This window comes from Lactuca sativa, chromosome 8, assembly GCF_002870075.4.
Source record: "Lactuca sativa cultivar Salinas chromosome 8, Lsat_Salinas_v11, whole genome shotgun sequence".
Lineage (NCBI taxonomy): Eukaryota > Viridiplantae > Streptophyta > Magnoliopsida > Asterales > Asteraceae > Lactuca > Lactuca sativa.
Genome location: NC_056630.2, coordinates 103138952 through 103211040, shown reverse-complemented (window position 1 = coordinate 103211040; position 72089 = coordinate 103138952). Strand labels below are relative to the sequence as shown.

At 36.9% G+C, this 72089-nt stretch overlaps 1 protein-coding gene, 2 long non-coding RNA genes and 1 pseudogene across 5 annotated transcripts; 2 read left to right on the top strand and 2 right to left on the bottom strand.

Moving 5' to 3' along the window:
• Positions 1–36835: 36835 nt before the first annotated feature.
• Positions 36836–39774, bottom strand: LOC128127809 (arginine biosynthesis bifunctional protein ArgJ, chloroplastic-like; annotated as a pseudogene).
• Positions 39775–50442: 10668 nt separating this feature from the next.
• Positions 50443–58620, bottom strand: LOC111909619 (xyloglucan endotransglucosylase/hydrolase protein 24). Of its 2 annotated transcripts, none has more exons than XM_052766666.1 (4): positions 57926–58620; positions 51707–51909; positions 51413–51606; positions 50443–51310 (listed from the first exon to the last, which is right to left on the bottom strand). In XM_052766666.1, exons 1-4 carry the CDS (start codon positions 57999–58001, stop codon positions 50917–50919), a joined length of 867 nt encoding a protein of 288 aa, XP_052622626.1. In that variant the 5' UTR covers positions 58002–58620; the 3' UTR covers positions 50443–50916. The 2 variants fall into 2 exon arrangements, with proteins under 2 accessions (XP_052622626.1, XP_023761176.2); XM_023905408.3 differs by lacking the exon at positions 57926–58620 and adding an exon at positions 53062–53197.
• On the top strand, positions 53075–53865 carry LOC111909621 (uncharacterized). Its single transcript, XR_002856259.3, has 3 exons — positions 53075–53215; positions 53331–53455; positions 53569–53865. It is a non-coding gene; the product is annotated as an uncharacterized LOC111909621 (long non-coding RNA).
• LOC111909620 (uncharacterized) lies at positions 53947–58046 on the top strand. Of its 2 annotated transcripts, none has more exons than XR_002856258.2 (4): positions 53947–54185; positions 54697–54971; positions 55244–57667; positions 57921–58046. It is a non-coding gene; the product is annotated as an uncharacterized LOC111909620 (long non-coding RNA). The 2 variants fall into 2 exon arrangements; XR_002856257.2 differs by having other exon boundaries at positions 55244–56800; positions 56878–57926.
• Positions 58621–72089: the final 13469 nt, after the last annotated feature.

Below are 72089 nucleotides of genomic sequence, written 5' to 3'. Positions count from 1 at the left end.
TTAATTGCTATGTGGATGCTTTTAAAGTTGTATATGCTTAGGATTGTATCGCCCCAAAATGATCAGTTTGGATTCATTTCCTTTTCCTTGTTTGGATGTGGAATTAGTTTGGAATCTTCATTCGACAACATATACAATCCTATTTGGTGTACTACTTGCATGCCTAGGGCAACCAACAGTATTGATTGAGGTTTCTAGTTTGTAAGGATTGAGAAATCCTAAAAGATTCTAGGATGTATATGTGTTGTGTTATATGAATTATGTTTCTGAGTATAGATGGATGAATTAGAGGTATCAAGTGTCATCTTGAAGAAGGTACAGGTAGGTGTGGAAGGTATTATTGGGCCTGTACTACTGAAAGCACAGGACCTATACCTGAGACAAGAGCAGACTTGGAAACTCCAATGAATCCGGTGAGGAGGAATCCCTTTGAAGTTTCTTATCAATTTTTTGCATGTTGTATTTTGAGTTTGAGGATGGTGATGGCTACACTAGGAGGTTGAGGTTTGGGATCAGGCTCCGGTGGGAAGCCTATTGATGAGAGGCTGCGTGGGCTTATCGCAGTCAAGGTTACTCGCGACATTCTTGACACTACGCCTGTAATTTTTAGTATCGACAAGGATGGGATCATGGAGATTATGGAGGAGCGGCTCAGATCTTTCTGAATCGAGATCGCTGCAAGCAGATTGGGACTCGAACTCCCTTATTCTGGGAGTTCAACGTGTGCGCTGCGCCCAAGTTCTTTGGGGTTAAGGACCTCATCACATGGCCCTTAGCAATAGTACATTTTAGTTGGTTCATAATTTTGGCATATAAATTATCAGGTTTTGGCAATTTTCCTTACTTATTAGCCATCTTTTTAAATTTCAAGCTTCAACTTGTCTGTCCCGTTCTTTAACTATATGATGTTTCGCAATTGCTTGTTTATAATTTTCCGCAACTTGTTCTTTGTCACTTCATTTTGCCATCTACTCTTCTCTAATCTTGAGTTTTCTCCTTTGGTTCACCTCAAGCCTTCCTCCTCTAGGTTTAATGTCTTTAATCTCGCATTTTTTTTCTATGTGTTACGTTCCTTTTGGTTTTTGTTGGTTATTACTGAATTTGGGTGTTAGGTTATTTGATTTTTATTATTATACATACTGTTTTGGATTAGGAACAATAGATAGTTGTTTGGAGCTGAAGTGGTTTCCACCATCACCATCTTCCAATCCTTCTCCTATATTATGTTTGTTTACAGCCTTGTATCTGACTATCTGTCTTCTGCTCCTTTCTCGAGCAATCATCTTCTTTTGTTCATTGTGAACCATACATCTTCCACACAACAAATTCCCTTTCCACGCACAATTCCTTGAACTATTGTATCTTCGGTTACTGCATATCGGTGACCTCTAACACCTTTGAAAACCCTTCTTTGACTTCCAAAATTGAATCCCTATTGTGTCAATCGTTTTGTGAATTTCTGTTAGCCACCGTTCAAGGATTCTTTGGTGTTGATTCAACTGACGTGATATATGCATAATTAACTACATATTTAATACATATTTCTAATACTTTTAGCTACAATTATGCTTTATATGGAAACAAAGATACTTAATATGCTTGAATTATGTTTTGTAGCTGCGAAGACTTGCTCGAGAAAAAAATGAAGCATACTTGGAGCTGGAAGTAGGAAACGAAAAAAAAAACAAAACAAGAAAAAGAAAAGGTATGAAGACCATGTCGTGGTGACTTAACCGTGACGTGGTGTTTGGAAGAATCACGAACCTGATGTTGACGTGCCAATTACAGGACTTACTTGAAGACCACGTCATGTTAATAGTCAACCACGGCATGCCAAACATATTAAATCCTGGTTATTAGGTCAAATTTGGGGAGATGCTGTTGGTTCTCTAAGGTTAGTTACGACTAATAAACCCTTCGAACCCCAGAGGAAGTCGAAATTCAAGTAAAGCTCAAGGATTAAGGAAGATTTAGAAGATATTCAACATTGATCTAGCTGGTTTTCTTATTTAACTTATGTCTAGCTTATTTTACTTGGATCTAATGTGTTTTTCTGCTACAATGAGAGGCTAATCACCTTTTACTTTTGTTTGGTGAAGATGAGCTTGATAGTTAAGTGTTAATTTCGATATTGGATGATTATTATTGATTTTACTTGTATTTGACATAAATAAACCCTAGCATGTTTTGGTTCTAGTTTATATCGCTTATAAATCAGATTTTATGTGTTAAGTGATCATATTAATTACGTAAATCTATCTCCCAATTGTCTATCATCACTAGATAATTAGAGCTAGGAGTAATCAAATCTTAGTTTAAGTATTTAAAGCAAGTAACATCAATTGTGTTCGAGAGCATAATTAGTGTTTGGTTGCTCAAATTGATCACAGGAGAGTAACTCATATCATTCATAGTTCAATTGTGTTATTATCAATTTGGTGTTTAAATTTTGCCTAATCATTGCTTTGTCATTCATAAATTGATAGGCCTAGATAAATTGATAGGCCTAGATATTTGATCCTAATAACTATAAAATTGGTAATCAATAAAATCTATCCATCAGAAATCAGCATAGGAGAAAGTGAAATCAGATCAATGCAGAAGTATTGTTTTAGTTCTTGAAGTTTAGTAGTTTTCGTTGCTTGCTTGCTAGGTCTTAGTAAGTTAATCTTATCTTCAAAAATTAGTAACCCCCCCCCCCCCAATCATAGTATGTTTAATATTTTAATTAAAGTAGTTAGTTTAATTAATAGAACTTCATTCCATATGATCGACACCCGACTTACCCAATCTATTCTATAATATGACTAAGTTCACTGCCTATATGTACATAATTAGCTAAGAAATTAGGTTTATAAATTTAACGATAGTTAAGTATACTTTATGTAGATCAAAGTTTTTGGTGTTGTTTCCGGGGAACGACTTATTTGATTTATATTTTAAATGTTTTTGATTATTCGATCCTTTTTGTAACATTTTCATTTTAGGAAGAAGAGATCGTGGAAGTTGCATTGGTGTGGTTGCAGCTTGTGGATCCAGAATCATCACCAACTCGGAAAGCTTTTGGAGGTATAAAGCTCTTAACTTGATGGTTCATAATGATAGATCTAGTCAGGGTTTGTTTTTGTGCATTCTATTGTCCCTTAAGTCATGTTTGAGATTACGAGCCACTCCATAAGTTAGGGATGATAGATCTTAGCATTTTTAAGGTTCCTTGTGCATAAAAATGCAATATTGATGTATTATATTGGACCATGAATGAGTTAGGGTTCTTATTATGGGTTTTATTGGTCAAAATCAAGTATTGGGTCCTATTAAGACATGACAATGAGTAAAGTTGCCAACCTTACATGTTAAGATATCATTTAGGATCAGATATGAGGAGTGGACTTGGTGTCATAACCAATTAAACACTTAGGCTTGTTCTGGAGTACGTTGGGCGTAACCAGCTTGTACGCAACACATACTAGCCAAATGGGGTGTAGGTTAGGCGTACTCAGCAGCTGTTGACCTTCGTTGACTTTTGTGATTTGGGCCATATTTGGACTACTAGGATTGTAGGCCTGGTTAAGCCAGTAATGTTTCTGACCTTGGCCATTGTTAGGCTTTGGGCCTTCATGGATTTTGGCCCATAATGGGCTTGGGCATCATTTAGTAATTTGGCCATATTTGGCTTTTGGTGTCTTTAGGTTGGGCCTCAGTTAACGGGCCATGTTAGGAAAATATAAAATGGTCTTTTACCGTAGGTGTTGGAAAAATGAACTAGATTACAGGTTATGGTTTATGGGCTAAGTATGGATTGGGGTCTTATATAATCGATTAGCATGGGGATTTTCCAATTCAGCTGCCTAATCATTAGTTTGACTAACAACAGACTGAGGTGAGTTTGCTCACTATACTATAGGACACTAAGATATGTTATTTGCTTATAGTCTTTGTGACTCATGTTGTATATATTATATGCCTATGTTCTTGTTTGTTATGTGTATGTGGGGTGAAATAAACATGGTACAACTGTGTGCTAACACACGAGTTGAAATAGACTCTAGAGTGAAATAGATCCGGTATGGCCCTGGGTCGGCACATTGTAACATCCAAAAATCTAGGTAATTTTCCTTTATTTCTTTTAATATTTAGTTTAGGCAAAGGACCCTCCCATCGTACGCTTGGCATACGCGCATGTACGCTTAGCGTACGAGGGCGTGCATCATCAAGCATCAAAACCTCGTACATGGCGCGTACGTGGCCTGGATTTTAAACCCTAAATATCTGGTCTTGTGTCCTATTTAAACCCTCTTATGTCCTTTGGACCTCACTTCTATTAGCCTCTATTGCCTCTCAACGTGCCTAGAAAGCCTAGTTGCCATTGGAAGTGAGTTTGAGCTTGGAGTCTCAAAAGGAAGCCATTTTTAGGTGTGTTTGTAAGGAGACGAGTTTGTAGTGCAATTCTTAGATGTGGTAAAGCTTCTAGATCCAACATTTGCATCATGTTAGGAAGCTTTTGTAGGTATAAAGTTCATACCTTGCTCATCTATTGTTTAGATCTCCTCTTAAGCTTGTTTTGGTATTTTTGGTCCCTTTTGGAAGGTTTTGATGAGTCAAGACCATTTGAGATGCCAAACCTTGTAGATCTAGATGTTTAGTGGCCTCTTTCAGCTTAAAGGTGCAAGCTTTATAGTGTTTTTGACCTCTGTGCAAGCAATAAATCATTTATTAAGCTCTTTTGGGCTTCATTAAGCCATGAATGCACGTAAAGTTGGCAACTTTACGTGATTAACCACTTCAAGGAGGTCTGATTTGGGTATTAGAGCAAGTGTCTTAACCAAATAAGAGCTAAAATACAAAGTTGGCAAGACTGAGGAGAGTTGGTCGTACAAGCTTATACATGCAGCATACAGGCCCTTAACCGTGTACGCTTAGCGTTCAAGGTGAGCATGCCCTGCGTACTCGGTAGTGGGCTGCGGTAATTGGGCCTTTGGAGGTGGGCTTTATTTTTTACCCTATGAGTTTAGGGCTATTTTGAGGCCTTAACCTGATTAGGTTAGGTGGATCCAGTCTCCTTTATGGGCTTCTAGTGTCATGGGGTTGGCCTTTTGGGCCGTAGGCCCATTATTGTAAATGGGTTTAATATGGTTGGGCCCATTGAAAGGAAAATGCTTTTGGGCCTTATTCGAAGAGTCTAGACTTAGGGATTTAGGGCCTTGGTTGGGATTGTAACATAATTTTAATTAGGTATTTAGTATAATTATACAGTGTGAGATTTTTGGAGATTGGTAGTTGAGCAGTTATTATTTTCAGCAGACCGTGGTAAATCTTTTCCTGGTATTATGGGTCGAAGGCACCAAAGCCAGTTCATTATCTATTTATGAAATATGTTAGTTGTTGTGTGTTACATGTTGTGAATGGGTTGAAATACGCCCTAGGGGGACCCCAATATGATATGTCCGGTTGAAATATACCCTAGGGTGGGGCCCACTGTGACATGTTGGGGTTGAAATATACCCTAGGACGAGGCCCCAGGGCGGGGGCCTATTGGTATGACTAGTTTATGTTATTTTAGGAAAAATCACTAAGCATTAGTTTACAGTTTGTATTATGATTTCAGGTACTTCCGGTACTAAGGGTAAGGGCCCGGCTTGATGGCGCAACATTCAGTCTCCCCTATTTTCTGCGTTTCTTGTTATTGACACTCTGATGATTTTCTATGATTATGTATTGTATTTTGGTATTGAACATATCACTGTAACCTTCAATGAAAATGAAAATTTTCTCTTGTTTTTGGGTTGTTACAAGTTGGTATCAGAGCCTTGGTTTGAGGGATTCGAACATGCCCTTGGGTGCGTCAGAACTCAAACTGAGGAAATGATAAGCTTTTTAAAAAGAAAAGAATTGGGATTTTCTTAAAAAGGTTTTCTTAAGTAACAAGGGAGAGTGCAAGGCTTGCAATCAACCGAGCTCAAGTAAGTGTTTCCTAAAGTTAAACCATGCTTATGAATTGCAACTCGTATGTTAATTTGTGAATTGCATGCTTGAATAGGGCTAAGGATACCCTCAGGAATCATAGAATTGTCTGATTTGTGTGATGTTGTATAGCCTAGGGATATTGGATTATATGTATTGATATACACTCAATTAATTGCTATGTGGATGCTTTTAAAGTTGTATATGCTTAGGATTGTATCGCCCCAAAATGATCCGTTTGGATTCATTTCATTTTCCTTGTTTGGATGTGGAATTAGTTTGGGATCTTCATTCGACAGTCTATACGATCCTATTTGGTGTACTACTTGCATGCCTAGGGCAACCAACAGTATTGATTGAGGTTTCTAGTTTGCAAGGATTGAGAAATCCTAAAAGATTCTAGGATGTATATGTGTTGTGTTATATGAATTATGTTTCTGAGTATAGATGGACGAATTAGAGGTATCAAGTGTCATCTTGAAGAAGGTACAGGTAGGTGTGGCAGGTAGTATTGGGCCCATACTACTGGAAGCACAGGACCTATACCTAAGACAAGAGCAAACTCGGAAACTCCAATGAATCCGGTGAGGAGGAATCCCTTTGAAGTTTCTTATCAATTTTTTGCATGTTGTATTTTGAGTTTGAGGATGGTGATGGATACACTGGGAGGTTGAGGTTTGGGATCAGGCATAGGATCGGGTTCAGGCTCCGGTGCGAAGCCTATTGATGAGAGGCTGCATGGGCTTATCGCAGTCGAGGTTACTCGTGACATTCTTAACACTGCGCCTATAATTTTTAGTATCGTCAAGGATGGGATCATAGAGATTATGGAGGAGCGGCTCAGATCTTTCTGAATCGAGATCGCTGCAGGCAGATTGGGACTCGAACTCCCTTATTCCAGGAGTTCAATGTGTGCGCTGCGCCCAAGTTCTTTGGGGTTAAGGACCTCATCGCTAGTCGCCGCTAGATCGCTGACATGGAGAATGCTCAGCGCGCGAGCTTTTGGCCCGATGCGACAAAGGTAGGATTCATGTCCTGCATGCTAAGGGACCAAGCACAGGATTGGTGGGTGGAGGTTACCCACGAGGTAGGGACGGTAGGTGTGACTATGATGACATTGGAGGATTTTGTACGGAAGTTTGATTGGGAGTTTGCACCGCCCGTTAAGCTGCAACAACCGGTGAGCTTCTGAGGGTGCAAGACCCTGAATGACATGATTGAAAAGGCCCGTGAGCGGGAAATCAAGTTAGAGATCCGGACGAAACGGAAGCTGGAGAAATTTCAGACGGCAGTGGGTCAGGCTAAAAAGCCTAAGACCTCCGATGTTCACAATAGAGGCCAACCGGGCTGATGCCGATGTGCCAAGTGCAGAAAGCCGCACGGTGGAGCTTGTCAATCTATAGGATTAGGATGTTTCGGTTGTGGTTAGGTAGGCCACATGAGCAAGGACCAACCTAAAAGGGCCTTGATTTGTTTTCACTGCAACCAGACTGGCCATAAAAGGCCGATTTTCTAGAGGAGTCGTGGTGGCGTCTACGCCCGCCACTTTGAGGATTACCGATGGCTGCCAAGGCCAGGCGGAGGATCCTGCAGTGAAGAGCAAATCATTTCAAATCACAATTGAGGTCTTAATTCACAAAATTTCCCTTTTAGAACTAGAAGTCGGGTCATCCATTCCAGGATTTGAGGGGTAGAATGTTGGCTGAAAAGCTCTCCACGGAATGTTGACTTAGAAGGCTTTTTGATATTCGATAAAGAAGGTGATTGTAAAGGTCTTGAGCTTGCCTATATCTACTAGTTTAGTATTATTTATAGTTTGAGAGAGCTCCCATATTTTATATATATATGATTACTTTAGATTAAGATATATATATATATATATATATATATATATATATATATAGAGAGAGAGAGAGAGAGAGAATATTGTATAAAAGCATGGACATGCTTATATCTATTTTTTACTAATCCATTATCTATACACTTATGCTTAAACGTTAATTCGTGTCTTTTCGATTATGCATATCTTAATATCGCAATTGCCATTTCCATTGGATCCTACACTAAGGAAATATTTTTTCCATAGTGGTAATGAAAGCAATGGATTACTCTTTGGATTTGGTGACTTTGAAAACCTAATGCTAATTGATCTTTCACAAAATTACATGCTTCATTAGTTCTTGACTTTGATTTAGAACATGTGTTACGAGTTTCTCTAGCCATATATATATATATATATATATATATATATATATATATATATATATATATATATATATATATATATATATATATATATATATATATATATATATACTTACAAAGGAAACATTTTTCCTTTCACCACATTCATTTGAAACTCCCATGAGTTTTCAATTTCTTTCTAATAATAATTATAATTGGTTAATAAGGTTAAATAAATATTAAAACTAAAGTGTAATCATATATAAACTATATTTCAATATTAAAATAATATCTTTACTTCTACTTATAAAGTTATCTTTTTTTAACTTTTAACATATTATACTTAATTTATTAGTTTTAATATATTGTTCTATGTAAACATTATCATTTTAAAGATACAGTTTTTGGAACAATTTGTATACAACACTTAATTTATTAATTTAATTATAACATTATAGGGCCAACCTAAATATAAATTTAGTTTAAATTAAACAACCAAAAAACTATTTGGTAAATAGTTAAAAGTAATAAATTGTAGTGTCTTTCTAATAATGATTATAACTTGGTTGATAATGTTAAATAAATATTAAACCTAAAGTGTAATCATAAATAAACTAAATCTCAATTTTAAAATAATATATTTACTTGTATTTATAAAGTTATGTTTTAAATTTTAACATATTATACTTAATATATTAGATTTAAAATGTTATTGTATGTAAACCATTATCAATTTAAAGCTACAACATTTAAACAATTTTAGACAAAATACATAAATTATTAATTTAAATATAACATTACAGTGTCCATTTAAATATAATTGTCAGTCCCACGTAAAAAGCCAAAGAATATTCTGTAAATAGATATAATTGATAAATTATAGTGATAAATGCAAAAACTAAACTGTAATATTAATTTAACTAAAATATTTTCTAAAGATATAATTATAATCGTTAAATGTTTTCAAATAAGTAGCTTAAAATAAATTATAATAATAACAGTTAAAAATAACTCTATATAAATGATTATATTGTTACCTTTAAAATCAAAAAACAATGTTTGATGTTTTAAATAATTATAATGATAGAAATTAAAAAATTAAGCAAATAAATTTTAAAAAATTAATTAACAATAACAACAACTATAAATAACATTAAACCATATATTATATGTAATTTTATTCATGTGTAACTCACGGGTAAAATTCATTCAAACGATATATATATGTATATACATACATATATATATATATATATATATATATATATATATATATATATATGTATATACATATATATATATATATATATATATATATATATATATATATATATATATATATAATTCAATATCAATATATTAAATCAATTAAGCGTATGAATTATTATATTAAATTTACCAACAACATTTTTGATATATTTAAAAAAATATATATTTGTAATGTCTCTCTAATAATGTTTGTAAGTTGGTTAATAAATTTAAATAAATATCAAACCTAAAGTGTAATCATAAATAAACTAAATTTCAAATTTAAAATAATATCTTAACTTCTTCTACGTATAAAGTTATGTCTTTAACTTTTAATATATTATAATTAATTTATTGGATTTATTGTTATATGTAAATCATTATCAGTTTAAAGGTACAACTTTTGAACAGTTTTGACAAAATACTTAAATTATTAATTTCAATATAACATTACAGTATCAACTTGAATATAAATTTCAGTTCAACTTAAAAAACTAAAGAATATTTTGTAAATAGTTAAAAGTAATAAATTATAGTGACAAATGCAAAAACTAAATTGTAATCTTAATTTAACTAAAAGATTTCTTAAGATATTTTGATAATTGTTAAAAGTTTTCAAATAAATAGCTTAAAATAACATACACTAACAATAGTTAAAAATAACCCTATATAAATGATTATATTGTTATCTTTAAAATGAAAAAATAATGATTGTTGTTTTAAAAAATTATAATGATAAAAATTAAAACATTAAGCAAATAAATTATAAAAAAATTAATTAACAATAATAACAACTATAAATAACATTAAACCATATATTATATTTAATTTTATTCATGTGTAATTTGCCGGTAGAAATCATTTAAATGATTGACTAAACTAGATACAAAACCTTATTCACTCACCAACTTATTGTTGACACTCTTTCAAAATTTCTTGTATTCTTAGGTAATCAATGAAAAGAGATAACTACCATCTTTTGAGGATGGAACGCTACGACGTTAAACAAACCATTTTATCATTATATTGTAATCGATTTTGAAACATGTAACTTATGAAACCATGTAACTTTTTCGATTATATTTATGATGGTTGTATTTACTTTGATCACTATTATACTTGTTGTTATGAGAGTATACATGAAGTCCTCTACTCTCGGATGTTTCCACCATCCTTGGTTTGGGGGAGTGACAGATTGGTATCAGAGTATTATTTATAGTGAACTAAGTATATCGAACCACATATGATATACCTACTATAAACGCATTGGGACTAAAATTCTATGATTAAACATTTTTTTATACAACTATACTTTTAGAAATAAAATATTTTGTTTTATTAAAAGTATCAGTACATGCATACATGCTAGTATATTGTCGTAACTAGGAAGAATACAAAGTAAAAGAGGATGAGTTATACGCTGTGAGTGTGCCTTGGGATATGTAATCATGTCTGGGATGAATATAGTTTGATCAACTATATTTTTCCTAGAAGTGACTCGCATATGCTGGGGGATAGTCGTAGTGGACAACAAGTCTAGCAACCTACACTCACCCTAAAAGAAACACACTATGAACCGAACATAACATTTTAGATACTATAGGAGTATTTTACGTTGCTTTACCATAATATTTTTTTTAGATTCATTATATGCCTCTTACACCCCCCTATTCTCTCACAGACGTCATGGCAGGATTCCACTTACCAGTAGACCCCTACTTCCCAAATCAGGGTAACGAGGGATAGATAGAACAGGAACCAGAAGAAGATCCTAAGGAGGCGTTCGAGGAAGAACCTGAAGAAGATCCCAATGAGGACCCCAAAGAAAACAAAGAGGAAGAGCCTGAAGAAGATGCACTTGAAGAGGAACTGGAGGAAGAAGAAGACGAAGAGGAGTCTGAAGCAGAGCCGGAGGTCATCAACCCTCCTTATGTAGCCAGGATTCCCACAAACTGTTTTGGCTACAACGGACCTATTCCCCGTTGGGCATTAGAAATCTAGAGGTGGAGTCGTCATCAATGACAACGATCACCATTTCGCGATCAACGAGGTTACTATAACCTCAACCATGGAGGACTGGCTGATAAAGCCCTCCCAATCGTGATCCAACAAATCACGAACCTTGGGGATGAAAATAGGGAAATGGCGAATCGAGTTTGGGAGCTAAGCGCTGTTGCCGAAGCCACCGTTGTATGTACTCGAGACTAGGAAAGAGACTACTATCCCATGGACCAACTCATTGAGGACCCTACCGCTGCTCAGGCGGAGGTAAGGGAGTATCAGGAAAGGAACACGACTCTCTAGGAGAGAATAATCGCAGTCGAGCACTGGTTAACAGAACTTTAAGGTGCATCGACTTCTTCTTAAGGACCGCAGGGGACTGGTCGTCGTGACTAGGGTTTACACTACTCACAATTCTTTATGGATTAGGTTTATGAGTATGCGTTGGTGCTACTCTTCTCTATGTGTAGGTTCAATCCTGCAATTGAGTGATTACATTAGTCGAAGGATTGTTATGCTGTGAAAATCTTCCTTATATTGATGTGATGTAGACCTACTTCAAGGTCAAATTTTCCAAACACTATGTACTAAATCATATCAATGAAATTGGCATGCAGATTATATTTCATTGTGAGTACTACCACTAAATTCATAACAACATATATCGTTACCGATGGTAAATCTACGATTACTTAGTGTACGCAGTAATATTGTATGTATATAATATTCCATCAATTTAGAAATGGTGGTCCCGCCTTAATTCCTGTTCCGTGTTTGGTTGTGGGCGTAGGGAAAACCCATTACATTCAACGATCTATTCAATCTTATTTATACACAACTAGCATACACTAAGCAATTGTAGGAAAGACCTAGTATGGATCAAGTCATGAGATTTCATTAAGACATTACTATAGAATTCATAAGTTCAATCATATGGACTTCCATCATGAATTGCTTGCAAACGCTTTAAAGTTGGGACATAACACATATAATCTAGTTCAATAACAACTGACATGTCACCACTATTAGAGGCTTTCCATCTTTTCGTCTTTAAAAACTTGTGGCAGAAATATGCCATAGTGGAAAAATCCCAGACCTTCCAACAATGCACCATCACCACCTTCGCCACCACCTCCGCCACCACTGCAGTTTAACCCCACCATGTTCCATGCTACCATAACATCAGTCGTGGCAGCCGCAATGTCACAAATCACTACAAATGGTTGATGGGTTTTATACAAAAGAACATCCTATGTTCCCATGCAAACCCTAAAGTAGGGATCTAGGTTTCTCTATTGTACATGCAATTCATCCAAGACTTAAAAAACACCCAATCTATCATATATATATTTCGATATTAACATATAAGAACAGATCTAGATCATTACCTATTCAAGAATGGCTTGAATCTCTTCAAGAATGCTTGAATCTTATTTCCTTGGAGCTTAGAGTCACAAATGTCACTCCTCTAATGGCTTACCAACACCACAAGCAAGAGGATGATATTGGAAAGAGGGGAGGAGCACCAACAACGTCCAAGATATGCTAGAGAACACTTCCACACATTTTTGGGGCCTTAGGGGTTCCTTATATAGTGAGGCTATTAGGGTTTTGAACTAGGAAACTCTAATTTGACTGCTTAGGCCTTAAGCAACCCATGAACTGCTTCCTTAGAAGCCTTGGATAAATTCTAATGGGTTTTCCCATAGATTTCGTCCACTCTAACTTCTATGGAGTCCATTAGCCCAATATTCAACTATCACACAATTGACAGTTCTAGTCCCCTTTATTTAATTAATGTCTTTTAACCACGTAATTAATTCTTAATTAATTCCTGTCTAATATTAATTAAACAATATGATTTCTCCTTTAATATATTATTCATATAATATATTAATAAACCATAATAACCTCTCTCTCTCTCTCTCTCTCTCTCTCTCTCTCTCTCTTTCTCTCCATAAATCATCCTATCAAGTTGCTTTGGTGAAGGCAACCCAAAATAACCATGCACAACCGGGTCAAGTACTTACCAAATATAGTTACAGGCTTAGACACTAATCCAACAGTCTCCCACTTAGATAAGTCTAGTAACTATAAATGCAAGTATTATCTAATTAGCAATCATAGCTCTTAAAGACGTTGTCGAACTCTGATCTTATCAGCAACCTGTCCTTTAGATATGGGATCATATATTCCTCCATTCTAGATATCGTATAGACTGAGACATGGGTTATAATCATTCTCTTAATCTATGTGTTGTTTCCCGATTTTCGATTTACGACGACTGACAACAGACTACAATTGAACACATCAACTTAGTCCTTGCTTGGCCAAGCGATTAGGGATGTCATCACTAAATCATCGAGGGGCCTACAGATATCGCTTTTATCCCACTTTGGGTAAAAGGAACGGATAAACTTCGACTCAAATACTCTCTTGTACATACTAATCAAATCACACACAACAATATGTTTTATAAAATCAAGTTACTGGTGTGTTTACATATTATCAATGTGTAACTGACTTGCAGAATACAACTCACACATCTCGGTTTCAAGAATATAAGATATTATCGTCTCACCAATGACTCGTGATAAAATCCATGAAGCGATCCAAGTGAGCGTGGGTTTAATCTAGTACTCTATTCTTATAGCAGCACTCATGATCTCTGCAGCAAACTTATGTTATGTCTAAACACTTTAGACACTCTACATACAGATTCATGACAGTCTTCATTCATACCTACTTCTAAAGTATGAGCGACTGTTGAGGATTTAAATAATCTTATTATTCAAGAAGTCAAAACATTCAAAGTGAAACACAAGAATAATACTAATCCTATATGACCCCAAACCTTTGAGTATAAATAAAACATTTTTATTTAATCACCATATTGATTACTCATTATTTGTTATTTCGGGTAATCAACTTCTTACTTGAATTATAACAACAGTTGTCCCATGCACCAAGCATGCACACTATGTTTACCTATGGTCCTTACTTTGTGAAATAAATCAAATGAACACATTTCCAATGATGCTCATTTCACAATAACTAATCCTAATCATTAGTGTGAGAATACAAAATTATTGCCACTACTAGAATATGTTATATTCCAACATTTTATGCAATGGCCCTTTTGTAATGTCACAACTCGAAAGTCACCAAGACTTTGCCAATGAAATTACAAAGTACTCTATTGGATATTGTTACAAGACACTCCCATAGATGTGAAGTCTCACATTTAAAGTACATTCCTTTGAACATCCTTCTTGCATAAAAGTTTCTAATCTAGACATAAATTCTTAACGTCCAACTCCCAATAAGGAAACATTTCCATATTTTCCATATGACAACTCATTCTAAATAGAATCTTATATATTCATAATAATGTCAATATGGTCCATCCATGACTATACTTCCAATTGTCCACAAGCGACCAATCCTTGGCGAGCCATTGATTGTCCTTGACAGTTGTTTAATTATTTAAGTCAAATCCGGTTCTAGTCCCTTTTTCCTCTTAATGCCCTAGGCATTTGGAAAATTTTAGAACGGTCAAATATTACAGCATATGCAATCGATCCTATACCAGAAGCGTATGGGACACGATTCATAATATCTTACATAAAAACATGATACTTTATCAGCCATCTGCCATGAATTTACAGCATATGCAATCGATCCTATATTAGAAGTGTATGGGACATGATTCATAATGTCTTACATAAAAGCATGATACTTTATCATCCATTTGCCATAATATTTCTATTTGCCACATTCTCAGAATTCGAACTATGAAGAGCGATGTCGTAATCATAATTGAATTTTAAGAGTGCAGTTAATATATCCTTGACTAAATCTGATTAAAATTTCTCGATCTAAGCTTTTAGATTGGATATGAAGTATAACATTCTCTCCCTTAATTATAGCAAAACAACTTTTTAATCCCTGCAACTATGCAAAGTGAAAATTTTGTTTTCTATAATTAATATTGCCAACTTGCAACACTTAAAATAATAATCATGCTCCCATTATCATGATGATTATATCCATTGATGCATAACATTTATGCTTCCACTAGCTTTGACATGCATTCAGAAACAAGCTAAACTTCTAGAAAAAAATACTTATTGACTTCTAAAGTTCATTTTTCTAATACGATATACTTCGATATGCCTTTATCGAAGCTTCTCAAACTCATACACCTTCCCTTAGATAGCTCATATGTGTGTTTAGACCATTTTAGAACTTATAGTAATAAGTCTTAAATGTTCAAACTAATCGAATTTTGAGAATGCAATTTACATAATTGCAATCTCCTTAAAACCTTTCTTAATTAGTGAAAGCGTTTCCTCATAATCATTTTCATGAAGAAGAGAAACCTTATGATACTTAGATTTTATGGTGTATGTGTTCCTATCAATGTGAATTTGTCATAACCACAATCATAAGATAATGTTTGTGACAAATCCAAAATCTTATTGACATAACTTTTTCATACTTTATTTCTTTCCATCAAGTTTCTATAAGTTTCATTGAACAAGGTGCTTGCCTTATGCAGTCTATTGAGAACTCGTAGAATTCACATGCATAGTTTACTAAACTGGAATGGCACAAAAACAAGAATACGTCAACACGATAGGTTACAAACGTCAAGTCGTGTGCTAGTGTTTAAGAATAGGTTTAATCTTGATTAGTTCTTGAAAATTTTCAAGATCTTTAGGACTCCCATTGATCTTTTGACATATAAGATTCTCTTGTCAAGAAAAATTTCTTGACAAACAAATATTCAAAAGTTAGTGCGGATTCTTATCAAGACAAAACACTACACACAGTTGGTATTATTTGGTCTTTGTCTTATCAAAGACATCACAATTTACCAATTTGAAACGTGCAAGAGTAAGAAAAAAAACAATTTTCTACTGCACATTTGAGGAGTGTGTTAGAACTTCTTAAGATGTGTCACTCAATTCACAATCTTGGAGTATAACTCTAAGACTTGATTTTGGAACGAAGTACGACTCATCCTTTTTTTTATTTAACCGTTTCAGTAATTTCTGATTCCTCTTCTTAGTCATACTAGTGTACTAAGATGTCCTTAGAGGATTAATTGTGATATGGTTTCATAATCAACAATACGATCATAAAAACACGATACAAAAGTACTCTCCCTTCTTCTTAGATTGGCGAAACTTTTATATTTTTGCCTAATTGATTCTTCTTATTCGTTCTGCCATACATTGAAACTTTTCAATGATTCAGAATTACACTTAATCTTGTAAGCATAACCACATTTACTAGACTTTTTAGTACATCATGATGAATAATCTTATTGTTCTTTGTGGTGGACTTGAATATTGCACAACATTGTATACCAGTTCTACTAGTCCTTCACTTGACTCTTTGTCAAGGAATTAGTCTTAATTTTTTTTTTCAAATATGAAGGTTCTCATTCATCATACAATTTAAGTTGTATGATTCCAAGTTTCTATCCAATTAAAACTCAGGCGACAAGAATCTTTCCCTCTTTGGTAAATTCTCGACATTACCACAAATAACATAACTAAGAATCACATCCATTTCAACATTGCTAAAACTAGAAATACACAAACGTCAATTTTCATTCACGCCATTGCAAGGAAATATATAAATAAGACAAAACCAAAATTTATTTTATAAAAGGTGCGGAAAAACTTGTCCTTACAATGCAAATCAAATGAAAACTACGCTATTACATATTCGTAAGCAATCTTTTGTAACTCTAAAAGAAGCAGCTCCAAAAAATCCAATCATCGAATCATGCGATCGAAATACATTTCTTTGTGATTAGACTCAGGTCACTTCTTCCTTTAATCTTCCTCTCTTTTCTTCGATCCTACAAAACATCGAAATGCAATCTTATCACATCATGTATTAAGAATAAAAAATAGGAACTTATAGAGTTAGTTAATGGATTTTACCTGAAGTAGAGCCATACATCTTGACTCTCCCTTCTCTTAGATCTCTCAGGTAGACATGGCAGCTTTATCTCCAATGCCCCTTCTCTTGGCAATAAAAGCAACTTAACTCTTTTCGAACATCACATGGAACTACCTCAGACTTTGCCTTTCTCTTATGGTCAAATTTTTTGACCATGGCATGCCTTTCGTTGCCATTGCCTATGTCCATGGAGGTTTGAAAGGCAGGTCTACTAATCAACTTTGCTTCTCTAGTGCGCCAAATCATTGGTGATTCAGCAGCAACAAGAAAATAGGTGAAATCTATTAGGGTCACGTCGTGGTTTTTCATATAGTACTCTCTTACGAACTCACTATATGAGTCATGAAGCGATTGAAGAACCCAGTCAACAGCCAGCTTCTTACAGACAATGACTCCCAACATTCTTAACCTGTCAATGTGCGACTTCATCTTCAAGATGTGTGCACACACTGACTTTCCTTCTTCATGTTACTTGCCAAAAGGGCTTGAGTGAGCTTGAACTTCTCAAGCCTTTTGAACTTTTAGGTCAGGGAGAACAATAGGAGGAGGCGCAGGAAGTGAAGAATGATCTCTTTTTCCTCGATCGAATCGTGGAATATCATCTTCGTGTGGAAAGCTTGTTCCAAGAGATTTTGGAAGACCATAGTTAGAATCAGACATCTACAAAACAGGAGAAAATTCAAGTTATTTGATTGAGTCCTTAATAAAACACCCAAATGAGATATTAAGTCTAGGATCCAACGCAATATTCTACAACACGGAAGAGGGATTCTGTAATCCGGTCGCATAATATTTGAAGGTAAGTGAATGACGATTCACTAATTTTCCACCATGAAAAACGAAAAAGAGATTAAGTCTTTAAATGTATTGAAAACTCCTAGATCTTTTAAGATTTATTGAACTTTTCAATGGCATGTTTAAATCTTGATTGTTCCCTTCATTTATGATTGGGGTGCCGAGAATCACAAACAAGTTCTGGATAACCATGCAAATTAGCTTCGTACTCTCGATGTTACGAATCACCTAATCAATGTGTTGGTTAACCACACATGCTCCAATGATCTATGATAAACATCAAGTGTAACACTTGATTCCCAATATGTATTTAATTCAAGGTTTCTTGTATTTGTTTTGGGACTGGACGAGTTGATGGCCTAACTCGTCTAATAGAGTCGTGGTCGCGGGAGAGTTTAAGTGGCCTACTTGACGAGTCGGGAGCCTGACCCGAAGAGTAGGTACTGTTTGAGTGAAACCCTAAATTTGAGGGTTGCTTCCGATTTAAACAACTTATCCCAACCTCCTTCGTCCCTATCACTCCCATAAGACAGTATATCGAAACCCTGGCCTTTTTTGTGTGCTCTAAGGCCATTTTGGTGTATTTTGGTGGGTTATGAAGCTTGAGAAGAGGAAAGGAGCTTGGGAGTGCAATTTGGGGTTTAAAGATCCAGGATATTTGTTCCATTTCCAGTTCATTCAAGGTAAAAATCTCTTGTCTTGGTCTTCTATGTGATTATTCCTCTTTGGAGTTGGGATTTTGTGGGCTTTCTAAGCCATTTTCGGTGTATGAAGGATTGAATGGAGTTTGACTTCAGATCTGGGTCTTACGAGAGGTGTCATGACATAAAGGTGCCAACTTTATGACCATGAGAGCCCAATGCCTCTTGTAGGTCACTTCTTATGGCTTTTTGAGCCAAAAACCCCTTGCATGTGCATCAAGTTTGGTACTTTACGTGTAAAATGGGCATTAGGATGCCAGATCTACGATTTTGGTGTGTTAAGAACCCTTTAGATCGACTGTATGGTGATGGTCAAGAGTGAACTAGACGAGTCATTCTTGGGACTCGACGAGTCGGAGCGTAATAACCATCAAATCCCTCTGTCGAAGGACCAGATGAGAGCAAGGAAGCTCCCTTAGTTGTTCAAGCTCATTAGAGGACCTGGGAGTCATGGGACTCGACGATTGCTTAGAGCAGGTGTGGCGAGTCCATGGTAATCTCCCGAGGACAAAACGAGTTTTTCATACAACTCGACGAGTCGTAGACTGGACGTGTTCATAAGAGGGAGGTGGGCTCGACGAGTTCAAGGTGAACTCAACAAGTCAAATGAACTTAGCCCTGAGGGTAAGATCGAAGGAGAACCCGTCGAGTTGTTTCCAGACTCGACAAGTGGAGACGGGGATTTGCATTGAGTTGAAGGGTATGGACTCGACGAGTTGGAAAACCAACCTGGCAAGTCAGGTCAACTGGAGTTGACTTTGACCAATGTTGACTTTGACTAGATTGGTGTGACCCCGGTTAGGGTTGCATAGTAAAATGAATAACTTTGCAATATTGTTGTGTAGGGATCGAGGAGTCGAGGGTAGTCGACTTGTACGCCGAAGATAGTTCAGACACTGTACGACATCGAGGTGAGTTACCTTCCAGTAGGGGTGGGTCTAAGGCCACAATGCCAGCCCACCATTAGGGGTATTTGGTGGATAATTATCTCTATGATAATTATCTTGGTGTGTTTATGTGATATGGTCATAAGATATGCTTGTATGATATGGAATGTTTATGTTAGTGGAAGTAGTAGGGAATAGTTTTTCCCTGACATCGGTTGTTAGGATCGAAGGGTAGGTTAGTACCCAGATATGTCTAACTGTATGATTTTATCTTGATATTGAATGATAGCAGTAGCGGGGGTGAAATAGTCCTCGGTTACCGGTTGAAAGATACCCATGATAGGTACCGGTTGAAAGATACCGATGACGATTACCGGTTGAAAGATACCGATGGTAGTTACCGGTTGAAAGATACCAATGGCAGTTAACGGTTGAAATATACCGATGATCTGATATGGTATGTGGTATGATGGGGGAAATCACTAATCTTTGTGCTTATAATTTTAGTTTTGGTTTCAGGTACCTCTTCGTCGAAGGGGAAGGAGCCGGCGGTATAGCAACGCATCACACACACACATGGTTTCCGCATTGGGTTTCTGGGATTGTACTCTGTTTTTCATTACTTTTGATGTCCTGGGTTGGGACACAACATTATGATTTTGTAATGTGTTGTTTTATTGACAATGTTTTGGTAAAATGTTTTATAAAATATTAATTCAATAATGAAATTTTTGGCCTCGAAATTTGGGATTTTGAAGTTGGTATCAGAGCCCTGGTTTGAGGGATTCGGACACACCCTCGGGGGTGTCTGGACTCACACCGAGGGACTAAAAGATTTTTCTCAAGGAGAACGATTTTCTAAAATTTAAAATCAAGGAAATTTGAGAAAGAACAAGGTGCATGATGCGTGTGACCGGCCGAGCTCAAGTAAGTTTTCCCCAAGATACCCATACTTGTTATGTTACGTTATATGATATATAATTCTGAGAACTACATGCTAGATTAGGCATAAGGATCTAGGAGGATGCCTTTTATGCCTGATATATAATTTTGAGAATTGCATGCTAGATTAGGGCTAAGGATCTAGGAGGATGCCTTGAATGCCTGTTGTGTGAGTTGCATGCTAGGACTGTCTAGTCAACAGTAGGATAGCCTGATTAAGTTATGTTTGATGTGGTTACTCTATGAACGAATGTTGCTTGCTTTGTTCTATAGGGGTCCTTGCTAACTTTAACTAGCTAGTGAGTGGATATGTAACATTATTCGCAATCTAGTTAGGGAAAGGATGTAGGGACTCCTAGTGCAGCTGATGACGATGAGTAGGTCGGAGGGTGCCCTAGGAATCCCTAGGACGAGATTCGTGGAAAAGGGTATCGGCAAAGGGACTTGGTGAAGTTGAAGCAATCCTAGAGGAAAGTACGGATAGATGTGGAAGGTAGTATGGGCCCATAATACTGGAAGCAGAGGATCCGTACTCGAGTCAAGGAGGGCCGAGATGGAACCAACAAACTTGGATGGTGTATGAGACCTCTCAGGAGTATGTATGATCCTGACGCTTATGTGTTTATTTTCATTATGGTGACCACACGACATGTAGTAGGAGGATTAGGATCCGGGTCAGGATCAGGATCAGGCTCGGGTGCGGGATCCGAGCAGGTTGATGATGGGCTACGCGAGTTCATCAAGTCTGAGATCGCGAGAGGTATCCTTGAGTCGACCTCAGTCATTTTCGGTTCAATCAAGGAGGGGATTATCGAGCTGATGGAGGATCGCCTCCGATCATTCAGGATTGATTTGGCATCTAGCCAGACGGGTACACGCGCACTGTCCTTCAAGAACTTCAGGGGGAGTAGTGCGCATGACTTCCATGGGATGAAGGACCCCATTGCTGCTAGGAGATGGATTGCAGACATCGAGTTTGCGCAGTTGACGAGCTTCTGCCCGGAAGGGTCGAAGGTCTATTTTGCTGCAGGTTGTTTGAGGGATCGAGCCAGTGATTGGTGGGAGTTAGTTAGTGATTCATTGGGAGCCCCAACCATCGAGGCTATGACTTGGTCAGATTATGTGACCTGATTCAGGGTTAAGTTTGCACCAGCTGTGGAGCTTCAGCAGCTGGCCAGAGAGTTTTTGAATATGAGGCAGACTACTGAGACTATGGCGGAGATCACCGCCAAGTTTCGGGAGAGGGCATTGTTGGTACCCTAGTATGCGGGGGATGAGGAGATGCGGAAGTCCCGCTATCATGATATGTTGAGAGCTGACATTTAGGAGCATGTCAGCTATTCGGTTTGCCCAACCCTAGAGTCCATGATTGCCAGCACGCGGGAGAGGGGGATTGATTTGGAGAACCTCAGAAAGACGAAGTCAGAGATTGCGCAGGTTGCGGGGGTTTCGTGGAAGAAACCCAAGGGATTCGATGCGAGGTCAAAGGGCCAACAGGGGCGGGACCGCTATGGGAAGTGTGGTCGGTCACATGAGGGAGTTTACCGCACTAGGTCAAGTTTCGGCTGCTATAAGTGCGGCAAGACTGGGCATTCTGGCAGAGATTGTACTGCCCCTGCTCCCATGGTTCATATATCAGACCTAAGTTGCTTTCATTGCAATCAGAGGGGCCATAAAAATTCCAACTACCCTAGACTGACAGCAGCACCAGTGGTGGTGCTGACTCTGGCGGCATCATGATTTGCGGATGGTTGGAAGGTCAAGGCAGAGGCTCTGGTGGTACGAAGTCGAGCATTTTAGTTGACAGCCAAGGAGGCACGTGTTGCACCCGATGTAATGACGGGTATGATTTTTTTTCTTATGCTTATGTTTTATGTTGCTGTGATTTTGATATGTTATGTATGTGCTCTGTTTAGGATCGTTCCATGTGAACGGTATCCCAGTTCAGGTATTGTTTGATTCGGGTGCTACCCGATCGTTTGTCTCTCTTGTCTAAGCATGATGTTTCTGGAGTCTTCGGGCATGTTGGATTGCCCTCTAGAGGTCGAGATTGAGGACGACCGGTTGGTGTGAGCATCAGAGGTCTACCGAGGTTGTGTTTTAAGGCTATTCGAGGAGCGTTACCTGGTAGACTTGGTTCCCATACCTTTGCGGGGGAACAAGGTTATAATTGGTATGGATTGGCTAAGCCCCAATGGGGTAGTCATCGACTGTGCGCAGCAGCTGGTGCAGATCAGGACCCCAAGTGGGGGAGAGCTGGTGATTTTGGGCAAGATGCCACAGCGAGGACCAGCCTTATGTTCAGCAGCGAGAGCTAGGCACTACCTTTAGCAGGGTTACAAACGATTTGTCTCCTCTGTTATGGATACCCGGGAGGCGGGTAAGGCGATGGTGGGCAATGTGCCATTCGTACGAGAGCTTGCGGATGTGTTCCCCGAGGAGTTGCCTAGGATACCTCCAGAGAGGCAGGTAGAGTTCAGGATCGTCCTAGTCCATGGTGTGTCTCTGATAGCCAAGCACCATATCAGTTGGCTCCTCCTGAGATGCAGGAGTTGTCTATACAGCTGGAGGAGCTGTTAGACAAGGGATTCATTAGACCGAGCGGTTCACCCTGGGGAGCCCCGATTCTGTTTGTGAAAAAGAAGGATGGGTCGTATCGGATGTGTATAAACTATAGGGAGGTGAATAAGGTAAAGGTGAAAAACCATTACCCACTCCCGAGGATTGATGTCCTCTTTGACCAGCTACAGGGAGCGTATTCGTTCTCCAAGATTGATCTGCGTTTAGGATATCATCAGATGAGGGTCAGAGAGGAGGATGTGCAGAAGATGGCGTTTCGGATGCGTTTGGCCACTATGAGTTCGTGGTGATGCTCTTCAGGCTCACCAATGCTCCTGCCGCATTCATAAACCTACTGAACCGCGTGTGCAGACTGATGTTGGATCGGTATGTGATAGTTTTCATCGATGACATCTTGGTTTATTCCAAGACGCGAGAGCAACATGAGGAGCACTTGCGAAAGGTGTTAGATACTTTGAGGAGGGAGAGCTTGTATGCTAAGTTTTCCAAGTGTGAGTTCTGGTTACGCGAGGTGCAATTTCTTGGGCACCTTGTCAACCAGGAGGGGATTTCGGTTAATCCGACCAAGGTGGAGGCCGTGATGAGATGGGAGGTTCCGAGCTCTCCATCTAAGATTCAGAGCTTTATGGGACTGGCAGGCTAGTATCGGAGATTCATTTTGGACTTCTCCAAGATAGTCGTGCCGCTGACCCGGTTCACAAGGAAAGTCGTGGTCTTTCGCTGGGGCCTGAGCAGCAGGCCGCATTTGAGACGTTGAGACAGAGATTGTGCGAGGCGCCAATCTTAGCCCTGCCAAAGGGCATGGAGGACTTTGTGGTATATTGTGATGCGTCCATCTCACGCTTGGGCGTGGTATTGATGTAAAGGGGGCATGTTATTGCTTACGCATCGAGGCAGCTAAAGCCTCACGAGGCGAATTATCCGACACATGATTTAGAGCTGGGGGCTATTGTTTTCGCCCTCAAGATTTGGCGTCATTACCTCTATGGGGTTCGTTGTACCATTTACACGGACCACAAGAGCCTAAGGTATCTCATGGACCGGCCAAATCTGAATATGAGGCAGTGTCGGTGGCTTGATGTGGTAAAGGATTACGATTGCGAGATCCTCTACCATCCGGGGAAGGCCAATGTCGTGCCCGACGTGCTTAGTCGCAACGCCGCGCTGAACAGAGATATGTGTATGAGGATAACAGTTGTGACTCCATTGTTGGAGCAGATTCGGGAGGCCCAACAGGAGGCCATGAAAGAGGAACATCGGAAGAGTAAGCGAATCGTGGGCCATGTTTCCTCCTTCAACTATGATAGCCGAGGATTGTTGACCCTTCACCGTAGGGTGTAGGTCCCATATCATGGAGATGTGTGCCAGGTATTGATGGAGGAGGCACCCAAATCCAAGTTCTCTATCCTTCCCAGGGCGATGAAGATATACAGGGATCTTCATCTTAATTATTGGTGGCCCTATATGAAGAGGGATGTAGCTTGGTTCGTGGAGAGGTTCCTGAGCTGTCGGAAGGTCAAGGCTGAGTACCAGAGACCTCACAGCAAGGTCCAACCGTTGGATATTTCGTTGTGGAAATGGAAGGATATCACTATGGATTTCATCGCGAAGCATCCCAGGACCACACGAGGTGTGGATTTGATTTGGGTCATTGTAGATCGATTGACTAAGAGCGCCCATTTTATTCCGATCCAGAAGAGCATTTCGGCCGAAAAGTTGGCCGGCATTTAAATCAGGGAGGTAGTGGTGCGACATGAGGTGCCAGTTTCAGTAATTTCCGACAGGGATGTGCGATTCACTTCCAGGTTTTGGAAGAAGTTCCATGACGATCTGGGTACTCATCTGCATTTTAGTACCGCCTTCCACCCGCAGACGGATGGCCAAAGCGAGCGGACCATCAAGACTCTGGAGAATATGCTGCGGGCGTGTGTTTTAGACTTCAGAGGTAGTTGGGATACTTACCTTCCTTTGGCAGAGTTCTCTTATAACAATAGCTATCATGCGAGTATCGACCGTCCTCCTTTCGAGATGTTGTATGGGAGGAACTATAGGACCCTGATATGCTGGGGTGAAGTGGGTCAGAGGGTCATAGGGAGTATAGATGTGGTACTCAAGACTACGGAGAGGATCCAGCAGGTTCGGAGCAGGCTCCAGACTGCTCAGAGTCGGCAGAAAAGTTATGCCGACAAGCGTCGATCGGACCTGGAGTTCCAGGTCGGGGATATGGTGCTCCTGAAGGTGTCGCCTTGGAGGGGCGTCATTCGATTCAGGAAGCGGGGCAAGCTAGGCCACAGGTATATTGGGCCCTTTAGGGTTATAGCCCGGGTGGGCAAGGTGCCATATAGACTGGATCTGCCAGCCGAACTCAGTCAGATTCATAGCACTTTTCATGTCTCCCAGTTGCGGAAGTGTCTGGTGGGCGATTCAACAGTGGTGCCTTTAGAGGACATTTAGGTCGATGACAGCTTGAACTACATCGAGCGGCCAGTGGCAATCCTTGACAGGAAATCAAAGGATCTGAGGAACAAGAGAGTGGAGTTGGTAAAGGTTCAGTGGCAACACCGAAAGGGCTCAGAATGGACCTAGGAGCCAGAGGACGAAATGAGACAGCACTACCCACGAGCTTTTTCAGGACCGGGCAGCAGACTTCGAGGAAAAAGTCTAAAATAAGTGGGGGAGATTTGTAACACCTGATTCCTAGTATGTATTTAATTCAAGGTTTCTTGTATTTGTTCTGGGATACGACGAGTTGATGGCCTAACTCATCGAGTAGATTCGTGGTCGCGTGAGAGTTAAACGGCCTACTCGACGAGTCGGGAGCCTGACTTGGCGAGTAGGTACTCTTTGAGTGAAACCCTAAATCTGAGGGTTTGCACCCTATTTAAACAACTTATCCCAGCCTCCTTCGTCCATATCCATTTCCAGTTCATTCAGGGTAAAAATCTCTTGTCTTGGTCTTCTATGTGATTATTCTTTGGAGTTGGGATTTTGGTGGTTTCTAAGCCATTTTCAGATTATGAAGGATTGAATGGATTTTGACTTCAAATCTGGGTCTTACGAGGGGTCTCATGGCATAAAGGTGCCAACTTTATGGCCATGAGAGCCCCATGCCTCTTGTAGGTCACTTCTTATGGCTTTTTGAGCCAAAAACCCCTTGCATGTGCATCAAGTTCAGGACTTAACGTGTAAAAGGGGCATTAGGAGGGCAGATCTATGGTTTTGGTGTGTTAAGAACCCTTTAGATCGACTGTATGGTGATGGTCAAGAATGAACTCAGCGATTCATTATTGGGACTCGATGAGTTAGATTGTAATAACCATCAAATCCTTTTGTAGAAGGACCAGATGAGAGCAAGGAAGGTCCCTTAGTTGTTTAAGCTCATTAGAGGGCCTGGGAGTCATGAGACTCGACGACTGCTGAAAGCAGTCTCGGCGAGTCCAAGGGAATCTCCCAAGGACTCGACGAGTTGTTCATACAACTTGGCGAATCGTAGACTGGACGTGTTCATAAGAGGGAGGTGGACTCGACGAGTTCAAGGTGAACTCGGCGAGTCAGATGAAGTTTTCCCTGAGGGTAAGGTCGAAGGAGAACCCATCGAGTTCTTGCCAGACTCGACGAGTGGAGACGGGGATTTGCATCAGTTTGAAGGATATGGACTCGATGAGTTGGTTGACCAACTCGGTGAGTCAGGTCAACTGGAAGTTGACTTTGACTAGATCGGTATGACCCCGGTTTGGGTTGCATACTCAAATGAATAACTTTGCAGTATTGTCGTGTAGGGATCGAGGAGTCGAGGGTAGTCAACTTGTACGCCGAAGATAGTTCAGACACTGCACAACATCGTGGTGAGTTACCTTCCAGTAAGGGTGGGTCTGAGGCCACAATGTTGGCCCACCATCAGGGGTATTTGGTGGATAATTGTCTTTGTGATAATTATCTTGGTGTGTTTATGTAATATGGTCATAAGATATGCTTGTATGATATGCAAGGTGTATGTTAGTGGTAGTAGTTGGGAATAGTTTTTCCCTGACATTGGTCTTTAGGATCGAAGGGTAGGTCAGTACCTAGATATGCCTGACTGTATGATTATATCTTGATATCGTATGATAGCAGTAGGGGTGAAATAGTCCTCGGTTACCGGTTGACAGATATCGATGATAGGTACCGGTTGAAAGATACCGATGGCGATTACTAGTTGAAAGATACCGATGGTAGTTACTGGTTGAAAGATATCGATGACAGTTACCGGTTGAAAGATATCGATGATCTGATATTGTTTGTGGTATGATGGGGGAACCCACTAAGCTTTGTGCTTATAGTTTTGGTTTTGGTTTTAGGTACCTCTTCGTCGAAGGGGAAGGAGTCGGCGGTATAGCAGCGCGTCACACACACACACATGGTTTCCGAATTGGGTTTTCTAGGATTGTACTCTGATTTTCATTACTTTTGGTGTTCTGGGTTGGGACACAACATTATGATTTTGTAATGTTTTGTTTTATTGACAATGTTTTGGTAAAATGTTTTGTAAAATATTATATCAAAAATAAAATTTTTGGCCTCGAAATTTGGGATGTTACATCAATCTACCCATTGCCATCCTTCATTGGTCCCATATTAATGTGTCGGTGAACAACACATGCTCCACTAATCGACCAAGAAGGGTGCAATGTGTAATTTCATGGATTTGCACCAATTCCACATTTTCCTAAAGTAACTAAGATTTGCGAATTTTGTATAAACATTTAGTTAATTTATAATTCATTATACTTTTAATGGAAAGGCTTTTCTCTTTCCTACCTGTTCGGCTAACGACCCTCCACAAATCAAGGAAGCGGTGGGTGAGAGTGGACACCCACTAAACAACCATTTTATAGGCCGTAACCTGATACCCCTCCCTCCTATAGATTGACTTCGTGAATGAGGCCTACTAACTGTAAGACTAGCATCTTTACTTATACATATATAATGTTAGACTTGTAACTTTAAATATAGTATAAGGGTGTATTCTACACTTTTAAAATACTAGGTGGTCTAATTTGCTAGAATTATACTTTTAATTTAATTAAATATAAACCATATTATTTTGGATTTATTAACTCTCTTTTAATTACACATTTTATTAACTTAATAAAACCATAAGGGTGTAATTTGAACCTTTTCAAAAACTAGGGTCTTAGAATTTAATATTTCAAAATTAAACTTTTATTCAAATTTTAAATTCCAAAAGTAGTGGGAAAGTTTTGAGCATTTTCAAAAACATTAGTGTTTAGAATTCAAATATTTCAAAATTAAACTTTTAATCAAAAATTTAAATTCCAAAACTTGAGGCAAGTTTTGAAACTTTTTAAAACTATCTAGATCAAATTACAAATAATTAAATTAATTAAATAATTTGTAATTATCTAAGTTTGACCTAATTAAATTTCTTACAAGATAATTCAAAGCAAAATTACAAATAATTAATATTTATCTTATAAAACAAGTAATTATCTTAATTTTGACAATTATCTTCTATTTTGGTAAGGATAATCAACAAATATTGATAAAATTCAAATTTTATTAATGAAAAACGTTTTTGGTAATTATCTCAACCCAAAACAGCTTAAAATCCCTAAAAATCCTCTGTCTCATCCATGGACTCGCCGAGTCAGGTTGGGCAGAGGGCAGAAAAAACGATTTTCAGCAAGATGAACATACAAGACATCAATATAATAGAAACCAATCAAGTTTCTGATACCACTGATGGGTTTTATAAAAAAGAACATCATATGTGCTCATGCAAAAACCAGAAGCTTGGATCTAGGTTTCTCTATTGTACATGTAATTCATCCAAGACTTAAAAAACCCTAATCTAGCATATATATTTCGATATTAACATATAAGAACAGATCTAGATGATTACCTCGTCAAGAATGGCTTGAATCTCTTCAAGAATGGTTGAATCTTCTTTCCTTGGAGCTTAGAATCACAAATGTTACTCGTCTAATCGCTTACAAACACCACAAGCAAGAGGATGATATTGGAAAGAGGGGAGGAACGCCAAAAATGTCCAAGATATGCTAGAGAACACTTCCACACATTTTTGGGCCCTTAGGGGTTCCTTATATAGTGAGGTGATTAGGGTTTTGAACTAGGAAACCCTAATTTAACTGCTTAGGCCTTAAGCATCCCATGGACTCCTTCCTTAGAAGCCTTGGACGAATTCTAATGGGTTTCCCCATAGATTTCGTCCACTCCAACTTCTATGGAGTTCATTAGCCCATTACTCAATTATCACACAATTGACAGTTCTAGTCCCCCTTTTTTAATTAATGTCTTTTAGCCAGGGAATTAATTCTTAATTAATTCATGCCTAATATTAATTAAAGAAATATGATTTCTCCTTTAATATATTATTCATATAATGTATTAATAAACCATAATTACCTCTCTCTCTCCAAAAATCATCCTATCAAGTTGCTTTGGTGAAGGCAACCCAAAAGGACCATGCACAACCGGGTCAAGTACTTACCAAATATAGTTATGGGCTTAGACACTAATCCAAGAATGGTGCTGGTGGATCAGGAATTGGTGCCACAAACTCGAACCAGGGAGACAGTGAGGGACGCTCAAAAGAGTGTTCCTACAAAGATTTTACAAATGGCAAACCCAAATCCTTCAATGGAAGCGGGGGTGTCATCATTCTGATGAAACGGTTCAAGAAGACTGAATCAATCTTCAAAATTTGTGCATGTCCTGAAGCTAGCAAATTCAAATTTTCAGCTTGCACTTTCACTGACCGAGCCCTTACCTGGTGGAACGGTCATGTAAAGTCATTGACTCTCCCAGTGGCGAATGCAATGAGCTGGGAGGATTTGAAGACCCTAATGCTCGCTGAATATTTCCCATGGGGTGATATTCAAAAACTGGAACAAGAACTCTGGGGCCTTAGGATGACCGACTCCGACGTCACTTCTTACACAGCCAGGTTCAACGATCTGGCCATACTATGTCCTAGGTTGGTCACCCCGGAGAGTAAAAAGGTGGAGAAGTACGTCTGGGGACTAACCCCTCAAATTCAAGGGAACATGTTGGCCTCAAAATTAACTACATTTGACAGTGCCAAGTAGTTGGCACAACAACTCATTCACCATAGGGCCAACCATGGCACTATGACGGACACTCCCGAGCAAGCGAAAAGAGGAAACAACAAAATAAAGTTATGGAGCCACAAGAAGAGCCATCCGGCCCACGATTCCGCCAAGAAACAACAAATAGTGGCGGTCCGCGATACCATTACCCCCCATGGCTCTAGTACCCCTGAGGCAGTTTGTTGGCACCCTCTGTAAATGTAACAAGTGCAGCTTCCACAACATTGGCCCTTGTCAAGAGATGCACCGCAACAACTGCAACAAGAAAGGGCATACCTCCTGATTCTGCAAGGCACCATCCCAACAAGCCACTCGGGCTGCCAATGTCGGGGCAAGCCGAGCCTGCTATAGTTGTGGGGAGACCAGGCACTACAAAAGAGATTGCCCAAAGGCCAAAAATGCAAATGTCAGCGGTGTCAGATGGGTCTTACCTTAGTGCAAGGGGAAGCAATGAAAGATCCCACGGTGGTTACTGGTACATTTCTCCTCAATAACTCTTATGCATGCATATTATTCGATAGTGGAGCGGAGAGGAGTTTTGTTAGCCATCAATTCAAACAATTACTAAATCAAAATCCCCAAACACTAAAAGATACAAACGTCGTAGAAATGGCAAATGGAAAGGCAGAAAGCACTAACGAAATATACACAGGGTGTACCCTTATTCTAGACAACCACCCACTCAAAATTGATCTAATGCCTGTTTCAGTAAAAAGCTTCAACGCCATCATTGGCATGCACTGGTTAAGTTCTAATCGTGTCGACATTCTATGTTACGAAAGGGTCGTTAGCCTAAATCTGCCAAGTGGCAAAACTCTTGTCATTTATGGCAACAAACCTAGTACGAACCTACAAATCATCTCTTGCGTCAAAGCCCAAAAGTATCTCTGCAAGGAATACCACGCCTTCTTAGCCCATGTAGTGGATAAGAAGCAAGAGGTGAATGACATCAAGGAATTTACGGAGGTATGTAATTTCCCTAACATATTCCCAAACGACCTTCCTAGAAATCCACCCGCACGACAGGTCAAATTTCGAATCGACCTAATCCCTATGGCTACCCCTGTAGGCAAAGCGCCATACCGCCTAGCGCCAGCCGAGATGTAGGAATTATCCAGCCAACTGAGCGAACTGCTAAGCAAAGGGTTCATCAGACCGAGCTTCTCGCCTTGGAGAGCGCCAATAATGTTCGTGAAAAAGAAGGATGGATCGTTCCGCATGTGCATCGACTACCGCGAGGTGAATAAGCTTACCATCAAAAACCGATACCCTCTACCCCGAATCGAAGACCTTTTCGACCAACTCCAAGGAGAAAATTACTTCTCAAAAATCGATCTGAGGTCGGGATTCCATCAACTATGGGTTCAGTAGGAGGATGCCCATAAAACGACGTTCATAACCCGGTATGGTCACTACGAGTTTGTAGTGAGGCCCTTCGGATTAACAAACGTAATTACGGTATTCATGGACCTAATGAACCGGGTGTGTTGGCCTTACTTAGATAAGTTCGTGATTGTCTTCATAGACGACATACTGCTCTATTCAAGGAGTAAGGAAGAACATAGCCAACACCTACGACAAGTATTCGAGACGTTAAGGGCGGAGAAGTTATATGAAAAATTCTCAAAGTGCGAATTTTGGATCCGAGAAGTTGGCTTCCTCGGACATGTGGTTAGCAAGGAAGGGATACACGTGTATCCTTACAAAATCAAGGCGATAGAGAACTGGTCAGCACTAAGGACGCCTACATAAATCTGTTAATTCTTAGGCCTCGCTGGCTACTACCAAGGGTTCATCCAAAACTTCTCCAAGATCACCAAACCACTTACCACCCTGACCCAAAAGGGTTTAACCTTCGACTGGGGGAGTGAAGCAAGAGGTTTCGTTCCAAACGCTAAAGCAAGCTCTGTGTAGTGCTCCGATTTTATCCCTACCGGAAGGAACTGAAGACTTCATGGTCTACTGTGACGCGTCGAACCAGGGTCTTGGATGTGTGTTAATGCAAGGAGGAAAGGTTATTGCCTACGCCTCAAGGCAGCTAAAAACGCACGAGGTCAACTACGCAACACATGACCTCGAACGGGGAGCAGTAGTATTCGCCCTAAAGATCTGGAGGCACTACCTCTACAGAACAAAATGTACTATCTTCACCAATCATAAAAGCCTTCAGCACATTCTCAACCAAAAGGAGCTCAATATGAGACAGAGGCGATGGGTAGAACTACTAAATGATTACGAATGCGAGATTCGTTATCGCCCAGGCAAGGCCAACATAGTAGCTGACGCCTTAAGCCGAAAGAAATACTTGGGTCGCTAGGTAAAGTCATTAACTATGACAATCCATTCACACCTGCCCACAAAAATCAAGGAGGCCTAGCTGGAATCTTTGAAACCAGAGAATGTGACCGGAGAGGATTTAAGAGGAATATATAAGAACCTATAAGTCAAGGACGATGGAGTTCGTTATCTCATGAATCGGATCTGGATACCGAAGTTCGGTGGATTCAAAGACGTAGTCATGAACGAAGCACACAAAACTTGATACTTCGTACATCCCGGTTGTATCTGGAGATTAAGAAACTTTATTGGTGGCCGAACATGAAGCCAAAATTGCTACCTTTGTGAGCAAGTGCCTGACTTGAGCCAAGGTCAAGGTAGAATACCAAAATCCCTCGGGTTTGTTGCAACAACCAGAGATACCAGAGTGGAAGTGGGAGTGGATCACAATGGATATCATAACCAAGTTACCCAAGACAACGGGCGGGCTCTTAAGCATTTGGGTGATCGTGGACAGGTTGACCAAATCAGCACACTTCCTACCAATAAAGGAAACCAACAAAATGGAAAAGATGACCATAACATACCTTAAGGAAATCGTACGATTGAATGGCGTACCAATATCCATTATCTCCGACAGGGATAGTCGATTTACCTCATGGTTCTGTCAGTCACTCCAAAAATCTCTAGGTACTAGGTTGGATATGATTACAACCTACCACCAACAAAGTGACAGGCAGAGTGAGAGGACTATACAAACATTAGAAGACATGCTGAGAGCATGTGTGATAGATTTGGGTAAAGCTTGGGATACCCATTTACCACTTACTGAATTCTCATACAACAACAACTATCACATTAGCATCACGGTTGCTCCATTCGAAGCCCTCTATGGCCGCAAAGTGCAGATCACGGTTGTGTTGGGCTGAAGTGGGTGACACGCAACTAACTAAGGGACAAGTCCCTAACAGCACTCTTACTGGCTCGAAAATCATAAGGGAAATGACAGAGAATATCATCTAAATCCGAGAACGATTAAAGACTTCTAGAGATAGACAAAAGAGTTATCCAGACAACAGACAGAAGCCCTTGGAATTCTAGGTCGAAGACCGGGTGCTGCTTAAGGTCTCACCCTGGAAAGGTTTGATATGTTTTGGAAAGCGTGGGAAACTAAATCCAAGGTATATCGGGTCGTTCGAGAACCTTGCCAGGATTGGCCCGGTAGCATACAAACTCTGATTATCACAAGAACTAAATAAACTACATCCTACCTTCCATGTGTCCAACTTAAATAAGTGCTTGCGCGATGAGACTCTCATCCCACTTGACGAGATTGAAATCAATGAGAGTCTCCACTTCGTAAAAGAACCGGTAGAAATCATAGACCAGGAGATCAAAAGAACAAAACAAAATCACATTCCTATTGTGAAGGTCCGATGGAATGCTAAATGAGGACCCAAGTTCACCTGGGATCGCGAAGACCAGATGAAAGAAAAATACCCACATCTTTTCCGCAAACCTTGATGTCCGAATCAAAACGCTAATTTTGGGACGAAATTCATTCTAATGGGGGGATGATGTGACAATTGTCAATTTTTGGTCAAGTCAAAGTCAAAGAAAGTCAATGCGTAAAACCGATAAACTCATCTAGTGCTTGTATGATAGGGTTTATTCTCTTATTACTAATGTACAACTCTCTATCATAATACAAAGTATCATTCAAAAGTTTCAAATGTTCAGAAATTCTAAACCCAAACCAGGGCGAGTGATGTAACGGCTCTATAAAGCACTATTATGTACCCTTCAGCATGTAAAACAGTCATAACTAGGCATAATGGGGTTTTCAAACCTTGCATTACGAAGCCAAACACTAATAAGAGCCACCGATTAAATCTCTCTAAATCTCTCCCACTCTATCTCTATCTCTATCTCTATCTCTCCCAAATCTCTATCTCAAAACTCTTGGTAGTAAAAATCACATTTTCCAACGTTTATACGAACATCCATGCCATCTCGAATCTTCCCTTGGTCAAAAATAGCTTAAAACGGAAGAAAGAAGTGAACAAGAGGGCTGAAGGTTCGCAGGGTACTGTTCACCTGCGAACCCTTGCGTGCCTTGGGGTCCCTTCCCTTGTCAGCCTCGCTTTTGAGTGAGGATTCATGTCTAACCAGGATGATTCACACCTTAGGCCTCGGACCGAAGACCACTATCGCGCCGGACGCTTTCGCTTGGCTAAACCGAGAGGGTTCGCTTTTGGTCGCCCAAGTTCACTTCGGACTACTACTTTCGGAAGGAGCTTGACATTCACATTGGACCAACCTCTTGCAGCGAACCCACTTTTGCATCAGCAGCCTCGCCGCGAACCCTCCCTTCACGTCTGACCTTCTCAACTTCGCTTGTTCGCTTCTTAACCCCGTTTCGCATTTTAACCCCGTTTTTTATGATTTTAATGTGGGAATTTCACCAAATTCGAATTTTCATCATTTTAAATCCTCCAAACTCATATGTTATTCCCATCTTGAAGATTTATTGTCTATAAATCATATCTTTTGTTCAAGATCGCACACAAAGGATTGTTGACTTTTCCCATAAAGTTATGACACCAACCCATCCCCACATCAACTTTATGTCACTATTCACATCCTACATAGTCAAATCAGTATCTTTCTTCAACACTCCATTAGATTTATCCTTGACCAAATCCAATAACTAGATATTAAAGCTTCACTTATAAAACCTCATTTACTTCCTCCAAAAACAATCTTTTCTCTCTTTATATCTTTCTCTCTCTCTCTCTCTCTCACTCTTTGGAACTCAAACTTTCCCCATGAAGTCTCGAGCTCTTTCCCCCACTCTTGGTAAGGTCTTCTTTTTACTCCTAAATTTTCTACATTCGTTCACACAAAGCATGATCATTTACACAAATATTTGCATATTTGTCCTTAGGATCTTCAAACCATCAAGCATCCTTCAAGCTCTCTTGACTTGAAACTCTTCATCTTCAACCTTCTATTCTTCAAGAAATCACAGAAGGTGAGTTCATACCCCTATATTTTCATGTTTTCTTCAAGTTTTAAGGGGCAGAATACAAGTTACAACACCAAAAACATATTCTAGTATAACCAACAGCTTACAACCGAAAATTTATGGTCCATTCACGAACTGTTTTGACCATCTTAAATTTAATCTTTTTATAAACTGTTAAATATTAATTTAGTTCAGGTTTATACCTTTCTAATGGCTACTTTCACACTTTCATACGATTTTCTACAATTTATCACTACTAGAAAAAAGGCCTTTTACGACGCTCATTGCGCGTCGTAAAACGCTCAGACGACGCGCAAATGCGTGTCAAGGAAGGCCCTGTCATAAAGAGAGACGACGCGCTTTTGCGCGTCGTCTATAGACGACGCGCATTTACGACGCGCATTTACGACGCGCGGTTATGACACGCAATGCGTATCAAGGAAGGCCCTGTCATAAAGGAAGACGACATGCATTTGCGTGCCGTAACCTTACGACGCGCGTGTTTATGACACGCAATGCGTATCAAGGAAGCCCCTGTCAAGAAAGGCCATGTCATAAATGAAGATGACACACATTTTTGCGTATCATAATTTTAAATGTTTAAAAAAATATTATTTATAGATTTGCTTATTTTCAAATTAAATTTGTATTTAATGTTTAATAATAGATAATAAAATATCATATACAAAAATAGAATCCATTGCATAAATTTAATGTCATACAAATAATCATTCTATGGAAAGATAAAACAAATTAATAGAAGTTGTAACAAAAATTTACAAACAAATGGTAGCAAATATGTTATCAAAATTCCTACATTAATTAGTGCTAAGCTCTGATCCTCCGGTTGAATTCTGCAGTCAGGAAATGATTAAGACAAGTACACATTATTATAAAGTTCATTTATGATCCTCAAATAAAAAATAAAGCAACTACATATATTATTGGCCATGAGAGAAGTAACCTTATAATAGATCTCAAGAAGCACATTGTTGTGAGCTGCCTGCAGAAAACCATGGCAGACATAAAGACATGAGCATGAGATTTGTTGTTGCTTTTATAAAAAATGAACTTATTCTATAGGTTATAAGATATAGTATAAATTTTTAACTTTTAAGCATTTTATAGCTAGCATAAAGTAGAATTTGGAATCATTAAGAATATAATGAGTACTTTGTTGTTGGAAGAAGCCTAACCGTTGCATAATATTTTGACTCAAAAAGGAAAATGTGGCAAATTTACCTGTACAAAGCTAGAGACAGAAAGAAGTGGCTTCTCTCCAATCTTCTGATTTCTAGCCTGAAAATTAACAAAGAATTTAGCAACTTGTAAGGAATAAGGGAAAAAAGTACTACACTAAGTTCAGAACTTAAAAATCAATTAAGATAACATGCAAATAATGAAAGCAGAATACCTAATAACTAGGCCAACAAGTTAGCATCATATATATTCAGGTGTAAACAGATGAAAGATAAGTTTAGGTCACACAAAAGTTTTCCAAAACAAAAGCAGAAGATAAATATAATAAAATTAAGAAATGAAGAACATACATGTATTAGAAGCATGACAAATGCAAAGATAACTTTTGCAACTTCTGTCAGAAAGTTAACACTGATGGGGCTAAAATTGAATCTCCCATCAACCTTGGACATGTACACCAAAATCGGCTGTAAAAGATGATCAATTTAGTGAGGTATTGATCAATTATGTAACATGGAAACAGTACACAACTAACTATACCTAAATATTATCCGGTCAACGATGCATGGAATTTAAAGAGTTGTTTATGTTATTTGAAAGATATGTACTATAAATAGATACACAAAACACGTTCTTTATCTTGTCTTCTGGGATAAAGAACATTTTGCCCTTATTTTGAGTTATCTATTATTCTCTTATTGTAATTATGTATTATATACCCTTGTTCAGAAATAAGGTTATTTTGATCATTTTTAAATATGACCTAAAATATTACTCTTGTTCAAAACATGTTATTTAAAGCAAGAATGAAATTAACCTAATTTATCATGTCACCGAGATAAAACTAGAGAGAAGAAATGACGAAAATACACTTGTGTGCATAACAAGAGCAGTATCAACCTAATTTATTTTGGGTGGAACGTGAATAGGGGGTGGACCAGGAAAAGGGTTAGCATGGGGATGCGATTTAAGTTATGATTATGTCAAAATTAATTATGCAACCCCTTTAGGCCCGGACAATCTTGATAAATGTTGGTCAAGCAAATGCAGCCACTGTAATTTTTTACTTAATTTTTTTGTTACCCGTGATGTAAAATGACGTAAATGAACACAATGAGGTTTACACTTTACATACATTGGAAAGGGCATATGAGCAGTCTATTACATCTTGGTAACCTGCATCCCCCTGTAAGGGCATATACATCATTTTACATCATGGGTAACAAAAAGTTAAGTAAAAAATTACCGTGGTTGCATTTGCTTGACCAGCATTTATCAAGACTGCCCGGGCCTAAAGAGGTTGCATAATTAATCTTGACATAATCATAACTTAAATCACATCCCCATGCTAACCCTGTTCCTGGTCCATCCCCTGTTCACGTTCCACCCAAAATAAACAAATAAATAACACAAGTTTCTTTTTTATTTAATGCAGAAAGAATGACTTAATAATAAAGTTACCTATGGATATCTGAATTTTAGCAGTGCCATGAGCATCACCAGCCTCTTTCAGGTAATTACTAGTTGTTGCCCCTGGAACACTCCTGCATTTTCAGTATTTCAATTATCATGTATCATGTATCATGTATGGTGTTACTGTTACCTATCAAATGGAAGTGGCTGGCCTCCTTCCATAAGTAGAATATCTCCAAGTGCTATTCTAAGGGCATTTGAGTCAAAAAAAAAATCCCCACACACCCTGCAGCACAGGCTATCCGCCCCCAATTTGGATCCCTACCATAAATTACCACCTGATAAAACCAACCATAAAAAATCATCATTATATCATTGGAAGTAGTTATTTCACCTTGAAATAACAACATATTAACCATCATGCATTGGTAAGTGAAGAAGATGCCACTGAACGTGCAATCTTTGCTGCTTCACTTTCACTCCCTGCACCACTTACTGTCACCTGCATAATTTCTCATTTCCATAAATACCCTTCTGCCCTCACCCCCCCCCCCCCCCAAAAAAAAAAAAAAAAAAAAAAAAAAAAACAGATCTCTATCAAACATGTTGCCCCTTCTCCATCCTATGCTATTGATTTGGCAAGCCCTTGCATTACCTTAACAAAAAAAAAACACTTGTAAAATGCATGTAACAACAAAAGGGTAAATTGGTAATTTAAACATACCGCATCAACCACATTTGTAGTTGGTTTCCTTCAGAACTGTGTAATGATGATATCCTGTTTGATCCAGATAAACCACTAGCCAAAGCAATAATGGTATCATTGGTGTTAGTATCCCCATCTACCTGCAATATTTTAGTTATTAATACACACATGTCACTGTTGGTTAAACGACTAAAATACCCTTTAATGATGCTACTACTTATAGTAATTTGGTTGAAACTTCGATTCACAGCAACCTGAACCATCTTTCGCTAGATGTCAGTATCTACACGAGCATCAGTCATTATAACCTGAAAATTCACATTTTTTTTAATCAATTAAAATTTTTTTACAAAACATTTTGTGGTAATAAATTAATAATATGGCAATATTAGTACATACACCAAGAAGTGTTCCCATGTTTGGGTGGATCATTCCGGAACCTTTTTCCATTCCCCCGATTCTTATACCGCTTCCACCAACCTTAAAAAAATAACTTTTTTTAATAAACGATAATAAATGAAATAAAAAAAAGTAAGCAAATAAATATAAATATGATACCTCAAACTCTACTGCTACACTCTTGCTCACAATATCCAGAATTCACATTCATTTAATAATATTATAAATTTTTATCCATAATGGAAATGTAATAAAAAAACAGGAATACCTTGACAGTAGTAAAATTGATGACATGGGAAACAGCAGGAGCCACTAATAATCTTGGATCAAAAGCATCAACCATTGGTTGAAAACATATCATCAAACACAATGTTGTCATATTAAGAATTACATTATTAAAAATTAAATTATAATTTTAATGTGCGAAATGGAATAAAGAGAAACCTATGAAAAGTATCCTTGGAATGCAGTTCCATGTAAAGCTGTTAAATCAACCCTATAATAGTTATGTTGTTGCTAAAAGAGGGCCTGGATAACAAGTGTATATTTTATAGAAATAAGAAACATAAAAACTACATTTCACAAATAATAATCAAAATATCAACAAAACAAAACAAATAGGATGAAGAAATGATATTAGGAAGAAAAAGTCCATACCCTGTTTGCAATCTCAACATACAGATACTCATCATTGAATGGTGCCATATGAATTCTGCAAAATAAAAATATTAATTTTTGTTTATTATATCAAAAGTAGCAATGAAAAGTGCTTTGTTTTTGGACGTATTGCTATAACATCAGAAAATGAACAAAATTCATGTAACTAACTTCAATACACACACAAACACACATATTCTAGTTGAGAAATTGAATATACCTGGTCTGTGCCATTATAACAAGAATAGTAGATGTACGAGTGTTCCGTGGCTCCTTCAACCTTCCATCATGTGCCAAACATGAGAAAATCAATGTGAACAGAGGAATCGAGTAGAAAACCCTAGCTAACAGATAAAATCAACATAAACAGTTCAAATTTAGATGAGAAAATCAATGTGAACAGTGGAATCGAGCAGAAAACCCTAGCATTTTCCTTCACCCGTCTTTCTTGTGCTGCTGCTGCTACTTCTTGGTTGTTTGTAGAGAGAGAAAAAGAGGAGTGAAAAAGGGTGTGCTGTTGTTGATTAAGTAAGAAATGGAAAAAGAGCGGCGAGAGACATACCTTCTTTGAGAAGTGAGAGATCCAATGACGGTATTGTATTCAGAAACATTGTTGGTGTAGTTTCTCTTGGCATAATCGTCGGCGGAATCGGAAAACTGACGACGGCCAAGTTCTGCGAGCAGTGGTTGGCGATTGGCTAATGAATCAACAACAGTGAAAATGAATGCTATTGGCTAATAAAAGCCCTAGTTCATGGGTGCGAACTTGTTAGGTCCAGATCATAAAAAGTAAAAACCCTAGTTCTTCTTTGATATCGAAATAAGAAAAGCCTTAAAATCGTCGGCATTTCGAGTTTGAGGATTCGTAGACTCCCAATCGCCGACTCCATGAAAGATATTGTGAGGTTCTATCTTTTGGGGAAGGCGGGTACTTGAATTTTTTTGGGATTTGGTTTCCCCCCTTAGTTGAATTAAAGAGGGACGCGCTTATTAAAATTTTATAAAGCGACACATCTACACGACGCCCACTTAAATTTATGTGCCTTCCGTGTTTTTAATTTTTTTCGTTAGACATTAATTTTGGGGCACGCACAAATGCGTATCATCTATTCTTTAAATTTTGCAAAATTGACATTATTTTTTAGGGCACGCACCAATGCGCGTCCTCTATCAGCGCGTGTCATTGTTTGCGCGTCATTAAAGGCCTGTTTTCTAGTAGTGTATGGTGATATTTACAAAACTGCTTATCATTTCAGAAATGATTTAGGACCGGTCAGTGAATATGGATATTTTAACACTGGTTAGAGACCTCTAAATATCATAATAAAAATTATGAACAGACTAGAGATATTTTCTAAACTCTCAGAGTTTACAGATCCAATTTTCGATTTACAGTGATTTTTCTAAAAATAGTGACAGAAAAGTTAAAACTAGTAAAATAGTTCATAAATTCACTAACACTTTGTAACATGTTGAGCAAAGTGTATAACCATGTTTAGCTACATCTTAATCGTATTTCATGTTAGTTTAGCTTCATGAAACAGAATTATACATTCATCATAAGTATTTTTCTTTCATTACAAACACATATGATAAGCTATAATAAGTATAGTTTATGGTTTGTTACATTACAAATACACTATGAAAGGTTTCCAATAAACTACAAAAGGGGTTTTCATTCACTACAAACATATGGGATAAACTATAATAGGGATATTTTATGGTACATTAACACTAAGAACATAATAAGGAAGGTTCAATTTACACTACAAAAAGGATTTTCATTTACGCTACATGAAAACTCGTTGAATCAAATTTGTAAGAGATTACTTCTTTGTATTCATTAGAGTACTGGTTAAAGTCTTGTATTATAATCATAGTCTCCTGTAGGTAGAGTGTGATACTTATATATATATATATATATATATATATATATATATATATATATATATATATATATATATATATATATATATATATATATATATATATATATATTGGGACTGACAATCCCGCACCTAAGCTGCATGCAACGACTAGACCGGTAGGTTTGGGGTGACAAATATCAAAACATTTCGACGCGAACAGGATTACTATGTCAATTGCATGGTTATAGTAATTCACATAGGGAAACAACGACACATATAGTTTAAGGGAATTCTTACATTCAAAAGGGTTTTAATTATTTAAAATTGCCTACACCATCATAAGTATGAAATAATACTTGTACATTTCGGTCTTTAGGTTTTAAGACTACATCTCATTTATAAGGAAAATATTGGATTTTTTTTAGCATACACTACATTTACAAAGAAAGGTTTTCAATTCTACATACAAAAGCTTATGCACTCACCAACTTAATTGTTGACACTTTTTCAAAATTACTTGTATTCTCATGTAATCAATAAAAACAGATAACTACCAGCTTTTGAGGATGGAATGCTACGGCATTAGACAAACCATTTTATCATTATATTGTAATCAATTTTGAAACATGCAACTTATGAAACCATGTAACTTTTTCGATTATATTTATGATGATTGTATTTACTTTGATCACTATTATATTCATTGTTATGATACTATACATGAAGCCCTCCAACCCTGGACGTTTTTGCCATCCTTGGTTCGGGGGTGTGATAGATTTCAGGATTTTAGCAACGGTGTAATTGTTCGATAGTTAAAGGAAGCAATGTCTTATTCAGAACTAGAAGGTTTATCTCCTAGTTGTCTCAAGTTGTTCATTATATTCATGGAATTCTTATCATCAAGATGAGCCTTTTCTTAAAGGAATATCTAATCCCTTTGATCAAGTGAAAGGTTGTCGACATCAGTGTATGGTTTGTGATTCTATTTTTTAGTGGGAACCTCAGGTAATCAGAAGTTGAGTAGTCAGTTTGGGAGATAAGTGGAATGGAATTAGCAATGGTTCAATATTGGCAGTCTATAATGGAGTCATACCAACTCGAGACTTCAGATTTCAGGTTGAGTAGATGTAGTTCTTCTACATGGGATTCTTTTAGACTGAGGAAGGATTCATTCATCTCCACATTTGAAGAGCCCTGCTAGGGTTGGTTTTAGTTGCCTTTATGAAGGCCGTGGTATGCTCGGGGTTGTGGGCGTGTTGATCAGGATGTCTGGCATCCCTGGAATGGTAAGGGAAGATTTCTAGGACGAAATCTAATTTAAGTGGGGGAGAGTTGTAATGATTGGTTCTTTGTGCATTTCAGTTTAGACCATGTGGGGGTGTATTGTTTCCAATTTGGTCCTTGGGGTTAATACGAGGGTTGTACCATGGGGTACGCTTAGCGTACCAGCACAGAAGCTAGTGCACTGGGCGTACCACATGGTACACTTAGCGTACTAAATGGGAGTGGATCACGCATTCAGACCTCATATGCAGGGTGTACGCCTAAATATATGGGGGATACGCCTATGTATGCGGGGTGTACAAGGGGTTTGAGGAAACCCTAATTTCAGGGTGTTGCACCCTATATAAGCTCCTTAAGTTCCTGGGGGTGGCCTCTTTATCAGCCTCCATTGTCCTAAAACCCTAATCTCGAATCCTAATAGCATATTTGAGTCTTTTGGAGCCTTGGACTTGATTTTGGTGGTTTGTACTCCTTTAAGTGTTAAAAGAAGAAGTTGGAAGATTCATTCATTGGAAGGAAGCTTAAAGATCTAGATTTAGCTCTATCTTTTGGTTACTTTTAAGGTATAAAGTTCATACTTGATCCTTGTATGCCTATACATCTTCATGTTATGGTTTTATGCTTCATTATCCCTTTTTAGTTGGCCTTGATCGGTGAAGGCCATTTTAGAATCTAAATCTTGTAGATATTGATGTTTGGAGAGTTCCTCAAGCTTAAAGGTGCAAATTTTATGGTGTTTATGGTCTTATATATGCATGCATTAAGTCATTTAGTATGCTTTATTGAGCTATAAGAGCCTCATTAAGCCATGCATGCACGTAAAGTTGGAAAATTTATGTGATAAACCATCTTAAGGAAGTTAAATCTAATTTTGGATTGAGGTCTTAATCCATTCAGAGATGGAAAAGTGAAGGTTGGCCAACATAGGGGAGTATGCAGGGTGTACAAGCAGGTACGCACAGCGTACAAGCCCTAAAGCAAGTACGTTGCGCGTGAACTGATTTCACACCACGTACTCAGCAATGGGCTTCGAAAATAAGGGCTTCTCGATGTTGGGCTAGGTTGGGGTTTTTGTGTTTTGGTGCTTGTTAGGCCATCAAGATTCTCTTGTTGGGCTGTTGGAATTTTATTGGACTCCTTGGTTGTAGTCCCATGAAAGAGATTTGGGCTCAATTTGGAAAATTAAGCCATATTGGGTTTTGAGTGATTATTATGGAATTTGGTCCTTTGGTCAATTGGATTGGGCTAAGTTATTTAAAGTGGTAAAAAGGTCTTTTACCCTAGTTTGGACTCTCAGTGTAGGTCAGTATCCAATTATTGATTGAATGATTATTTTGTGATTAATAGCGTGGGGATTTTAGCGGGCTAACAGCCAGAGATTCTTTCTATAAGATTCGGTAGTGCGAAGTGAGTTTCCTTATTGTGTTTAGCGGGTCGAAGGTACCAATGCCAACCCATTTTTTTCTTATGTTAGGATGCTAGATTTCTGCGTGACTCTTGCATGTGTTATGTGCTTGTATGCTTATCGAGCAGGGCCCGATGTCGGGCGGGGCTCGATGACCATTATGTATGCTATGTATCTTTGTGATTACTGCATGTCTTATGTGTTTATATGTTTTATATGTTTAATAGGCGGGGCATGATGACTGACAGATCTGTATACCGAGTAGGAATTAACATTGGGAGGGACCCGATGATTGACTGATTAGTATACTGAGTGGGGCTCGATGCCGGGCGGGGCTTGATGGCAGAGCGGGGCCCATTATGTGTTTATCTATGTATCTATGGTTTTTGGTATTTTGAGGAACTAACTAAGCTTTATGCTTACAAATTTTCGTTTATGTTTCAGGTACGTCTGTTTTTAAAGGGAAGAGCTCGAGATGATTGCAGAGCACAATCCACTCGATTCCGCATTCTGTGATATACTCTGATACTGATGATGTATTGATAAAACTTTGATTACCCTAGTTTTATGAAAATGATATGATTTACTGTTTTATTAATTTAAAAATGAAAATTTTCAGTTCTTACTTTTAGGATGTTACAGTATGTTCAGTTCATCAATACATCACTAGGTCTACACATGACTAAAAAATAATATCCTTTTTCTACAGGTAAATGCTCACATCAAGGGGTAATGTGCGATGCTCCATCAAATTCGACATATTCTTTTGCCCGATATCATGGTTATTTTTTAATCTTTTATTGCATTTTCTATCAAAAATAGAAGGAGAATCATGAACATCCATTAGTATTTAATATTGTTGTTTAGATTTTAGAGAAATTTGAAGATGGAGATCTATTTAGTAATGTGATGTGGTACTGCTTTTTCGTCTTTATAGATCAAAATTTTGTTGTTACTAGATGTTCTTAGGATTATGATTGTTTGTCTCCAGACAAAATATTTCGGTATATCTCATTTTTGTTAGCATCCATATAAGATTTTATGATTGTTCGACTTTGGATTTGCAATATTTTGACGAAGAAGATTCTTTTGGCAATGTGACGTGGCACTGAGTTTTTATCATTTTGATAAAAAATTTGGCGTTGCTAGATCCTTCTTTGGATTCATATTATTTATTATTCATACTTAACTTTAGGATGCTTCACATTTTCAGCAGGTTACTCTTAAGAAATTATTTGGTGCATTACAATTCGAGTTTCGAATATTGAAGCCTTTGTATGATCCGATATTGAGCTCTTCGGTTCAATAGTCGAGGGGGAGACTGTGAACATGATTGGGTGTTTGAGGACTGGTCAGATTTGAAGATTGGGATCTCATATTTTTACTTAGAGTTGGTTCATCTGTATGTTATTTGATGTTAATGATTCCATTTCCAGATTCCGAGATCACGATAACTTCAATTCTTCTGAGATATTTTAGCACCAGACCCGCCTGTCAGATTTTTTTGCCTTCTATCACTTCTTATTACCCTCATCATTTCCATGTAGTTAGGGGAGATTGTTGGAGAAGGAACTGACCAACAATGATGAGTGATTTATCATGTTAAAATATTCCCTTGTATGAAAGCATATTCCCTCCACTAGTATATAAAGTGGATGTGTGAGGTCATTTAAAATAAGAGTGCAGTATGTAGACATCCGTTATAGAGAGAGAGTGGGAGAGAGAGAGAGAGAGAGGGGAGAGTTGGATGGGGGTATTCTCCTTAGCCATGAGTATTCTTCATGTAATATTTTGTATCTCTCTATCTATACAATTCAATTTATTCACATGTTCATGTTCATCATTGAAATACACGATTATCTTCTTGATTACTTATATTCCGCACCAAACCAATCATCAAATGGGTCTAACAAAGATAATTAAGATAATAAAAACACAATATCATTATTTTAATTAAAATCTATCATGGCTTACAACAATATTCTTAGTATTTGAAACATAAATGTCATTATGTTTAATAACTCTAAATGTTGTGATAGTAACACTCAAAACATAAAACCAACAAATTAAATACTAGTTTGAGAAGAAAAAAGACTAGATTGCATATGAACTTAACTCGCATAATTGTTCCACTTCTTTATCTAACCACAAGAGGTCTTGAATCATCTTTTCATTACCATCCTTATTAGCATATGTAACAAGCCATCCACTTTTAGTCTGCCACTACTCCTTAACGTTCCTTCAAACTCAAACATTATGCCAAGCACAGAGATATGACCTTCATACCTAGTAAAACATGATACATCAATTGAAATCCACACAAGTGATTATAACCTGCACCAATATTAATTAACTTCAAAAACAAGAACTTTAACAAGAAAAAATCACAAAAAGTTTGAAGGCCAAGTATCTCTTAATTATATGTTGGGTCAGTATTTTGTTTTCAATTCCCTTGGCCAAATTGATACCCTGATTAAAAATAAAATAAATTAAAAAAAAACCAAACGACATCAAAGGATAAATTACAAAAATAAAGATACAACAGGATTAGAGCAAAGCCAAACACAATGGTATAATGGTCAAGTCAGCCATCCAAAGATGAGAGGCTAGCTAGAATACAACAAAATTTAATTTTTGAGGAAATATAGCACACCAACCAAGTTTCAAATGAACTGAAACAACAATTAATTTTGGCTAAGAAAACCTCCATTTCAGCGTCAGGGGTAAAAATGTCCGACTAAGGGACAAGAAGCAAAAACTACCCATGATGTACATGAAATATGTGAAAACTGAAGCAAACAACGCCAAAAATCCAATAAAAAATTAAAGCAAACTGGCTAAAATTACATAGAGGAGATCAACTCTTTTAATAATACTATTTATAAAAATGTGGCAACAACCATTTAGTCCACTACTAATTGTGTTTTTTCTTAAACTAAACAAAATAACATGTATAATTTACACCACTACTTATACTACTTGTCCAATCTTGTAATTACTAGATTAGTAACATTTTGTTGGGTTTTGTATACTACAACATCCTATGGTGCACATATAACCGTAAAAGCTTTGGATATATGTTTGCTCTAATTATACATGTAATATTGTTTCCAAAGCTTTAAGCCTACAACTAGCATACAAATGATATAACGTACATAAAATACTAGTTAGAAGTTTTACCTCTTTGTATAGTTTGTAGAACTTGATGAATATGGCCTTTAAAAGCTTAGCCCCAATAGTGTGAAAACCTCAAATGAAATCACAACACATCATGGACAAATGTGGAACTTGGGAGAGAATTACATGTACCCAAAAACATCCATGAACTCCAAGAACAAGCATGTAGGCGTTTTTTAGGTTAAGAGCATGTATTTATATGTTGTCTTTCAAGGGTCATGGGTATAACCCAAATCCATACCCATGGGTTTATGACCCATGGTTCATATGGCCCAACTCTTTATGTATCCATACATAAACTTGGTCCAACATGGATCATAAGCCCAATACATATAAATATAACTAATTATCATAATTAGTCCCCATAAATTTGATTGGTGTCTTTTGATCACTTAATTAATTCCAAATTAATTCTTGATCAATACTAATTAAAACATATGATTTCATATTAATATATTATAATTTATAATATATTAATAAATCATATATAACCATTCTCTCACGAGTCCATCCTAACAAATTGTTTTGATGATATGCAACCCAAATGGACCATGCTACTCTCAGGTCGAGTACATATCAATAATAGTTATGTGCTTAGACATCTAATCCAACACATTGTGCATCAGGGTTTATGCTATTTGATCCTTCATCACTCTGCATCACACACACACACACACACACACATATATATATATATATATATATATATATATATATATATATATATATATATATATATATATATATATATATATATATATATATATATAGACACACACACACACACACACCAAAACAGTATATAAAAATCACACCAAACCAGATACCTTGTACAATTTATAGAAATAAAAAGTAGTAAATTACAAAAACTAGAAATTACCTTAAATAATCAAATTTGTGACAGGAAAAAGTCGAATAGCATACCCTTAGAAAAAAAATCATTAGAATAGAATTCTTGAGCATAAGTACATATTACAAAGAATTAGAAGATACAGGATGTCAAAGAAGTCAATTTTGATTTATACTGAAATTGTTAAAGTCGGAGACGAATCAGAAATTAGGCAACTTGAAAATACCATTCAGTTTCCATGAAATCTCAATTGGTTGAGTCGTTAATTTGGCTAAGGTGTGAAGAAGGTGTAATCTTTATTATCGATGCAAATATATTGGCAACCGATTGTGTTCTAATGGCCCTTCATCTTCTATTCCATCTGACGTGCCCATATACTCTCTTCTTAGTTCTCCGCCTTCAATCTTAGAATCGAGATACAATACGGATCCATATACGATACATATCCACATAATAGAGTCCCACTAAAAGAAGAAACATCAAATGAAGACAACAAGTAGTGAATTAGATTCTAGAATCGTGCCTATTCAAGGGGCATATAACAAGATGCAATCGATGATGAGATATGGAGAGTTTTAATCGACAGAGATATACCAAGATGGATTTAATTTGGAACAAGCTTCAACCGGTGAGATGCTGAGATTTAACATGCAATCGACAAGATGACTGGTAGGAGCAACAAGGGGTTTGGAAATCGGAAGGGATATTGAATTCAGTGGATCCGAAAATTTCAAATATGTTTCAAGTTTTGACCTAGGAGCGCAAAGGGATGGATGAAACACACTTTAATGTTGGAGGCAATAAGGAGAGGTTAATGAAAATTAGAAGGAAATAACCAGCTTGCAACAAATATTAAAATATTTCGATATGATATAATGGCATAAAAATATATATGCCACTAAAAACATAATATTGTAGCACTAAAACGAATGTCACTAAAAACTTGTGTCACTAAATGTAATTTTGTTTGTAGTGAGACATTGGTAGGTACTTGCAATCCTCAAGCATTTTGCAGTTTTGTGATTGTGCCAGGCATTTTACTAAAACATGTCGTTTGTCTCGATTACTCAAAGACAATAGCATTTCTCCTCATGAGCACTTCACTACCATGAACTCAAACAAATCCACTCCATGGAAATTCGATACAGGAGCGTCTCACCATGTCACTAGCCAAACATATCACCTACAATCTTTCTCTGATTATAGCAGTGCTCAAGAAATTATTTTGGACGATGGTTCAGGTTTAAAAATCATGCATACTGGTCATACAATCTTGAATTAACCCTCTCATTCTTTTCATGTGAACAATATTCTTTGTGCTCCCTCCTTAAACAAGATTTTTATGTGGCAAAATTTTGTAAGACTAACAATGTTTCCACATATTTTTTTCCTTGGCATTTTTTGGTGAAGGAACTTAGCACCCGGGCGCAACTACTTCGAGGAGAAAAAAAATGATCTCTACTGCTTCATGCCTTCAAGAACTCCTCGAATGAATGTTAAGTGACGGATATCATCCTTTTAAATCTATCGCTAGCTATTTCCTAATATTCTAGTTGTGAACCGCTAGCAATCAACACAACATTTATCTTCTATTGCCATTTACCGAAACGACTAACTCAATTTCACTTTCCAGTTTGTACAGTACTGTCAATATATATAACTCTTTCATTTCGTTTGACACTTGGTGTGCACAACAAATTTGCAAATAGACGACCATAACAGTTACTTGTAAATTGCACAAATGGCACCACCATAACAAACTTACTAATGTACAAGTAGATCCAAAATAACAAAAATCACCTAGAAATTGCCTAAGGGGGAAAGGGAAAAAAAAGAAACTAGGACACAAAAACTACATGTACAACCCACTAATATAATTCCGACTTGGCCAAGTCGCCCTGGTGACTATGAATCATGCACAACCAGTAAGTGTAAATCGCGTGAAAGAAGACATCAAGTCGTGGTATTGTCTCTGGAGATGAAACAAAAAGGTCCATCAAGTCACATTGTAAGTCAGTCTCATCTTTCTGTCTCACTAATGTCACACTGATCTGCAATTTCTCTTTTCTCCATGGCTATGTCCAAATGGTTATGGAGGTTCATTGAGAGAGACAGACAAGGAAAATTAGCGTTTTTCTTGTAAGGAAGTGATCGTCTTACTTTTGGTGTATCTTATTCTCTTTATTCACCAAAAAGGCAAAAAAAAAAAAAATTAATATTATCCAGTTTGGTGATGTTGAGTGCTTAAGTTGGTGTATCAAGGGAACATTCTGGTGGAAGGCCATGTGGGAAGCGATTAAAGTCATTGCAGTAATTGTAAATCATGTAATTACGTTGGACCCATTTCAGCATCTCAAGGTTCCTCAAATCTAGTTGTTTTTGTTTATACCAATCATGTTTGATAGCTTTTGAACAAGACTCCTCGTTCTTCCAAAGACAACCCCTGGCCTTATAATTCCTAAACCACGTTCTGAATGGAGCTTCTGTCCAGTTTGTTTTTATTGCCCCACCTCTTGTGGCCCATTGATCCGCATTCCAAAGGCTCGCATATATCCTCATAGGAAGCTCCTTCATGTATGGAACTCCCCTCGATTCCCAGTTTTTGAACACTCTAATAGGCGTCCCATCCACGTAAATTCTGAACAATAACCAATTTATTCAACGAAATGCAAAATTTAGAGGAATGATGTTAATATTTAAGCTCTTTCAAGTAAGTTTCCAAATACAGATACATACTTACACAATCATAAATGGGTTCCAAATAATCGTATAAGTGTGGAAACTGGTGGTGGGATCAAACCAAAGGTGAATTTGTTGCTCTCTAGAGCCGCTACCTTTGATATACATGTTTGTATGAAGAGTGTAAGGATTACCAGAAAGATTTCCCAAAAACTCGATATCTATCTCATCACGATTATCACCTTCTGATGCTAACTAAATAGAAACAAATCAATTAATCAATGAATCTTTTACACAATTTATATAAATAATCAATTTAAAAGGAAAGAAGAAAGAAAATGAAATAGAAACCTACATAGAACGTAGTAACAGTTCCCGCAGAGTTTCCTTGAATAAGTTTGATTTGCATGTCGATTTTGGAGAAAAGATATTCCCTGTAGGATTGGATCCCAGAGCCAGAATATTCATCAAGAGACAGCATTAAAAGTTTCCCGTTATCATGAATGCTTCCACGGCCATTGCCCCACCATATGTTGAAATCTCTATAGAAGTTGGTAGCTATGACAAATTTGGTACAACTCAGTATTATAAGAGATATCAAATATAAGATGACAGTGGTATTAGGTGAAGTAGACATTGAGACGCGTTTTGAGTTACGACAATTAGAAGACGATCGAATATTGAGCCATTTATATAGCACTGTAGAGAGCTAAAAAATTGTCATTTAGTTGGTTGATATAAAGAAATTGAAAACTTCAGCCTTAGTTTTCTGAGTAGTTGTCACTTAATACTAATACTTTATGTAATAGAATTTGTACGTAGATCCAACATTAAAATTAGCACCGAAAAACAATGTCACCTCAAACTTGTATACTTGTTATAAAAGATAGCAACTTCAAAATGACATTTAAGGACCTGAATGAAGAAAAAAGAACAACATATTAATGTAAAAAAAGTTAGCAACTTGAAAACGACATTGAAGGACTTTGGCTTTTTTGATAGCTAAAATCACAAGGATATAAATTAACCTGTAAAAAACAAAACTAGTGACCAAATACGATCATTGGGCTGTAATTTATATATATACTAATTTTAAACTACAAGTTGAACAGTTCTTGCATCTGATTGGCTGTAATTTTTTTTTTTTTTTTTTTGTTTTCTTCTTTTGTTCTCTTATTTGGCTTGCTTTCATCGGCTTCTGATACACTTACAACGTGTCTTGCACCGCCTTTGTTCTCCAATGGAAAGCTTACACAATTGCTTCCACCGTCTCACCAACCATTCCTGTTTGTTCCATCTTCCTCCACCCGCTTATCTTCTTTTCCAATCGGTATTCCACCGTTTTCCCTCAATCAATTTCCCTCAACTAATTCCACCGCCACTAGCATCGACGTCGCCCTCTCTGGTACTTTCTACACACCATTCTCCACCGTCTGCTCTGTTTATCTGGGTTTCCAGCGACTGTGAGGTTGGTGCACCGGACACCTGATTTGGTTTTTTAACATGCCCTTAGCCAACGTCGTCGTCTATTTGTCCTTCTCCGACGTCGTCGTCTGTTTGTCCTTCTCCGATTCCCCTGTGTTTCCCATATTGAGGGTTATAATTTCTTCTTGATTTTTGTATTACGGCTTATGGTCCCCTCCGCAACGTCGACACCTTCGGTCGTACCCGAGACGACTTCAGTTCCACCGGAGACTTCTTCAGTTGTACCAGAGACGCCTATGATGGAAGCGTTGGTGTAAGTGCTTGGATAATCGGACGTCATTGGTGGAATTGTGATCTGTTGTGCACAAAAATCGGAAAATTTGTTAGCCGCGTTGTTGTTGCTGTACAGATATGTCGACATAGAAGAGAGATCAAGTAGGTAAATCACACCGACTTTGCTGCAACATCTTTTGGTTTTAGTGTTTATTCTAAACCAACTTTATCTCAATTCTATTGTTTTTTGGTTATTATAATGAATTTATATCATGTCGCAGTTTCAACAGGAAGAGGATTCTGATACAAGTTTCATTGAAGCTTATTTGTTGAATAAAAAGACAGAAGAAGAGTGAAGCCAATCCCATTCCAGTTCCAGCCAATAAGGGTTTATTGGTCAATACATGTAAGCCATCCCTTTGTGCTACTTTAAACTCAAATAATGATTTTGACTTCTATATCTTTAAGAATACATGTGGTTTCAGATATATAATGATGATTTTGAAGTTTTTTTTGTAGGAGTTTTGCCATTAATGCGTTGTAAGGCTAATCATTAACCATGTAAATCTTGAAACTTTCAAAGATTTCAATGCTATGACATTGTTTTAGCCTTTTAGGACAATTGAACTATAGATAAGATCATTACAATCTTGAAAGTGATCGTCTAGCTGAAATTTGGGGAGATTTCTTATAAGGGGCTTCACTTACATCTCTAACCTTATAATCAGTTGCCATGTTATCAATACACAACTTCCATCTCATTAACATCAGGTTGTGATCTTTCTTGAAGGCGTATTGAAATTTGGGGAGATTTCTTATAAGGCATGTAATCTTTTTTCATAAATCATTGACACGCAGAAAATCTCTTAAGTTTTAACCAAGATTCACATTTGCAGCTCGAAAAATCATTGCAATGGCAGGTTTACAAATTTAATTGGAACAGAGTAAATCTAAACAATAAGGTGATAATCACTCTCACTCGAATTTGTTTTCGTTTATTTTAAAGTTTTTAAATTGCTTCTGTTAACTTATTCTGGTGGTTTCTCTCAATTTCGGCCAACATCTTCGATTTGTCGTCCCCTGCTTTGATTCCATCGATTTCTGTTGATTCCGACGACTTCCCTTCTTCATAAGAGGTTAGTAGTTGATCATCTTCTTCGAAACACTTTGTTTGTTAAAAGAAAGGCTTCATGAATTTTTAAATAACTACATAATCTTTTATGTTTATGGAGACAAATTATTTGTATTGATGCTTTTTCTGGCATTATATTTTTTTGATTTTTTTTAATATTTTTAATGAAAAATGGAGTTTCACTATTAAAAAGAGATGCTTGCTTTGGTTTATATAATTAGGAGATGATGCTTTTTCTTTTGGTTTATAAAAAACTCATCTCATTTTACAAAATGAGTATAAAGCTTTGGAAGGTAAATTATTCGAACTTTTGTTGTGTTGTACATTATAAAAGTTGCTTTACAGAAAACCAAATCCATATAAACAACAAATTTTTGAAAATGGAATAATGGTATTCAACTGTTGTGTAAGTGTGAAATAAAAAATCAAATTTGTTGCGAGATAAGTGCAAAATATCATCTTCTGGTGGCAAGTTTTATTTCTTCTGATATAATTTGCTATTTTACCTCCATCAGGTTGTACGTTGGACATAATGCAAATGTTGCACAACATCAGTGAAGGTTCGTATATTTATTTTCTATAATACCAATGTATTGATAAGTATATGTAACAAGGGTAAAAATGTCTTTTTCTTACGCCCAATGTGAGATGATATGGAGGGAGTGGATAAAACAGATATGTATTCTTTTTCTTACCATCCTACTTTCTCAACATTTATGTATTCTCATTTGTGTTGTGTTTGTTGATGATTTACTGGTGCGGATTCTTTTTGTTATTCTGGGAACCCTAGGTATGATATCTTTCCATCTTAATTGGATTATAATTTTACGTATTTTAAGTGAGAAATAAGCTATTCTTTAGTGCTTCTTTCTGTTAAGACTTAAGATATATTCTTAAAATTTAAACCATTGTATATGATTTTGTTCAAAGTTGATCAATTTTTCAAAGTGCATGCTTATTTGTTTTCTTCTTTTTCTTGAAAGAAGATGGTTTGTCTGTAATGACTAAAGATTATGGTCTTGAAAGCTACTCACTATTTTCCTTTGGTTTTTCACATTGCAGTACTTCAACTCCAACACCACCAGCAACTGGAAGTGGAGCCCCAACCCCAGGAACCGGAACCCCAACACCCGGAACCGGAACCGGAACCAAAACCGGAACTGGAACCCCGACACCAGGAACCGGAACTGGAACTCCATGGATTGGAACAAGAACCGGAACTCCAGGGACCGGAACCGGAACTAAACTTGATTTTTTTTCATTGGCTTGTTTCGGTTTCTAATATCAACTCTTTTGTCCTTAGCTATATCATTTTTTTTTTCAAAAGTAGTTCACAATAGTTGCTTCAAGTTCATCCCTGTTATTAAGTGCATACCAGCTTGCCTTTTGGTATGATGGAATAAAGGAAGGATAGAATTTTTCATTCCATTGCTAGATGGAATTGAATGGATCGTTTCGTTCTTTCCATGTTCCTTACAAACTCAAAACCTAAGTACACTGCTATTATATGACTTCTTTATGTTTAAACTAATTTATTCAAAATGATGTTTCAGAGAACTCTTGGTGGGGGTAAACTGTGGGAGACACCGCTTCACTCAGTCTGCCTTAATGGCCAGAACAATGAAAAATGAAATTTATCTCACACTTATCCATCTTTTAGGTTATTAACATATTTATCATAGCAGGTATGTATTAAAGCTTAAACAACTATGTTAGATTTATGTATTAGATTAATGTATTTCATATAGCAACTACATGAGATCTTTTTCATGTCTTTAGCGTGTCTAACCCCGCAAAGCGGGGATCTTCCCTAGTTATAACGATATTAGTTTTATTTAAAAATATGTCAAGGGTATTTAAATGGTTATTATATCAAAATCTTATTATTTTGCCACATAAGATTTCCACATCATTTTTATGTAAAACTATGTCAAGGTTATTTTAAATGGTTAACATATCAAAATCTTATTATATTTTCCACAAAAGATTTAAAAAACATCTCTCTCTCTCTCTCTCTCTCTCTCTCTCTCTCTCTGGGGTAAACAATAGTTACCATCAAGGATGAAGCTTGATTTGGAGGCAACCTTCATCTGAAACACCACTAGTTCTTCAAGTGCGTTCCTCAAGTGTTTGTTTTGTTATGAGTATTAGTAAGGACGATTTCGAATACAAAATCTATTTTAAGTGGGGAAGAGTTGTAACATTCAAAATCTTGAAGAGAAATTGCTGAGAATAACCATATTTCTAACTGAACTCGACGAGTTGGAGGGACCAACTCGACGTGATCAAGATGGAAGAACCACGAGAATTAAATGAACCAACTCGACGAGTTGAGGAGCCTCAACTCGGCGAGTTGACAACTGGAAAGGAAACCCTAATTTTTAGGGTCTTGCGCCCTATTAAAAGGCCTTAAGTCCTTTTTCTAGCCTCCTTCTCAACCTCCATTGTTATCAAAACCGTAAAAGAAATTATAGCCTTCATTGTCAAGCTTTTGAGCCTTGGAAGGACGTTTGGCGTTCATTTTGTGCATTGTGAAGGAATTGGAAGATCTTAAAGTTTCTAGCTTGGAGAAGGAAGTCTTGGATCCAAAATCACTCCATTTCTTGCAGTCACTTTAAGGTATCAAGTTCATACCTTGAATTGTAGATGATTAGATCTCCTCATTTTGTTTTTTGTTGTGTTTTGGCCTCTTTTAGGGGATAATGATGGAGTGACGTCAATTAAGGGGTTGTTCTTTCATATCTGAGTTGGTTTTTGGTACCCTTGAGCTTAAAGGTGCAAAACTTCATGAGGATTTTGGTGTCTTGCATGCATTAAGTCAATTATTAAATTCATTCTATGCTTAAGAGCTTAATTTATACATGCATGAATGTAAAGTTGGCAACTTTACGTGGTTTTCTAGCTCAAGGAAGTCAAATCTATGTTTTCGAGTCATGTTCTTACGAATTAAGTGCTTAATATATTAAGATGTGGGTTTCTGGCGAACTCGGCGAGTTGGCTCAGTTTTCCGTGACATTTTCAGATTGATATAGGAACTTAGCGAGTTTGTTGGTCAGCTCGGTGAGTTGACTTGGTTTTTCCCGATATGTGCAGTTGATGGAGAAACTCGACGAGTTGAAGGACAACTCGGCAAGTTGGGTTAACTCAGGTCGTTCACTTTGACTTTCAATTTATGATTTTGAACAAGTTTGTCCCAAGGGGTACTTGAGGTAATCTGAATTGTAAATTAGGAAATTATGGGCCCATATGGGGTTGGGCCCAATTTGGAAAATTGGGCCATTAGTGGGCCTTTCTGGATCTTTTGGTTTTGGGCCTCAGTTTTGGTTCATTTTGGGTCACGGGTAAGATGGTCATTTACCCCAACTAAGGATTATGGATTATAGCATGAAACCCAATTGCTAATTGGGTGTGTTGTTGGTATTGATAGCTCAAGATGCCGAAAGGGCGGTAGCTAGGGATTTCTTTCTATGAGCTTCTACATTCGAGGTTAGTTTTCGTCACTATACTTTTAGGTCGAAGGCACCAAGGCCAACCCTTTGGTTTGATAACCCGATATTGTTGATATGCCGAGTATGAAATAGATATGCATGCTAGTATGGTTTTGCTGGTCTTGATATGTTAGTCTGGTAGATCTGTAGGACCACCTGTGATACTGTCTGCTTATCTGTATATGATATTATCTATTATATATCGACATATTGTGTGGGTTGGGTTGAGGTTGTATTGCTTTGTGTTGTAGCCAACAAACGCTGGAGCATACCAGATATGAGTTGAAGGCCAGTGAGGGCATGCCAGACTCATATTTAGGACTCATTAGCATTCTAGATATGAACTGAGGGCTGGGTAGGGAAAACAAGACTCATACGGAGAGCTCAGTAGCATTCCAGTTATGAGCTGAGGACCGGGTGGTATGCCAGACTCATACTGAGGGCTACTCATTGATATTCCAGTCTAATAACCAAGGAAGCAAGCCAAACATAAGTTGTGGGTCCAAGGGCAAGCCAGAATTATGATGTGGGCTCGAGATCAAGCCAGATATGAGATGTGGGCCTGATAGGCAAGCTAAACTCATATTATGGGCTCAAGAAGTAATCCAGTCATTTAGATGTGGACCCAATACTTGTTGTTATTTGTATATGTTATATGTTTGGGTATTAGTACTTTGGGGGAACTCACTAAGCTTCATGCTTACAGTTTTGGTTTATGGTTTCAGGTACTTCAACGAATCTTGTCAGGGTGAAGGCATGACCGTACACATCCTCACATTTTTGGACTTATGATTTTCTGGGATACTCTGATAAAGACAATGTTTTGAAAACTATGTTGAGAACGATTATGATTTTAAATAATATTTTGGAAACAAGGGGATTTGTAAACACTTCCTTATAAAAAGGGTGATTTGAAAAGTTTAAATTTTATGAAATTTTATGGATGCTACAAGTTGGTATCAGAGCCTTAGTTTGAGTGAAATTGAGGAATACTTGTGTGAATCCAGTCTCAAACTAAGGAAAAATGTTACTGTTCTAGTTTAGCGTTCGACTAGCTTCACATTAGACTTTGTCTTTGATTCGTTCAGTACATATTGCCACCTAAAGAACGAGAAACACATTTTTTTGGGAAAGTATTGGTTTGTATGCGAAATATTTTTAATCAATAAAAAATAACCAATGCTCGTGATATCCTTTTCATTTTTTACGTTATTAAAATAAAAAATCCAAAAGATTTTGTTTTGTTTTTGCTTTATCAAAATAAAAAAAATCCTAAAATATTTTCATTTTGTTTAAAATTTATTTTCAAAAATAAAAAATACAAAAATATTTTGCTTATTTTTTTAAGATTGGGGAAAGATCATCGCGATAATGTGTTGTTCTCATGCATTTGCATTTCAAAAGCATAACTCAACAGGGAACTAGTATGATACAAAACTTTTCTACTAGTTAAGATTCCATAGAAGCATGTTGTAGCATGTGTCCACAAGTGTCATAGACTCTTTGTGTATGAAGCCTTAATGAAAATTTTCTTATGAAAGTTTCTTCCCAATTAGGCTATATTCACAATAGCCAAGGAGCTACCTTTCTCTTCTCATTTTGAGTAAAAATATTACTGCAAGGTCCAATTATTCGTAGAGGTAAAATGATTTTACGCATCCAAATTTTTTCTCCCAAAACTTCTTACATGTGCACACAAAAAGATGCATACCCAAGACATCTTTGGTTGGAAACAATCAGGATGTAGGTATGTCACCATTCTATTTTTATTATCCTAAATCATTTTTTTCATGATGAGGCTGATAGCTAACAAACAAAATCATCATGAATTGATAGTGAACATTTTATGTTTAAGTTTTTAACGAAACCTCAAGTTTCACGGTACTATGTTTGATGTTCAAAATTTCATTTTCATTTCTTTTTTCTGATCTTGACGAAATGTTCTTATCCCAACCCAATTCTTCCCAATAGATCCATCTTTCAAAAAAAAATTATGAAATGTGATCTATGTATGAACATTTGTGTACTTCTTTTGTTACTTGAAGTTTTTCAAAAACATACATGTTCTTGGCTACATTGGTCCCACAAGTATTTTTGTATAACAATTTGTACTTCTGTCAAGACGCGAATATGTTGGAAAATGCATCCACCTACGAAACTTGTTAAAAGAGGTCTTTTGTTACTCCTCAACTAGTATACGATTGTAATTCACGGGAAACTACACAAGTAATTCGACATCTCTCTTGATGGCGAATGAAGAGTACCTTTGCCCGGGATCAACCTGCTTTTATATCAAAGTATCTTTGATATCACTATGTCCAAAATTTTCTTAAATTTGATTCTATCTATTCTTTTTGGCACACGTAAGCGATGAGATCCTTGAGGTTATGGGTATTACCAATCTTGACCTAGATTTTTCTACGTCTGGCAAACGATTTCACATACATCTCCTATAAGTGAATGAGCCTTATCTCCCATAACGACGAATGGTATTTTATTCGTATCGAAATGTCTGACGGTTCAATTTTTTGGGAAAGACAAAATATTCATTGGATGGGACGGTTCAATATTGTTTCATGGCTCAAGACAAAAAGTGATCATCACTTTTACATGTGGCAGTTCAGGGTGGTGAAAGTTAAGTAACCCCCACATTACATGTGGCTTTCTCTGATTAGAGCAATGTTTGAATTTGAATTTGACGATGGTTATATAGATGAGATATGATCATTCAATTCCATTTTTGCATTTTCGGAATTCACAGAAAAACCCTAAGTTTTATTAAACAATATAATCTCAAATTCCCTCTTGATTGTTCATCATGGTCACTGGAAACACTAAAGTTGATCAATTCAACACCAACGATGAAGAAATTTCTAAACTTCTGATGAAGATTGAGTACAATAATCTTTGGTTCAATATGATGATCAAGGATTATCCCGATGAACTGAAGATGCTTGTTCAAGTATTGAATGATTCCATTTTTAGTCATGTGTTAAGTGCTTTGTTTGCAATTCCTATGAAGTGGTTATCATTGGTTGTTTCTGATGGGTTATGAGTACTACATCAATCATATGGTGTACATGCAAACCCTAAAGCTTTGGATCTAGTTTGTCTAATGAACATGAAATAATCATCCAAAGCTCATAAACCCTAATTCTAGCATACAATAATCAAATTAACATTTGAATAAGGTTTAGATCTTACCTTGATTATTATGTAGCAATAACAACCTTAATTCCTTTTGATATTGACCTTTGAAAGCTTAATGCCTCAAATGTTGCACCTCTAATGGAGTCACAAACACCAGGAGCAACAAGATGAACAAGGAGAGAGGGAGGAGGCACCCAAAACGTCCTGGGGTTTCTCTTACAAGGCTAGGGACGTTTTTGGCTTGCCAAGGGTTCCTTTTATACATAGGCTATTAGAGTTTTCAACTAGGAAACCCTAATCTGACTACTTAGGCCCTAAGTAGCCCATAGACTCCCTCCTTAGAAGCCTTGGACGAATTCTAATGGGTTTCCACATAGATTTCGTCCACTCCAACTTCTATGGAGTCCATTAGCTCAATATTCAACTATCACACAATTGACAGTTCTAGTCCCCTTTATTTAATTAATGTCTTTTAGCACAAAATTAATTCTTATTAATTCTTGACTAATATTAATTAAACAATATGATTTCTCTTTTAATTTACTATTCATATAATATATTAACAAATCATATTAATCCTTTTTCTCCTTAATTCATCATATCAGTTTCTATGATGAAGGCAACCCAAAAGGACCACACTCACAATCGGGTGAAGTAGATACCAAAATAGTTATGGGCTTAGACACTTAATCCAACGGTTTCTAAAGTAGTTTCCAACTGAACAACTGAAGTTGTTACGTTTCATTTGACATCGAACAAGACCAAGCAATTAACTAAGAATCAGTTTGCCTAAATCTTGAAGTTACCATTTGCAGGTGAGTTTGATGAAGTTACAAGTGAATAGGGTATTCATATGTATGTTTAATGAAATGGGGCATCAACCAACTCTTTTGGTTATTAGTCATTTCAAGAAAACGAATTTTTGGGATATGGAGTTTTCCTTTTTGATGTACTTTAAGATGTTTAACAGGCAAGAGTTCTGGGTTAGATAAAGTGAAACTCAATTTTTATTTGATTATGGCTGGTTTGTATTATGATCTAAATCTTGATTACGCATCATCACTATGGGTTGAGTTTGGTAATTCGATTTCCCAATCGAAGATGACTACAAAAGTGTCAAGTGCTCGATTTTGGAGTTTGATTTTGAATGAAGTTTATACTCAGGAAGGTATTCCTTAACCTACTGATGAAGAAGTTTCTATATTTGCTCTAATAACTATTCCTAAGTTTGTAACTGATGACCCTGTTGTTTTTCCTGTGGTTGGTCGAAGTCCTGATTCAATGCTTGATTTGGTGTCTCACAAAAGTAAGTTTTTGATCACATATAAAGCTTCAATAGATCCCACTCCTACTAGGATTCTTCATAAGAAGGTTACTTTTCAAGGTGTAGTGGGTTCTTCTAAAGAATCTAAGGGAATAAAAAGAAGAAGCAAGTTGTAAAACCTAAATCAGTTGAGGAGGAAGTTATTAAGTAGACTATGCCTAAGAAATCAAAAAAGGGAGTGCTTAAAAAGACAAAGAAGTCTGCTCTTGAGAAGCAACTGTTGGATTAGTGTCTAAGTCCATAACTATTTTGGTATGTACTTGACCCAATGGTGCATGGTCCTTTTGGGTTGCCTTCACCAAAGCAACTTGATAGGATGAATTATGGAGAGAAAGGATTAAATATGATTTATTAATATATTATGGGAATAATATATTAAAGGAGAAATCATATTGTTTAATTAATATTAGTCAATAATTAATAAGAATTAAGTTTGTGACTAAAAGAGATCAATTAAACTTAAGGGACTGGAATTGTAATTATAAGATAATTGCAATTGGGCTATGGATTGCCTTATATTATAAGGTTGGACGAATTCTATGGGGAAACCCATTGGAAATCGTCCAAGGCCTTTAAGGAAAGGAGTTCATGGGTTGCTTAGGGTTTAAGCATCCAAATTAGGGTTTCCTTGTTAGATAACCCTAATAGCCTCACTATATATAGAACCCTTATGCTCCAAAAACGTGGTGAACAAATTATCTAGGGTTTCCACATGTTTTTTGAGAGCCTCCTTCTCTTCTCTTCTTCATCCTCTTGCTATTGGTGTTTGTGAACCATTAGAGGAGTGACATTTGTGACTCTAAGCTTTCTAAAGTCATTACAAGGAGGATTTGAGATTGTTATTGCTACATAACAATCAAGGTATGATCTAAACCCTAATTATATGTTATATTGATTATCATATGCTAGATCTAGGGTTTATAGTCTTGGATAAATTGCATGTACAATAGAGAAACCTAGATCCAAGCATTAGGGTTTGTATGAGCACAAAGGATGTTCTTATGACTAAAACCCATTAGTGGTATCAGAGCCTAGATTGGTTTCTATTGTATTGATGCATTATGTAGCTGAAAATTGAAATCTGGCTTACTGTTCGACCTGACTCAGCGAGTCACTACTTGGACTCGGCGAGTTAGCCCTGCTCGACGAGTTCCAGAGTGTGACTCGGCGAGTCGGAGCGTCAGACAGAGGAAATTCCAGATTTTGTTGCTGTTTTGCTTAAGGATAATTACCATATTCGTTTTAAACCTATAAAATACGAATTTTATTGTTTCTTAAAGAATATCCTTGCCAAAACACAAGATAAAATACGAATTTTATTGTTTCAAAACTTGCCCTCGAGTTTTGGAATTTAAACTTTGATTAAAAGTTTAATATATATTTAAATTCTAAACCTAAATGTTCTGAAATGTTTCAAAACTTGCCCTCAAGTTTTGGAATTTAAAAGTTGATTAAAAGTTTAATCTAGGAATGTTAAATTCTAAAACCCTAGTATTGTTTTGAAAAGTTCAAATCACACCCTTATGGTTTTATTAATTAATTAAGGTGTATAATTAAAAGAGGTTTAATAAATCCATAAAAGTTTTGGTTTACAATTTAATTGAATGAAAAGTATAATTGTTAAATTTGACAACCTAGTATTTTAAAAGTGTGAAATACACCCTATACTATATATAACATTAAAAGTCTAACATTATATATATGTATGAGTAAAAGTCAGTCTTACCGTTAGTAGGCCTCATTCACGAAGCTGGTCTATAAGGGGTGTTTAAGGAAATTGCCTATAAAATGGCAATTGAATGGGTATCCACTCTTACCCACCACACTCTTGACTAGTGGAGGGTCGTTTGCCAAACGGGTAGGATAGGACAAAACCTTCCATTATAAGTATATTGAAGTACAAAAGTAACTAAATGTTTTACAAATTCCCAATCTTAGTTACTTATGCAAAAGTGAATTGATGCAATTCCATGAAATTACACTTTGTGCCCTTGCGAAGACGTTAGTGGAGCGTGTGTGGTTTACTGGCACACTAAATGGTTCTAAACAAAGGTAGCAAAGGGTGACTCAATGTTTGTCATAGTTCGGTGGAGCGTGTGTGGTTTACCGGCACATCGAATAGGTGACTGTAACATGTGAGGGCACCATGTAAGTTTGCATGGTTATTCACACCCGCTTTGTGATCCTCGGCATCCCAGTCACAAACAAGAGGGGCATATCAAGATTTAAACATGCCATTGAAATGTTCAATGAATCTCAAAGGATCTAGGAGTTTTCATAAATTTAAAACTTAAATTTTTTTTTCATTTTTTGTGGTGGAAATTAGTGAATCGTCATTCACTTAACTTCAAATATTATGCAACTAGATTACGGCATCCCTTTTCTAGGTTGTAGCGTATTGTGTTAGGTCCTAGCCTTAGTATCTCATTTGGGTGATTTACTAAGGAATCAATCAATCAACTAACTTGAATTTGTTTTCTCCCATTTTGTAGATGTCAAAGTACGACAACTATGGTCTTCCCAAATCTCGTGGAACAAGCTTTCCACATGAAGATGATATTCCATGATTCAATCGAGGAAGAAGAAATCATGCTTCACTTCCTCCACCTCCTCCAATTATTCTCCCTAACCCACAAGTTCGAAGGCTTGAAAAGTTCAAGCTCACTCAAGCCTTTTTGGCAAGTAAACATGAAGAGGGAAAGTCGGTGTGTGCACACGTCCTAGGGATGAAGTCACACATTGATAGGTTAAGAATGTTGGGATCCGTTGTCTGTGAGGAGGTGGCTGTTGATTGGGTTCTTCAGTCACTTCCTAACTCGTATAGTGAGTTCGTAAGAGAGTACTATATGATGAACTACGACGTGACCCTTATAAATCTCACCTATATGCTTATTGCTGCTGAATCAGCAATGGTTTGGCGTAATAGAAAAAGCAAAGTTGATTGCTGAATCTGCCTTCAAGACCTCTATGGATATAGACAATGGCAACGAAAGACATGCTATGATCGAAAAGTTTAATCATAAGAGAAAGGAAATGTCTGAAGTAGTTCCATGTCCTGTTCCAAAAGAGTTAATTTGCTTTTATTGCCAAGAGAAGGGGCGTTGGAGACGAAGCTGCCCTATTTACCTAAGAGATCTAAGAGATGGGATAGTCAAAACGTATGGCTCTGCTTTAGGTAAAATCCATTGACTAACTCTTTTAAGCTTCTATTCTAGATTCTTAATACATAATGTGATAAGATTATAATTGATGTTTTGTAGGATCGAAGAAAAGAGAGGAAGCTTAAGGGAAGAAGTAAGCAGAATATAACCGTGAAGAAATGGATTTCAATCGCATTACTTGAAGATTAGATTCTTGAGCTACTACTTAGAGTTAGAATTAGATTGCTAAGAAATATGTATTAGCATAGTTTTTCAATGAATTGCATTGTAAGGACAATATTTTGTCCGCAATAAAATAAATTTTGACTTTATATTATTTATTTATCCTTGCAATGGCGTGTATGAAAAATTGATGTTTGAATGTTTCTATTATTAGCAATAATGGATTTGATTCTTAATTATGGAAATGTCGAAAATTTACCAAATAAGGAGAGTTTCTCATCGCCCAAGTTTCAATTGGACAGAAACTTGGAATCATGCAACTTGGTTGCACGATGAATGAGAAATTTCATATTTGTAAATTAGACTAATTCATTGACAAAGTGTCAAGTGATGGACTAGGAGATCAAGTACACAAAGTTGTGTATTGATCAAGTCCACCATAAGAGTAACCATGATATTCATCATGATTTACTAAAGGTTTAGTAAATATGATTATACTTATAAGATTAAGTGTAATTCTGAATTGATTGAAAATGTTTAAATCAATAGCAGAACAAATAAGAAGAATCAAGTAGGCAGAAAGATAAAAGTTTCTCCATTCTAAGAAAAAGGGAGAGTACCTTTTACGCTTTATGATAGGTCTTAATGATTAAGAACCATATCTCAATTGATCCTCTAAGTGAGTCTTAGTACAATTGTATGTATAAGAAGAGGAATCAAGAATTGAAGAAATGGTTAAATCAAGAAGTCAATCATACTTCGTTCCAAAACAAGTCTTAGAGTTAAGATTGTGACATTGAGTGATAAGTATTAAGAAGGTTTATAACATTCATCAAATGAGGAATGTTGTGATGTCTTGGATAAGACAAAGACCAACTAGGACCTGTTTATGAAGTGTTTTGATAAAAAACTGCACTAACTCTTGAATATTTGTTTGTCAAGAAATGTTTATTGACAAGAGAATCTTATATGTCGAGGAGTCAGAGGGAGTCTTAATGGTCTTGAAAGCTTTCAAGAACAAATCAAAATAGACCTTATTGATCATCACTAGCATACGAGTTGAGGTTTACAACCTATCGTGTTGACACTATATTGTTTCTATGCCGTTCCACTTGAGTTAATTATGCATGTGAGCCCTATGAGTTCTCATTTGAATGCATAAAAGGCAAGGACCTTGATCAATGAAAAGTACATTGATAGGAAACGGTGAGCTGCTTAACTACTTGGAAGACATGGTGGGCAGCTGTGCTACCATAAGGCAAGAAATCAAGATTAAGAAAGTTTAGTCTATATGAGTTTGAATTTGTCGCAAACTTTGGTTTTGACAAATTCACATGGATAGGAACACATAAACCATTAAAATCTAAGTGTCATAAGATTCCCTCCTTCATGAAAGTGAATGTGAGGAAATGCTTTCACTAAGAAAGATTTTAAGAAGATAGTGATTGTGAAATTGAATTCTCGAATTCGATTACGGTTATGGTATCCCTTTCCATGATTCGAATTGTGAGATTTGGCAATTAGTCTGAATTGTTTAGACACACATATGAGCTATCTAAAGGAAAAGTGTATAAGATTAGATAAAGGATTATCAAAGCATTAGGTATTAGAAACATGAACTTAAGGAATTCAACAAGTATTGTTTTTCTGGAAGTTAAGTTGGTTTCTGAATACATGTCAAAGCTAGTGGGAGCATAAGTGTTATATTTATAATAATCATCATGATAGTGGGAGTATAAATGTTATGATTGTATGATTATTATGGAAGTTTTGCAAGTTATCAATATTAATTATAGAAAACAAGAGTTATACTTTGCAGAGTCGCAATAGTTGAAAAGTTGTTTTGCTACAATTAAGGGAGAGAATATTATGCTTCATTTCAAATCTAAAGGCTTAGGTTGTGGAATGTTAATAATTTAGTCAAGGAAACATAGTGTGTTCACAAATTTCGATTATGATTACGGCATTCCTCTTCATAGTTCAAATTTTGAGAACGTAGCACATAAAATATTATGGCAGAAGATTGATAAAGTATCAAATTTTTATGTAAGACGTTATGCATCATCTCCCATACGCTTCGGGTATAGGATCGATTGCAAATGCTATAATATTTCACCATTCTAAAATTTTCAAAATGTCTAGTGCATTTAGAGGGAAAAGGACAAGAATCGGTTTTGACTAAGATAATTAAACAACTATCAAAGGACAATCTAAAGTTCGCCGAGGATTGGTCACTTGTGAGTAGTTGGAAGTATAGTATTGAATGGACCATATCGACATTATTATGAATAGATAAGATTCTATTAAGAATGAGTTGTCCTATGGAAAATATGGAAATGTGTCCATATTGGGAATTGAATATTGAAAATTTATGCAAAAGGATGTTCAAAGGAATGTACTTTGAGTGAGAGACATCATATCTAAGGAATTGTATTATAACAATCTCCGATAGAGGACTTTGTAATATCGTTGGCAATAGTCTTTGTGACTTTTTGTGCCATGACATTACGAAAAGGATCATTGGATAAAATGTTAGAAACTAACATATTCTATAAGTGGCAAGAATTTGATATTCTTTCACTTATGAAAAAGGATTTGGAGTTGTGAAATGAGTATGATTGGAAATGTGTTCATTTGATCTATTTCACAAAGTAAGAACCATAGGTAAACATTATGTGCATGATAAGAGCATCGGACAAGTGTTGTAATAATTCAAGTAAAAAGTTGATTACCCGAAACAACAAATAATGAGTAATCGATATGGTGATAAATAAAAGGTGTTTTATTTATACTCAAAGGTTTGAGGCCATATAGGATTATTATTATCCTTGTGTTTCACTTTACATGTTTTGACTTCCTGAATACTATAATTGGTTTAGAACAGTCAAATTATTTGAACGGGCCACAGTCGTTTATATGTTGGAAGTAGGTATTAATAAAGACTGTCGTGAATTTGTGTGTGGATTGTCTAAAGAGCATTAGACATAAGCAAATGTTTGCTGCAACGTTCATGAGTGCTTATGAATGTGATTTGACATTGGATTAAACCTACGCTCACTTGGACCACTCCATGAATTATATCACGAGTGATTGGTGAGACAATAACATCTTATATTCTTGAAACCGAGACGTGTGAGTTGTATCTTGCAAATCGGTTGCACTTTGATAATATGTAAACGCACCAGTAACATAGTGTCATAAAACATATTGTTGTGTGCGATTCGGTGAGTGAGTGCAAGCGAGCATTGAATCAAAGTTTATCCGTTCCTTTTATCCAAAGAAGGATAAAAGCGATATCTTTGGGCCCCTCGATGATTTAGCAAAGACAAACGTAAATGCTCGGCCGGGCTAGGGCTAATTTGATTTGTTCAATTAGTCAGTCGTCATAAATCGGAAGTCGAGAAATGGTATAGAGAGAATGCTTAGAAATCATGTCTTATACGATATCTAGAATGGAGGAATATATGATCCCTTATCTAAAGGACACGCGTATCTGATAGGATCAGAGTTGACAGCGGCTTTGGAAAGCTACGATTGCAGATCAGGATCTGAAGTCATATGCAGAATAGTTATTAGACTTATCCAAGTTGGAGACTGTTGGATTAGTGTCTAAGTCCATAACTATTTTGGTATGTACTTGACCCGATGGTGCATGGTCCTTTTGGGTTGCCTTCACCAAAGCAACTTGATAGGATGAATTATGGAGAGAAAGGATTAAATATGATTTATTAATATATTATAGGAATAATATATTAAAGGAGAAATCATATTGTTTAATTAATATTAGTCAATAATTAATAAGAATTAAGTTTGTGACTAAAAGAGATTAATTAAACTTAAGGGACTGGAATTGTAATTATAAGATAATTGCAATTGGGCTATGGATTGCCTGATATTATAAGGTTGGACAAATTCTATGGGGAAACCCATTGGAAATCGTCCAAGGCCTTTAAGGAAAGGAGTCCATGGGTTGCTTAGGGCTTAAGCATCAAAATTAGGGTTTCCTTATTATATAACCCTAATAGCCTCACTATATATAGAACCCTTATGCTCCAAAAACGTGGTGAACAAATTATCTAGGGTTTCCACATGTTTTTTGAGAGCCTCCTTCTCTTCTCTTCTTCATCCTCTTGCTCTTGGTGTTTGTGAATCATTAGAGGAGTGACATTTGTGACTCTAAGCTTTCTAAAATCATTACAAGGAGGATTTGAGATTGTTATTACTACATAACAATCAAGGTATTATCTAAACCCTAATTATATGTTATATTGATTATCATATGCTAGATCTAGGGTTTATAGTCTTGGATAAATTGCATGTACAATAGAGAAACCTAGATCCAAGCATTAGGGTTTGTATGAGCACATATGATGTTCTTATGACTAAAACCCATCAGCAACTGGAGTAGCAACCTACGAAACAATCCGAGAAGCAACCTGAGGAAGAAGATGAGAAGTTTACTGAGGATATTCCTATTCTAGTAGATGAAACCACCAATCGAGAGGGGGAAGTTACTTATAAAAAAGTCTTCCCTATGAAGAAAACTAAGAAGATATAGTCGAAGGTAACAAAGTGTGGAGTTATGCTCATAAGAGTTTCGAATCCTACTTCTCCAAACTCAAAAAAGTGAAAGGCGTTAGAAGTTGTCCAAATGTTGAAGAAGTTTAAGCCTTCAGTTGATGACATACAGATGGAGAAAGTTATAGTTGAAACAAATGAGGATAGTGAAGAGATAGTTGATGCAATGGATGGTTCATTTTGTATTTCACACAGAAAGGGATCCTGTGTCGAATCGAATTTTGATGAGAAAAGTACTCCTTATGTCAATGCGGATATATTTGATATTGATGCAAACATCAATTCTGGTGAATGTCCAAGCACTTCACTCCCTGAGAAGACGAAATTCATGCCACCTAAGGTTTTGCATTCTGAGTCCAATATGGAGGAGGACAAAACTTCAAACATCGATGCGAACTTATCTAATACGGACATAAATGTTAACATCGGTGATGGGAGAACAACCATCAAAACTTCAACCGTTGGTACTACAACCATTGAATCCATTGTTGTTCCACCATCAACACCTTCATCACCACCTGCTACTTCTATGATTCTTCCTACTTACACTTTTGGGGTTTCTCCATCTTTTGACAAAGTTATGCAAGAGCCAATTACAACTCTATTTTCATCTCAGTTAACTGAAGTTGAACAAGTTCTTATTGAAGAAGAAAATGATGATGATGTGATGGTTACTTTTTCTAACTTGGAGTTCAATCCAGAAGAGGATGATGTGCTTGATAATGCAATTATGTCGGGTAAAAAATTCAAATATCTCAACCGTAAGAAGGATTTGATTTTCAATTTTTGAATGATAATGCTAGGAAGTCATCGGTTAGTGGTGTTGTGGTCTAATATCTCTTAAAAGCTCAAGAGTCTCGCACATGAACTCTTATTGAAGATGTTGATAAACGAATAGATGAAAGGATGGCTACTCAGTCTCATACTTTCGATTCTAAAGTAAAAAAATTATGAGATACTGCTCGTGACCGTCATGGGACTTTTAAAAAGATGGTGATTGATTTCTAGGATTCCATTTAGTTGAAGATCAAAGATTTCAATGAGTTATTTTCGAAGGAGGCTCATAAGCTTGACACGTTTTGTGTTTCCTTTACTAAAAAGGTTGATGTGTTGATGGGATCAAAGACTTAACTTGTGGAGGATCTTATTTCATTCAATAAAGACTATTTTGATGGTTTGAAGTTAAAGTATGAAGCAGATGGGAAATGCTTGAGAAATTGAGAAATCTATTTCTGGCTTTCAAGGTACTTTGTTAAAAGTTAATCTTTCTTCATAATCTTCGTTTTCTCAAGAATCTATATATTTTATGGTTTTGTTTATTAGTCCAATTTTAAAACAGAGTTGGACTCCTATAATTGATATGTTTCTTCGACTACTAACCAATGCTCCACGTTCTGCGAATGAGTCACAAAGGGGAAAAAGGGGGTTGGTTCGTCAAAAGGACCAGGTGGGAAAATTCTGGTCTACTCCAGTTCCTACTTCACTACCAATGAAACTAGCGATATCATCTTCAATAACAACTACAATGAAATATCCTCATGTCAATGTTTATTTGTTCAAGCTTCCAAAAAAACGGATATATATATATATATATAGTGGTGAGGGAGGTTCATGTTCTATTGGTAAGGGAAGAGTGTTCATGTTAAACCTTCTGCTAAAGAAAAGAAAAGATTGCATGAGATTGTGATGGAAAGGTTGATACAGGTGAACAAAATCATGAATCAAAGAGTTAATGATCCTCCAGGTCTGGAGAAAGGTGATCCAAACAAGACTTGGCTTTATGAGAAAATCGGAATAATAGTTCTTGAGAAAGTAGAAGAATTTTTCAAGAGGGCCAAGAAGAGTTATGATACAAAACCTTTGGATTTCAATCAACTTGATTTCCCCATAAATCAATTGATGTTCTCTTTTAGTCAGTTCAAGCTTGCTAAGAACTTCAATGACCAAGATGAATACAAGGAGTTGAAAATTCTCTTTCATGTGGTTCATGGAAAAAGCAAAGAAACTTTTTGGTTTTTTGTGAAGATAGTGATAGTTATATCAAT

Bases quoted from the DNA above. Each gene is read 5' to 3' on its own strand.
- LOC111909619 (XM_023905408.3), bottom strand. From the start codon at position 53,197: ATGTCGACATATCTGTACAGCAACAACAACGCGGCTAACAAATTTTCC. The intron at 51,910-53,061 runs GTACAACTGAAG...AATTTGTCATAG, and splicing joins TTCCATCATAGGCGTCTCTG to CTACCAACTTCTATAGAGAT. The intron at 51,607-51,706 runs GTAGGTTTCTAT...GTTTCTATTTAG, and splicing joins GAACTGTTACTACGTTCTAT to TTAGCATCAGAAGGTGATAA.